The 67,325-nt window shown below is 50.4% G+C and overlaps 4 protein-coding genes across 7 annotated transcripts in view; 2 read left to right on the top strand and 2 right to left on the bottom strand.

The window, feature by feature from the left end:
- The window catches only part of ARID3B (AT-rich interaction domain 3B), a 22,417-nt gene extending 786 nt beyond the window's left edge, over positions 1-21,631 (top strand). The window contains exons 2-9 of the mRNA XM_079318386.1: positions 1,275-1,794; positions 7,403-7,474; positions 8,107-8,179; positions 14,099-14,282; positions 16,759-17,012; positions 18,806-19,066; positions 19,956-20,048; positions 21,379-21,631. Coding sequence (XP_079174512.1) covers positions 1,318-1,794; positions 7,403-7,474; positions 8,107-8,179; positions 14,099-14,282; positions 16,759-17,012; positions 18,806-19,066; positions 19,956-20,048; positions 21,379-21,548 — 1,584 coding nt within the window. The 5' untranslated portion in view covers positions 1,275-1,317 and the 3' untranslated portion in view covers positions 21,549-21,631. The remainder of the gene's footprint in view (positions 1-1,274; positions 1,795-7,402; positions 7,475-8,106; positions 8,180-14,098; positions 14,283-16,758; positions 17,013-18,805; positions 19,067-19,955; positions 20,049-21,378) is intronic.
- Positions 21,632-28,008: 6,377 nt separating this feature from the next.
- CLK3 (CDC like kinase 3) lies at positions 28,009-37,629 on the top strand. 2 transcript variants are annotated; one of them, XM_079318387.1, is made up of 13 exons: positions 28,009-28,053; positions 28,266-28,414; positions 30,500-30,707; positions 32,284-32,377; positions 32,593-32,659; positions 33,432-33,548; positions 34,422-34,588; positions 34,681-34,775; positions 35,280-35,409; positions 35,871-35,953; positions 36,275-36,354; positions 36,439-36,529; positions 37,259-37,629. In XM_079318387.1, the coding sequence occupies exons 2-13, from the start codon at positions 28,266-28,268 to the stop codon at positions 37,442-37,444; spliced, it is 1,467 nt and encodes a 488-aa protein (XP_079174513.1). In that variant the 5' UTR covers positions 28,009-28,053; the 3' UTR covers positions 37,445-37,629. The 2 variants fall into 2 exon arrangements, with proteins under 2 accessions (XP_079174513.1, XP_079174514.1); XM_079318388.1 differs by lacking the exons at positions 28,009-28,053; positions 28,266-28,414 and having other exon boundaries at positions 30,515-30,707; positions 32,284-32,392.
- A 2,322-nt stretch (positions 37,630-39,951) lies between these two features.
- EDC3 (enhancer of mRNA decapping 3) lies at positions 39,952-59,956 on the bottom strand. Of its 2 annotated transcripts, none has more exons than XM_079318246.1 (7): positions 59,877-59,956; positions 55,478-55,675; positions 53,191-53,504; positions 48,721-49,056; positions 43,978-44,131; positions 41,409-41,626; positions 39,952-40,508 (listed from the first exon to the last, which is right to left on the bottom strand). In XM_079318246.1, the coding sequence occupies exons 2-7, from the start codon at positions 55,639-55,641 to the stop codon at positions 40,174-40,176; spliced, it is 1,521 nt and encodes a 506-aa protein (XP_079174372.1). In that variant the 5' UTR covers positions 55,642-55,675; positions 59,877-59,956; the 3' UTR covers positions 39,952-40,173. The 2 variants fall into 2 exon arrangements, with proteins under 2 accessions (XP_079174372.1, XP_079174371.1); XM_079318245.1 differs by having other exon boundaries at positions 59,853-59,937.
- An 807-nt stretch (positions 59,957-60,763) lies between these two features.
- LOC306808151 (cytochrome P450 1A4-like) lies at positions 60,764-66,773 on the bottom strand. Of its 2 annotated transcripts, none has more exons than XM_079318385.1 (7): positions 66,739-66,773; positions 64,459-65,325; positions 64,184-64,310; positions 63,869-63,958; positions 63,651-63,774; positions 63,145-63,231; positions 60,764-61,696 (listed from the first exon to the last, which is right to left on the bottom strand). In XM_079318385.1, the coding sequence occupies exons 2-7, from the start codon at positions 65,311-65,313 to the stop codon at positions 61,390-61,392; spliced, it is 1,590 nt and encodes a 529-aa protein (XP_079174511.1). In that variant the 5' UTR covers positions 65,314-65,325; positions 66,739-66,773; the 3' UTR covers positions 60,764-61,389. The 2 variants fall into 2 exon arrangements, with proteins under 2 accessions (XP_079174511.1, XP_079174510.1); XM_079318384.1 differs by lacking the exon at positions 66,739-66,773 and adding an exon at positions 66,218-66,280 and having other exon boundaries at positions 61,385-61,696.
- Between the last annotated feature and the right edge of the window lie 552 nt (positions 66,774-67,325).

Below are 67,325 nucleotides of genomic sequence, written 5' to 3'. Positions count from 1 at the left end.
ATATCGGGGTTTCTCCCGGGTTTCTGCCCCCTGCGCTGCGTTCCTGGGTGTTGCTGCCGCACCTGAGCCGCGTTTGCTCTGCTGCTCCTTCTGCGGGAGAGTTTGGGCGAGGGGAAACGGGCTGGGCAAAGGGATAGAGGGAGGGGAAAATGAGAGTTTGGCACGGAGCTAGGGATGCTCAAGCCATCCTGGAAGTTGTCTTTCACTCTTCTCACTGCCTGGTAGGTCCTCGGTTATTTTAGAGCCTGTTTCTAAACAAATTTTACCGAAATAATCACCTTCCCCCCCCCCACCCCCCCCAAACAAGCGGCTGGCAGGAGCTCGGGGCTTGTTTAGGGTTGTTTTTTCCTTTGTTTCCCCGAGCTGGTCGTGTTTTGATCCCCTCCCAGCCCTGGGATGGGATGTGTTTGATCACTTCTGGATGTGTTTGATCACTTCTGGATGTGTTTGATCACCTTTTTCCCCCACCCCGAGCAGGACAATCCGTGCCGGCAGGGCTGGTGGGGGACACAAAGTCCAAACTGAGCGGCGCCGTGGCTTTTCCAGGATTTATCCCGGGGGCTGTTCTGTTGGGCTTTGCTCAAGTGCTGGCTCAGCAGGTTAGAAATGGAGAGCTGGGAAAGCTCCTCAGGCTGGGAAAAATCCAAAGAAGGGCAGGGACAGGGCTTGGGATACATTGGGAATTCCGGGATCCCGAATGCTCGGTGCTTTGCTGAAAAACAACACCGAAAATTATTTATTTATTTATTTATTAAATTATTTTATTCAAGTTTTTGGTTTTGTTTGTTTGGTTTTTTTTTTTTTTTTTAAGAAATGGCAGGGAGCGACAGCACAGAAGAATTTAAGGCTAGACAAATCCCTGCCTGGCATGGATTTTTTTGTTTTTGTTTTGTTTTTTAAATATAAATAAGGTCAGGCTCATCCTGGCTGTCTCCTTTTAAGGCAGTATTCCAGGAGCACCAAATCCCAAACCTGCCCTTGCAGCAGCAGTAATTTGGGAAGCGTGGAAGGCTGGTTGCCCGCACAAAGGCGTTCGGGACGGTGTCTTTGGGGGCAGAGCAGAGCTGGAAAACACAATTAAGCAGTCTGCAAACTGAATGCTTTGGAGCCCGAGGCTGTTAAACGCTGATTGTTTCACGGTCTCCTGCACAGGAAAGAGCGCTGGCTTTGCGCTCTGTCCATCCCCTTCCTGGGAAGGGAATAAAAAAAAAAAAAAAAAAAAAAAAAAAAAAAGAGAGAGAAAGATGAAAGCGCGCTGTGTGTATCCCCCGCAGATCGTGCGCGGTTCCCGGCGCTGCCAGCCATGCTGACGGCGGGATGAAGCTGCAGGCGGTGGTGGAGCAGCTGCAGAAGCAGCAGCAGCAGCAGCAGCAGCAGCCAGCGGTGCCCATGGATTGCCGGGAGCGCCAGCCGCCCTTCCCAAAGCCGCCCTTCCCCGCCCAGCCCCGCGCCGGCCCCGCCGCGATGTCACCCGCTGTCCCCTCGTGTCACCCCCCTCCCTCCGGCCGGCCCCTGGAGCAGAGCGCCAGGAACTCCGAGGAGGAGGAGGAGGAGGATGACGACGAGGAGGAGGATGAAGAGGAGGATGAAGACGAGCTGGAGGTGCCCGGCCGGGAAAGCTGCTCTGCCCTCAAGTATTTCCGTGCTCCTAAAAACGCCCATTCCAACCAAAGAGTGGCTTCCAGCCCCGGGGCAGCCCCGCAGGGCAAGGAGGAGCAGGGCAGGGACTCTGCCAAGCACCCCCCAGCCCCGGGGGCACGGCCCCCCTGGCGCCTGGAGGAGCAGCTCAAACAGGTCAGTGCCAGCACCCCCGCTCCCAAAAAATGCTCCATCCCCATCTCTGCACCCTCTGGAGGTGATGTGCTGTGCCCTGGGAAGAGGTTCCAGGAGAAACTGGGATTTTTCCTCTGAAAATGACTCTTTTCCTATGAAAGATTCTCTGTGAGAGCCTTTGTGGGGTGGGATTTTGGGATGAAAATCCCCCAAACCTGGTGGTTCTGTGCTCATTTTGGCTGCAGGCACTTCCCTACTAACATCTCACAAGGAGTTATTTCTTGTCAGAGGTCTGGGATCCTGGAATTGGGAATTTGGGAGGTGTGCCCTGATGCTGGGAGTCAGAGCCACTTTATATTCCATGTGTGCTGTCCTCTGGGAAGAGGTTCCATGAGAAACTGGTATTTTTCCTCTGAAAATGATTCTTTTGCTATGAAAGATTCTCTGAGAGAGCCTTTGTGGGGTGGGATTTTGGGGGAGAAAATCCCCCAACCTGTGGATTTTTGCTCATTTTGGATGGTGGAATTCCTCTCTTTGTTGTAAGTGGGAATTTCTGGGGCCTGTCCCTGCAGAGCAGGTGGGTGTTCCCGATCCCAGCTCCTCAGCAGGGCTATAAAATCTCCTTTTTCAGTTTTTTTTTTTTTCTGAGGGAGTTGCTCAAGCTGCCACAGGGAAATGAGGTGGGTTTGTCAGTCAGGGGCCATTGCCTCAGAATTTACTGGTTGGGAGTGGTGGAAACTTCCTCTTTCAGGGCTCTGGGTGGAGAAAAGGAGGCAGGGCTCAGGTCTTAAGGGATCTCTTTTTAAAAAAGCCAAATAAGCTCAGCTTACTCTGGTTTTTAGTCTGGTTTTGTTCCTTGCCCAGCTTCCCACTCCTGTTGGGTGAGCCCTGCAGATCTCACTGGTCATTCTGGCTGGGCCATGAAACCAGCCAGGGTTGTGTGGAAGAGGGGAAAAAAAAGTGGAATAAAAATAAAATAAAAATTGGCACAATGTGTTTTGGATCATTCCTGAATTTTGAGCCCAAAGCCTCAACAGGAAAAACTGAAATAACTGGAATCTTGAATATCAAGGTATATTTTGGAGGGATGAATTCTTTCCTTTGCTCTCTGGAAAATCCAGGATAAAACAAACATTTTGTTTCCAGAATTATTCCTGGATCAGTCTTTTCTTTTTTAAGTTATTTGTACCAGTTCAGGGAGCATTCCTGGGGTGCAGAATTCTCTTGGAAATGGGGAAAAAAAAATCAATTTATTCCTTCCCTCAGGGCTGGCTTGTTCTTGTGGGATTTTAAGGCTAGGATTGCTTGGAGATGGCAAAAATCTGGGAGCCACCAGGAAAACTTCTGTCCCATCCCAGGAAATAATTGTAGGACAAAGCTGGGGTCAAAATGAGCTGGATTTTGGAATGATAGGGAATTCTGTGGGCACATTCCAACCCTGTGGAATGCCCTGAAATCCATCCCAGCTCCTGGAAAAAGGGGGAAAGTGAGGGTTTCATTCCAGGTTTTGTGCCTTGGGATTTTTGGGGATAACTCAGGGCAGCTTGCCAGAAATCACCAGCTGAAAAAGCCTGACCTAAAGCTTGCCAGAGGTCACTCTGTTTATTAAGATAAGTCAGCTTAAAATAATTACTGAGCCTTTGCTGCAGGCCCTGGGAGTGAGTGGCTGGGATTCCAAAAGCTCAGGTATGTGCCTGGATTGCTCAGGAGAGACCCCTTGGTCCAGCAGAGGGGGGGGAAGAAAAGGAAAAAAAAATTTAAAAATGAGCATTTCACACTGGGGGTTTTGTCGTTTTTCAGGTTTGTTTTTTTTTTTGCCTGGAATATTTTGATTTTTATGCCACAGTGGGAGGAGATTCCTCACTCTCAGCTGACAGCAAGCACCTGCTTTTTCATCTGCTGTAGTGACAGCTTGGAGTTCTCCCTTTCTGCTTCTCCTGAAATCCCTGGCTCAGGCTCAGAGGATTCCCCAGCTCCTCACCTGCAGGATTCCATAGGTGGGTTTTAGGCAGGAGAAGGAGCTCCTTGTAGGATTTATTCAGTAATAAATTAATAAATCAGTAATTTATTCACTGAATTAATAAATTACAGTGATAGGAAGAGTGGCAGCTCCCAGGAAATCAGGCTGCAAACAGGAGGAGCTGGAATGTGCTGTTCCCTTCCATTTGTGTTTTTCTCACTCTGGGGTGACTGTAATCACTCTCTCCCCAAATCAGTGGGATTTTGGCTGATTCCTCTGGGAACAGCAAGCATTCAGAGAGCTGAATTTTTCCTCAAGGATGAGGGAGCAGATTCCTGTTTCCTCATGGGAACACGTTAAAGAAATTTAATTAAAAAAAAAAAATAAAAAATAAAAGAATCAGTTAAAGCTCAGCCCTTTCCTTGCCTGCCATTCCTGAAATCACTCAGATGTTTTCAGGGGCTGCCTTTGAAGCTGAATTGAGCACTGTTATTAGGGCAGGCTTGGTTCCCATTGCAGGGAGCTGCTGTGGGCAGTAATTACTGCTTGGCTCTCTCCCTGTGCCTGAGAACTTGCAGCTTGGGGCAGGGCAGCAAGCCCTGATCTTATCAGGGTTTGTACTACAACACTTTTCTTTCTGGCAGCATCTGTTTCACTTCCTAAGGCTTAACTCTGCCCACAAAAGGAATTTTCTGTGGATTCCCTGATAATCCTGAAATTGCTGCCCCAGTCCCTTTTCATTGACTCAAGCCACAGGGCAGGGGAGGGCCTTCAGCCTCATGCCCAGGTGGGGATTTCAGCAAAAAAACCTCTTTAAAAAAAGCTCTGTGCAAAGTGAGGAGGTGCAGAAGTTGTTTTTCCTCTGGTTTGGAAGGTTTTTTTTTCAGTCCTGGAAGTGTTTGTGATCCCCCTCCTCCATCTGCTCAGGGTTAACTCCAGCCTGGCATGGGGAACCAGGATTGCTCTGGACATGTGAGCTTCCCTCTAATCAGATATTCCAGGTGCTTGGGGAGAAAATCCCAAAATAGGGCTGCAGGGGATTGCTGCTGGAGCTTTGCACTGGGGAGGGGGCGGTGCTGGCCCCTGAAGTGGTCCATACACTTTTCCATGGATAAATCCAGGGTTTTTTCCATGGGCAAATCCAGTTTTTTGTATCTAATTCAAATTTTCCATGGATAAATCCAGTTTTCCCTGGATTTCAGCTCCTTTTCCCAGGAGATGCTCCCAAGATCCCAGGGTGGAGCTGTGGGAAGTGGGATTGATTTATGGTTCTAATCACACCCCCCTTTTTTTTCCCCTAGCTAATAAGCCAAATGTGTTCTGTTTAACTTTTCAAGCCCTTTAAAAGTTTGTTGTTTTTTTTTTTTTTTTCCCTGGGAATTATCCCAAGTTCAAACCCACTGGCAAGAGGGAATTGCCTCCTTTAACCCCTCTCCTTTCTCATCCCTGTTCTCAAATGTAGCAGAATAAGCTCTCAGCATGACCAGAACTCCCTCTGGAAGCAGGAATTAATGCACTTTTAATCCAGAATAAACTCTGGATTTATATCCCAGTGCAAGAGAAAGGGTCAGAAAGCTGAACCTTCACAAATCCCTGATTTGCAAGGTCCAGGATGGGCAATTCCTGCTGCCTCCTTTTCCTTCTGCTCTCTCTGATTCTGGCTGCTCCTTGTTTGATCCCAGTGAAATCAGTGGGGTTTTAGGAGCAGCTGGGTGGATAATTAGCCAAAAATCTGTGAGTTTAATCTCTGCTGGAGAGAAAGGACATTGGGATGGATCCTCCTGTGAGCAAAACCCAGGCTGGCAATTGATCCCCTGCAACAAACAGCTGACAGCACACAAGTGGCAATAATCCCCCATTAAATATCCCTCACTGGATGGGGCTCACTGGGTAATTGACTTTCCAGCAGGAATTACTGGCTCAAACCAAATCAGCAGGAATTAGGAGCTCATTCCAGCCTGGGGATGGGGCATGGGCTCTTCATCTTCCTGATTCCATGTGGGCCTCACAGCCAGATGGCTGCAGGCTGGTGGGGGGCTGGAGCACCTCCACAATTCCCAGGGGGTGGTTTTGGGGTGCTGGGATCTTTTCTGTCCAGTTGGATTTGGCTCTTCCTTTTTCCAGCTAGATTGGTATTTATGGAGTTGTCTTTTTTTAGGATGCCTGGATTTATTTCAGGATCATCCTGGCCTTCCATAATTCTGGAGGTGCTGGTTTATTCTGAGTGCTGAAGCACCTTCAGAATTCCCAGGGGGTGTTTTTGGGGTGCTGGGACCCTTTATCTTCATGTGCAGGGTGGATTTGTCACATTGATTTGGCTCTTCCTTTTTCCAGTTGGATTAGGATTTACAGAGTTGGTGTTTTCAGGATTTATTTCAGAATCATCCTGGCATTCCATATATCTGGGGATGCTGGTTTATTCTGAGTGCTGGAGCACCTCCAGAATTCCCAGGAGTGTTTTTGGGGTGCTGGGATCATTTCTGTCCAGTTGGATTTGGCTCTTCCTTCCTTTTTCCAGCAGACACTGGATTGGGATTTACAGAGTTGGTATTTTTAGGATTTATATCAGGGTCATCCTGGCCTTCCATGTATCTGGAGGTGCTGGTTTATTCTGAGTGCTGGAGCACCTCCAGAATTCCCAGGAGGTGTTTGTGGGGTGCTGAGACATTTTATTTTCATGTGCAGTGTGGATTTGCCCCATTGATTTGGCTCTTCCTTTTTCCAGATTGGAATTTATGGAGTTGGTGTTTTCAGGATGTATTTCAGGATCATCCTGGTCTTCCATAAATCTGGAGGTGCTGGTTTATTCTGAGTGCTTGAGATCCTCCAGAATTCCCAGGGGGTGTTTTTGGGGTGCTGGGACCCTTTATCTTCATGACCAGGGTGGATTTGCCACCTTGATTTGTCTCTTCCTTTTTCCAGCTGGATTGAGGTTTATGGAGCTAGTGTTTTCTGAATGCTTGGATTTATTGTAGGATCATCCTGGCCTTCCATATATCTGGAGGTGCTGGTTTATTCTGAGTGCTGAAGCACCTCCAGGATTCCCAGGGGGTGTTTTTGGGGTGCTGGGACCTTTTATTTTCATTTGTTTGTCCAGTTGGATTTGGCTCTTCCTTCCTTTTCCAGCAGGTACTGGACTGGGATGTAGAGAGTTGGTTTTTTAGGATGCCTGGATTTATTTCAGGATCATCCTGGCCTTCCATATATCTGGAAATGTTGTTTTCCATCCCTTGGAGACCATTCCAGGATGGTGATTTCCCAAATGGAATAGGGCATAACCAGATTAATCCTTTTAACGAGCTTAATCCAGCAAAGCTGAGCTTTCCATTTTCTCCAGGGAAAAAAAACCCCACATCCTCCAGGGAGAAAACCCCACATCCCCCAGGGAGCCAGGAGAGAGGAGCTGGCATCCTCCTCTTCAGGAAGAGATGGAATGTGGCTGGGAGGTGAAATTCCCCTTCCCATTTTGTGGCAGAGATGTCACAAAATCCCAAACACACCCCACACCTTTCCAAGCCACCAGCTGCTTTTCTATGCGTTTCTGCCTAAAAATCCCCACGTTCGAAAAAAAAAAAATCACCTAAAAATTCAGCTATTCCAACCTTCTGGGGCCTCTTCATGTGCTTTTCAAGCTTTTTCTACCTCTTTTGGTGTTTTTTTTCTGCCCAGAATGGCAACGTGAGCTGGAGCGACGAGGGCGACGGATGCCGAGGACGAGAAATCTCCAGAGATTTTGCCAAGGTCTGTTTGTGCTTTGGGAAGGGAAAATTTGGGGAATTCTTCTCCCTGAGCCTTTCCCAAAGGGAATCAGTGAGAAAACTGCTTTGTCCTGCAGTTTGGGGCTGGTTTGTTGCCTTGCACTGGGATGTAAACTAAGAACTTTGGATATTTCAAACCATGTTTAAAAACAGCTTTTTTTCCAACTGGGGGAAAAACATTTTGGATTTAAATGTCACAGCAGCTGGAGGAGTTCAGTTTAAACCAAGGCTGCTCCCAGAGATTCCCAGGAATTCAGCCCCAAATGCTCTTTTGGGATACACTGCCCAGGGAACTTCATTTTAATGATTTGGGTATTTCAAACCTCCTGGTAAAAATTATTCCCTCAGCAAATCCATTCTGGGCATTTCTGAAGGTTTTTGGTTCCTTTGGAGGCACACAGGGAGGCTCTGTCCTTTCATCTCCTCCTTCTGGGGGTTTGCACTTAGGTGAGAATCCCTGGAAGAAAAGGAAATTGGGAGTTTGCAAGAGAAACTGCAGGAAAATGTGACCCTGTTTTCCTATTTACCCTGGAAGAAGCCTTAATTAATTCCTTAATTAATTTTTTGTCTCCCTGTGGGTTTTGCTCTCATTTTGGTTTGTCCTCCCTCCCCCAGCTCTATGAACTGGACAGTGATCCTGAAAGGAAGGAATTCCTGGATGATCTCTTCATCTTCATGCAGAAGAGAGGTGAGTGACATTTGCTTGGATCCCAAGGGCAGGAAAGGGAAGTCTGAATTTCCTAAAGAGAAAAGAACAAATCCAGAATTTAGCAGAGCTAAAACTTGGGGTGTTTCCCTTGGGAGATGAGGAGACAGTGAACTGTAAATTAAATTTCTGATTCAGTTTTGGTGTTGTCCATGCCCTGAAGATCCCAGGAAGATTTTTCCTGAGCATTCCCAGTGTTCCAGTTATCTAAATCTCAGTTCTCAGTAGGTAAAATGTGGTGAGATGTGGATAAAATAAACACCTCTGAACGTTTGGGGTGCCCTCTTGTCCTTCCAGGGGTGCCAGTTTGGAACTCTGCCCTCAAAAGCCAAAAATTCCAGCACAAAATCCCTCTCAGTCTGAGTTAAACAGCTCAGAACTGCTGGAGAGGGAAAATCCACATGGGAAAATGCTTTTTTGGGATGGATATTGCTTGGGATCAACCTCCTGGAGGAGCTCAGAGAGGCTGGGAATGCTTGGATTTATGGAATTCAGTCAGCCCAGTTTCTTCAGGTTGATGGGTAAACTGGGCTGTGCCATCCTGCAAAGGGGATATTTTCACCTGGAGTGGGTTTTTTTTAGCAGCTGTGTGCCTAGTTTTCCTGTTCTTGCCCTTCCCAGGGTTTGGGGTGGCAGGGAGGGGATGGAAATCCCACTGTGAGGTTTTTTTTTGGGAGCTGCTCAGCTTATCCTGGGATAACCATAAGGATTCAGGCTTCATTTCATTTTTTGTGCTGACTCCCTTCTGAAAAAACCCCAAATCCAGCTCCTCTCCCTAGAGTAAAGTGTTTCTAACATCCCAATCCCTGGTTCAGGAGCTGCTTTGTTCCCAAAAACCCCAAATCCAGCTCTCCTGAGCAAAGTGTTCCTAACATCCCAGTCCCAGCTCCTTTCCAACCCAAACCATTCCATAGTGTGTTTGAAATTCCTGCTGCACAAGGAGCTGCTTTTTTGGGCAGTTTTAGGGTTCAGGGCATGGACTGAGCATTCACTGGATTTGTTCTAGCAGGAGTTTTCCAGTTTTTTCCTTGGATCCCTTGGAGGTATTTCTGCCTACCTGTAAAACACAAATTTTCTTTTTTATAAAATAAAGCATTGCTTGCAAGTAGACAGGAGAATTTTTTTTCTCTAATTAGGGAAAAGCCTGGAACCTTCTCTTTGGAAAGATACAAAAAAAAAAAAAGAAACAAAAAAACTTTCCTGGGACAGCAAAATTTAGAGTTCAAATAATTAATTATTCCTTTAAGCAGCTGGAAAAGGTGGTTTAGAGGGAATACTGTTTTAGGATTCCCATGGGATGGGGGATTGCAGCTCTATGGGATGGGGGATTGCAGCTCTATGGGATGGGGGATTGCAGCTCCCCATGGGATGAGGGATTGCAGCTCTATGGGATGGGGGATTGCAGCTCCCCATGGGATGGGGGATTGCAGCTCCCCATGGGATGGGGAATTGCAGCTCTATGGGATGGGGGATTGCAGCTCCCCATGGGATGGGGGATTGCAGCTCCTATGGGATGGGGGATTGCAGCTCTATGGGATGAGGGATTGCAGCTCCCCATGGGATGGGGGATTGCAGCTCCCCATGGGATGGGGGATTGCAGCTCTATGGGATGGGGGATTGCAGCTCTGTGGGGTGAGGGATTGCAGCTCTATGGGATGGGGGATTGCAGCTCTATGGGATGGGGGATTGCAGCTCCCCATGGGATGAGGGATTGCAGCTTCCCATGGGATGGGGGATTGCAGCTTCCCATGGGATGGGGGATTGCAGCTCCCATGGGATGGGGGATTGCAGCTTCCCATGGGATGGGGGATTGCAGCTTCCCATGGGATGGGGGATTGCAGCTCTATGGGATGGGGGATTGCAGCTCTATGGGATGAGGGATTGCAGCTCCCCATGGGATGGGGGATTGCAGCTCTATGGGATGGGGGATTGCAGCTCCCCATGGGATGGGGGATTGCAGCTCTATGGGATGGGGGATTGCAGCTCCCCATGGGATGGGGGATTGCAGCTCCCCATGGGATGAGGGATTGCAGCTCTATGGGATGGGGGATTGCAGCTCTATGGGATGGGGGATTGCAGCTCCCCATGGGATCAAGAATTACAGCTCCCCATGGGATCAGGCATTGCAGCTCCATGGGACCCCTGTTCCTTTTTATCCCAACTCTGGAGAACCCAGCCCTATAAAGTTCAGGCTGAACCCCTGAAGCATCCAGGGTTTGTCCCTGGGCAGGGATTTGGGCAATCCAGGAGCTGAGGCAGCGTGGGGGGTGGGTTGATTTGCTGCTGTGAAATGAATTTTTTCTCTGTTTAGCTGGGAATTCACACACCCCACGGAATCACTTTGCCTCACTTCAAACAAACACAAATTTCTGTTCTTCCTGAGATTTGGCTCAGCATTATTTTAAGCCCCTGTGGACTTTCCCAGTTTGCTGGGGAAAACCTGTTCCTTTTGGCATCTCCTCTGAACATATTTGAAGTGGGAAGAGCAGTTTTTTATTTACCTGCTGCAGGTTGTGGCTTAAAAATGTCTTTTTCAGTGCCTGTTTTTCACTCCTGAGCACATTTCAGTGAGATTCCAACGTGGCTGTGCTGAGCAAACACTGGGGATTCTCACCTCCTTTGTTCCTTGCTGTAAAATGGACACTTGTGTGAGGAAATTGGATAGGGAAGGTGGGAGGTGGTTGGGGAAGCAGGGCTGGGTGTGATTAAGTGCTCTTTGTGCAGGACAAGTCCTGGCTTAGGCTGAAGCTCCTGATCAGAACAGAAAAAAAAGCACCTTTATTATTGTTATTTAGCAAAACCTAAAACTCCAGGGAAACCCTTTGTTCCAGAAATCCAAATCATGGCTGCATTTCTCCTCAGAAAACCAGGAGCCTGTGGGATGATTCTGCTTTCCCATTTCCACATTTATCAGCTCTCCATCTTCCCTTATCCAGTGGTAACACCTCATGCCCCTGGTTTGGCATGGGATAAGCCAAATTACAGAGCTGGGGTTCTGCTAAAAATTGAAAAATATTTTTTCCAATCTTCCTCTGCCTCTTGGAGCCAGGCTGGGAGGTTTGGAAGTACAGTAAAATGAGTTTTCCATCAAAAGGCAACAAGTCTTGTGCCCTGCCCTCAGCTGCTGACCTTTCCCTCTGGAATTCTGCCCCCTGACCCCAGGATCATTAATCCTGGCTCTGCCAGATGACAGTAATCCATCATGGCCCCTGACAGCTTTGGGGGTTTCCAATAAAAACCTTCCTTTATCACCTTCCCCCTGGGCAGGGCTGGGGGAGGAAGGGCAGCACATCCCTCTGGAAAACACTGGGAATTCTGCTCTCTGCTGGGTCTGAGGGGTGGGAGCTGAAGGAACCCATGGAAAATGGAATTATTCCAGCTCCTGGGAGCACTTCTGTGCAATTTCTCAGCTGTACAGAGAAGTTTTTACATTTACACTGAGGTTTTATCTCAGTGGATAAATTTACATTCTCTCTGTAAACACATTTGTAAATGTGTTGTTGTGTAGAGTTCCTCATTTAGCTGAGTTTATAAATGTGTGTTTCTATCTAAATCTCAGTTCAGCCTAGTTTATAAATGTGTGTTTCTATCTAAATCTTGATTCAGCCTGGTTTATAAATGCTTGTTTCTGTAGAATTCCCCATTTAGCTGAGTTTATAAATGTGTGTTTCCATCTAAATGTTGATTCAGCCAAGTTTATAAATGAAATTTGGTCCAGTTTAAAAGCAAGGGAAGGTGTCCATGGGTTTCTGAGGGGATTTAGGGAGCTCAGACCCCATTGCTGCTCCTGCTTCAGCCTTTATTTCCCATGGATGCAGGTGATGTTTGTGCCTCTCACAGGAGTACCTGGATTTATAATTTTTCTATTTTCCCAGCTGCTGAGCTGGGGATGTCTGGAGGAGGGTAGGAGTGTGTTAAAGTAGGGTGTTAAAAAGCTGATATTTGTTAATATTTTCTGTGTGAGCAGCTGGGTTGCTGAGAGCTTTGTCCATGGCTCTTCCCTTTCACTCTCCATCTGGATGAAAATCCCTGCTAGACAAGTTAATGCCATTCCTTAAATTGGATTGAGGAAATTTGAGGGGTTATGGCTGGGGGGAGAGAAGCTTCATCTCCCCCAGACAAGCAAAGGCTTTGCTGCTCTCATTAATTAACCAAAGAAGGGGTATTTTGGGGTGTCCTGTTTGTTCCTGAGGGTTTGGGAAGGAAATATTTCCCTGTTTTTCCTGACTCAGGTGATAAGTGATAGCTGGAGGTAACTTGATCATTCCCTGATTTCCCAGTGCTCCACAGATCCTGTGCTGCTGTCACACTGCTCCCAAAATGGAGGCTGGGGAAAAAAACAGAGCAAATCCAGGGGTTTTGAGGAGGGAGGGATGGAACCACAGGGAATCTGAAGGGTTTGGAATTCCCTCTGATAAAAAAATCCCCCTTGGATGTCTGGCAAGGACACATCTGCAGGGCCAGGCTCCTTTCATGGCACGGAATAAACCCATTTATAAGGGCCATAAACGGGGGGTCTGGGGCTGCCAGCAGTGCCACCAGCCTCCCCTGGGGACTGGGGATTCCACAATTATCCCCTGCCCCCTCCCAAGCCTTCCTGCCAGGCTGGGGCTGCCCATTGTGGGGACAGGATGCTGCCCTGGGCTGGGCGGCCCTTTGATCCAGGACAGAGTTTCCCAGGCCAAATAAAAGCTTTTTTTTTAATTCCTTCTTCCTCTCTGTGCCTAAATCTCCTTAGTTTGGGTGTTAGCACTTCCAGGAGCTGCCAAAGGGGCACTGCCAGGTTAAAAATGAGATTTTTCTTCCCTGTTAACCCAAAATGTGACAAAACCAAGCAGGAGCTGGGTTGGGGATGCTCAGAGCTGCCATGGCCTCATCAGGGAATTGTTTGGGAAAAGCAGCTGGAAGCTCTGTGGAAGGAGCAGCATTTATTTACCTCTCCAGGTTGTCCCAAGGGTTGGAGGATGGAATTATGTCTTGGTTCTGCTATTCCCAGGCAAGCAGCACAGCACATCCTGGGGCTTGGCAGGATTTTTATCCAAGGATTTGAACCCTGAGCTCATAAAACCCATTCCTTTGTGCCTCTCCTTCAATAGTCCCGACTTCCCCTCTTTCTATTCCAGGAGCTGCAGGTTTTTATTGCTGTGCTAATTCCCTTTGCCCACAGGAAAGGGTTTTCCACGGAAAGGCTCTGCCCTGTGGCTGCTCTTCCTTGGGATTTTTGAGCTTTCTGGCACTGACCCCTGGAAAACGCTGCTTTGGACCTGAAGGCTTCCAGATTTGAGTGATGGAGTTAAAATCATGGGTGTGCAGTTAAATGAAAGTGTGTGATTCACATGAAGGGTTTTAAGTTTGAGGTTTTATAATATAGTAATAGGTATGTGACAGGATGGAGGATTTTGGGTGTTTTCTCCCTTTTGGTGCTCATCTTCCTCCTTCTTCATGGTTTCAGGCAGTTTCTGCTTGGACAGTTAGTGCTGCACTGAGGATCGTGGAAATTTGGTTAAAGTATAAATAATATATAATTAATATAATTAATTCTCTATATGCTTAGCTTTAAGAGACCTTGTAGCAGCTGGATCTCTCTCCATTTGTGCTCACTTCTAGCTGGTGGCTGTTGACTGAACTTTCTGTACTTTTGATAAAGTTTAATAAACAACCAAGCCCAAACATGAGAAAATCCATTTCCTTCGTGGCTCTGAGTGAAAACAGAAGAGACTCCAGACAAATCACTAATTAAGTGGTGAAAACACCACCACTGTTACACTTCCCTTGCCTCATTTACTCACCCACAGGGATGAGCCAGGCTGCAAATTCCCAAAATTTGCCATTAGGAGGGAGATGAATCCCTCCCAAGCTGACTCCATCCTTTCCATATTTTTTGGTTTTTTTTCCCTGCAGGAACTCCCATCAACCGAATCCCCATCATGGCCAAGCAGATCCTGGATCTCTACATGCTCTACAAACTGGTGACTGAGAAGGGAGGACTGGTGGAAATCATCAACAAAAAAATCTGGAGGGAGATCACCAAAGGCCTTAACCTGCCCACCTCCATCACCAGCGCCGCCTTCACCCTGCGCACGCAGTGAGTTGGGAATCTCCATCCCCACCTCTCCATTTTTACCTCTTCCTGCTGATTTAATCCTTATTTTAACACTGAGAATTGAAAATTCAACACCTCCTTCTTGGGTTAGGGAAAGAAAAGTGAAATTTCGCAGTAAAATTGTTGTAAAGTTGAATAATGTGAAATTGTGCCTTAGCGATGGAGGAAAGCCAGCTTCTATAAAAACTCAATTTTTAGGAATTTTTTTAGAGCTTCTTTACCATTCCCACAGGTTCTGTCTTTTCCAAACCTGTGGGTCAAAATTCCTCCAAAGGGGTGAGGTTTGGTACTGCTCAGTCCAAATGTCTCAGGCAGAGATAAATCCTAAAAAATTTATGGAATTAAATGTTGTGGGGCAAGATTTGGGTTCTTGGTATTTAAGATTTGCTGTTGTGAGGGAGTCCCGGGGGATTTATAGAGAATATTTCAGTTCTGAGGCAATTCTGGGTAGATTATGGAGGAAAATTGAGTTTTGAGGGAATTCTGTTTAAATTATGGGGGATAATTCAGTTGTGAGAGAATTCTGTTTAAATTATGGAGGATATTTCAGTCGTGAGGAAATTCTATTTAAATTATGGAGGATATTTCAATTGTGAGGGAATTCTGGGAAAATTATGGAAGATATTTTAGTTGTGAGGGAATTCTGGATAAATTATACAAGGTATTTCAATTGTGAAGGAGTTGTGGGTAAATTATAGAGAATATTTCAGTTGTGAGGGAAATTTGGGTAGGTTATGGAGGAAAATTGAGTTGTGGGAGAATTCTGGGTAAATTATAAATTGTGAGGAAATTCTGGGAAAATTATAGATAATATTTTGGTCCTGAGGGAATTCTGGGTAAATTACAGAGGATATTTCAGTTGTGAAGGAATTCTGAGTGATTCTTTGAGGATATTTCAGTTGTGAGGAAATTCTGGGTGAGTTGTATTACCATATTTCACTTATAAGGGAATCCTAGGTGATTTCTAGTGGATATTTCAGTTATGAAGGATTTCTCTCTGATTTATAGATGATATTTCAATTGTGAGGGAATTCTAGATGATTCTTACAGGACATTTCATTTGTGAGGAGAATCTGGGTGGTTTTTTGACAATATTTCAGTTGTGAAGGGATTGTTTATACATAATATCTATAAGGGATGGTTTATAGATAATATCTCAGTTGTAGGGGAATTCTGGATGATTTCTAGACAATATTTTATTTGTTTGGGGATTCTGGGTGATTTATTGACAATATTTCAGTTTTGAGAGACCTCTGGGTGATGCTTTGAGGATATTTCAGTTTGGAGGAAGTTCTGGATGTTTGTTGAGGGTATTTCAATTGTGAAGGAATTCTGTGTGATTTATAGAAGATATTTCATTTTTGAGGGAATTCTGGGTAGTTTATTGACAATATTTCATTTATGAGGGAATTCTGGGTGATCTATAGATAATATTCCAGTTTTGAGAGGACTCTGGATGGTTCTTTGAGGATATTTGATTTGTGAGAAAATTCTGGATGAGTTATGGAGGCTATTTCAGTTGTAAGGGAATTCTGGGCAATTTATTGAGAAATATTTCATTTATGAGGGAATTCTGGGTGATTTATAGACCATATTCCAGTTTTGAGGAACCTCTGGATGACCCTTTGAGGATATTTCAGTTTGGAGGGAATTCTGGATGGTTATTTGAATTGTGAAGGAATTCTGGTTAAGTTATAGAGGATATTTCAGTTGTGAGGGAATTCTAGGTGATTCTTAGGGGATATTTCATTTTTGAGGGGTTTCTGGGCTATTTATAGGCACTATTTTAGTTTTAATAGAATTCTGTATGGTTTATAGATGGTATTCCCATTTTGAGGGTATTGTGGATGATCCTTTGAGGATATTTCAGTTGTGTGGGAATTCTGGATAAATTATAGGTTAGATTTCAGTTGTGAGGGAATTCTAGATGATTCTTTGAGGATATTTCAGTCGTGTAGGAATTCTGAATGAATTATAGAGTATATTTCAGTTGTGAGGGAATTCTAGATGATTCTTAGATGATATTTCAGTCATGTGGGAATTCTGAATGAATTATAGGTTAGATTTCAGTTGTGAGGGAATTCTAGATGATTCTTTGAGGATATTTCAGTCGTGTGGGAATTCTGAATGAATTATAGAGTATATTTCAGTTGTGATGGAATTCTAGATGATTCTTAGATGATATTTCAGTCATGTGGGAATTCTGAATGAATTATAGGATAGATTTCAGTTGTGAGGGAATTCTAGATGATTCTTTGAGGATATTTCAGTCGTGTGGGAATTCTGAATGAATTATAGAGTATATTTCAGTTGTGATTGAATTACTGAGGATCCCCTGAGGATATTTCAGTCGCGATGGAATTCTGGGTGCATTACAGGCAATATTAAGTTAGGAGGCAGCTGTTGCTGGTCCCTTGAGGACATTTCAGTTGCAGCACCTCTCTGTGCCCATCCCCAGGTACATGAAGTACCTCTATGCCTACGAGTGCGAGAAGAAGTCTCTGAGCTCCCCGGCCGAGCTGCAGGCGGCCATCGACGGCAACCGGCGCGAGGGCCGCCGGCCCAGCTACAGCTCCTCCATGTTCAGCTTCTCCCCCTCTACGCCAGGGCCCCCTTCCCTGCTGTCCCCTCCCAAAATCCGCTTCCCCATCATCGGCGTGGCGCCGGGCAGCGGGACCAGCAGCCCCCGGGGGTCGCCGGCCATCAGGAAAGGTCAGCTCATCCATTGCAGCCGCCATGGGTTCTGCGTTGGGAATCAGGGGGTTGGGTTAATGTGTTGGGTTTGGGAGCTGGGAATGAGGGGGTTGAGTTTCCATGTTGGGATGTGGGAGTTGGGAATGAGAGAGGGTTGGGTTAACGTGTTGGGAATGAGGGGGTTGAGTTTCCATGTTGGGATGTGGGAGTTGGGAATGAGAGAGGGTTGGGTTAACGTGTTGGGAATGAGGGGGTTGAGTTTCCATGTTGGGATGTGGGAGTTGGGAATGAGAGAGGGTTGGGTTTCCATGTTGGGATGTGGGAGCAGGGGTTGGGTTTCCATGTTGGATTTTCAATGAGGGGGTTGGGTTTCCATGTTAGATTTGGGAATGAGGCTGTTGGGTTTCCATGTTGGATTTTCACTGAAGGGGTTGGGTTTCCATGTTGGGTTTGGCAATGCGAGGCTTGAGTTTCCATGTAGGGATGTGGGAGTAGGGAATGAGGGCATTGGTTTTCCATGTTGGATTTTCCCTGAGGGCGTTGGGTGTCCATGTTGGATTTTCAGTGAGCAGGGTGGGTTTCCATGTTGGGGTGTGGCAGCAGTGGTTGTGTTTCCGTGTTGAATTTTCCCTAAGGGGTTTGTGTTTCCCTGTTGGATTTTCAATGAGCAGGTTGTGTTCCCATGTTGGATTTTCAATGAGAAGGTTCTGTTTCCATGTTGGGGTGTGGCAGCAGTTGTTGGGTTTCTATGTTGGATTTTCACTGAGGGTGTTGGGTTTCCATGTTGGATTTGTCATGAGCAGATTCTGTTTCCATGTTGGATTTTCACTGAGCAGGTTGTGTTTCAATGTTGGGATGTGGCAGAAGTGGTTGTGTTCCCATGTTGAATTTTCACTGAGGGCGCTGTGTTTGCATGTTGGATTTTCACTGAAGGGTTTATGTTTCCCTGTTGGATTTCCCCAGGGTCTCTATGTTTGTTTCCCTGTTGGATTTTCAATGAACAGGCTATGTTTCCATGTTGGATTTTCAATGATCAGGTCATGTTTCCATGTTGGATTTTCAATGAGCAGGCTGTGTTCCCATGTTGTATTTTCAATGAGCAGGCTGTGTTTCCAATGAGGAGGTTGTGTTTCCATGTTTGGATGTGGCAGCAGTGGTTGGGTTTCCATGCTGGATTTGGCAATGAGCAGGTTGTGTTTTCCTGTTGGATATTCAATGAGCAGGTTGTTTTCCTGTTGGATATTCAATGAGCAGGTTGTTTCCCTGTTGGATTTCCCCAGGGTCTCTGTGTTTCCCTGTGTGATTTTCAGTGAGCAGGTTGTTTCCCTGTTGGATTTCCCCAGGCTCTCTATGTTTCCCTGTGTGATTTTCAGTGAGCAGGTTGTTTCCCTGTGTGATTTTCAGTGAGCAGGTTGTTTCCCTGTGTGATTTTCAGTGAGCAGGTTGTTTCCCTGTTGGATTTCCCCAGGCTCTCTGTGTTTCCCTGTGTGATTTTCAGTGAGCAGGTTGTTTCCCTGTGTGATTTTCAGTGAGCAGGTTGTTTCCCTGTTGGATTTCCCCAGGCTCTCTGTGTTTCCCTGTTGGATTTCCCCAGGCTCTCTGTGTTTCCCTGTGTGATTTTCAGTGAGCAGGTTGTTTCCCTGTGTGATTTTCAGTGAGCAGGTTGTTTCCCTGTTGGATTTCCCCAGGCTCTCTGTGTTTCCCTGTGTGATTTTCAGTGAGCAGGTTGTTTCCCTGTGGGATTTTCCCCGAGGGGTTTCTGTTTCCCTGTTGGATCCCCCGGTGCCCCTGACCGTCCCTCCTCCCGGCAGGTGAGGCGGTGCCCCTGCGCGTGTCGCTGCCCGGCCGCTTGCCCGCGGTGCCGGTGGCCCTGGGGGGCCAGCAGGGCTCCCTGGCAGCCAGGACAGCCACGCTGGAGCAGCTGCGGGAGCGGCTGGAGGCGGGAGAGCCCCCGGAGAAGAAGGTGACGCGCATGACACAGGAGGAGCAGCGGCTGGTGCAGCAGGCGCTGCAGCGCAACCTGCTCAGCGTGGCCCGCCAGATCCCCATGAAGATCAAAATCAATGGGAAAGGTGAGGCACACATCCTCGGGGAGCCAGCCTGGAATGTCACACACACCCCCCTGGGGCACCTCGGCCTGCAGCTGTTGGACTTTGGGTTTGTTATCCAGATCAGCTTTGCTGCTGGAGTTTGGGAAGAAAGAAAAGAGCTGTTCTTGCTCCAGCAGTGCTGGTTTTGAGCTGCAAATATGGATGGGAAAGGTCAAAGCAGCAGTTGGGATTGGGATTCCCAGTTCCTGGCAGCTCTGCATCCCCCTAAATTTGACATGCAAACCAAAAGAGCCAGGGAAAGGGAATACAGATCTTAAATTTTATCCAGGAATGCTTGTTCCCTCTCGCCTCACTTTGCTTTCACCCTGAACTTCCTAAACCCAAACTCTGGGAACAATTGCATTCCCTACAAAAAGGAGCAGCCCTGAGGATTCAGAGATGGGATTCCCACCTTTCTCTCTTGTCTTCCATGCCCTCGTTTTCCCCACTGCACCATAAGACTCAGATGGAGCTTTGGGAGCTGCTCTGAGAGAAGATTTTAATAAGCTCAGCATGGCCTGATAACAATATTTAGATTCAACTTCAATAATGTGGAGTTTTTAGGGGGGTGGAGGAGAAATCCCAAAATCCAGGCTCGCCCTTGGGAGCTCCTGGGAGAGTTTGATGCTCAGCTCCCCTCAAACACAGCTGCCCATCACTGCCCAGGCTGAGGAAATGGAGGAAAATCCTGATTTTCACAGAGGTTTTCCCTCCCTCCAGTGGCCACTGGAGCTGCTGCTGAGGGTAAAATCCAGGTGTGCTCTCACCTTGGGCACTGCCAGGGATCCAGGAATTCTGTGGGGACAAAAGGGGGCTGTAGGGAATGGGATTGTGTCCCTCTAACCCTGCCTCCCTCCTTTGCTGGGACAAGACAAGGGAGACTCAGCAGCAGCACTGAACCTGACCCCCAATGGCATCGGCAGCATCAACATGTCTGTGGAGATCAATGGCACCACCTATGCTGGTGAGACCCTCCTGGGGACTGGGAGAGCCCTCCTGGGAATGGGAAATCCCTCCTGGGGGTGGGAATGTGAGTGGTCCCTACCAATCAAAGCAGGAGGTGACTCTTATTCACAAGCCTGGGCAGGATGAGCATCTTTCCTGTGGTGTTAGTGCTTTAAAATCTGAGGGAAGGGTTTTGAAATCTCTGTGGAGGTGTTGATAGGAAGGAGCATTGTCCCTGTTGTCCTTTATTTGGCTTTCCCAGCAGGAATTGTCCCCTGGTACAGTTCCCTTTTGTTGGGTAAACCCCAAGTGGGAGCCCAGCTCTGCCTGACCCTTCTCCCCAAAGGCAGAAGCCTTTTGGGATCTGTTTGCTGTAGGGACAGCACCCCTGTGACAGGCTCTAGCCCCAGGCACCCCTTCCCTGTGCTCAGCACAGACTCAGGAGCCAGAGCAGCTCCTGGGGGCTGAGGGTGGGATCCTGGGGGCTGGGGGATGGGATCCTGGGGGTAGGGGTGGGATCCTGGGGGTGGGAATGGGATCCTGGGGGTGGGAATGGGATCCTGGGGGCTGGGGGATGGGATCCTGGGGGCTGGGGGATGGGATCCTGGGGGTGGGAATGGGATCCTGGGGGTGGGAATGGGATCCTGGGGGTGGGAATGGGATCCTGGGGGCTGGGGGATGGGATCCTGGGGGTGGGAATGGGATCCTGGGGGCTGGGGGATGGGATCCTGGGGGTGGGAATGGGATCCTGGGGGCTGGGGGATGGGATCCTGGGGGTGGGAATGGGATCCTGGGGGTGGGAATGGGATCCTGGGGGCTGGGGGATGGGATCCTGGGGGCTGGGGGATGGGATCCTGGGGGCTGGGGGATGGGATCCTGGGGGGCTGGGGATGGGATCCTGGGGGTAGGGGTGGGATCCTGGGGGGCTGGGGATGGGATCCTGGGTGGCTGGGGATGGGATCCTGGGGGTAGGGGTGGCATCCTGGGGGCTGGGGATGGGATCCTGGGTGCTGGGGATGGGCTCCTGGGGGCCGGGGATGGGCTCCTGGGGCCTGGGGATGGGCTCCTGGGGGCTGGGGATGGGCTCCTGGGTGCTGGGGATGGGCTCCTGGGTGCTGGGGATGGGCTCCTGGGGCCGGGGATGGGCTCCTGGGGGCCGGGGATGGGCTCCTGGGGCCTGGGGATGGGCTCCTGGGGGCTGGGGATGGGCTCCTGTGGGCTGGGGATGGGCTCCTGTGGATGGGGATGGGCTCCTGGGGGCTGGGGATGGGCTCCTGGGTGCTGGGGATGGGCTCCTGGGGGCTGGGGATGGGCTCCCCTGGCCAGGCTGACCCTCAGTGTGCCCTCAGGGGTGCTGTTTGCCCAGAAGCCCGTGGTGCAGCTCCTGGCCGGCTCAGGCACGCAGAGCTCGTGCAGCAGCTCCAGCAGCAGCTCCAGCAGCAGCTCCAGCAGCTCCCACTGCTCCCCCAGCCCTACCTCATCGAGGGGCACAGAGCCCTCCACCAGCTGGTCCCTGTGACGGGAGTGCACACATACCTCATCTCAAGGAACCTGCTCTCGTGGCTGGCCAGCAGCAGCAGGGGGAGGAGGATGATGGTGGTGGTGGTGAAACCTTTCCATGCCAGCGAGTTTTCCTTCATCGTCTTTGTCCAGCCTGGTTTTGCTTTGTTGCCCCTTTTCTTCCTCCCCTGTGCTCTTTGTTTCCTCCTCCTCCTCTCGGGTTTGTGGAGTTCCCGCGGAGGGGGGCACACCCCGCGTTTCTCAATCAGGGATGGGCTCCAGGGCGTGGCCAGGGCAGGACAGGGCCGGGGCTGGGGCTGGGAGTGCTGGTCCTGCTGGAACCGGGGGCCCCCAGGGCCCTTCCCAGCCACAGCTCCGTGTTTTGACAATCCTGAGAGCCGGGGGGTGCCTGGCCCCGTGGCAATATTCTCCTGTTCCTTCCTGCTGTGTCCCCACGTGACGGTTTTGGCACCATCAGCTGCTGGGTCCTGGCTGGTGCCACCTCACCCCTGAGTGTCCTTGTGTCCCCTGTCCCCGTGGCCTTTCAGGTCCCCCTGCCCTGCTGATGTCCCTCCCATCCCTCCTGCCCTGCTGACGTCCTTCCCCTGCTCCGGGCCCGAGTCAGGTTTTTTTGAGCAGACGAAATACCTCAGATATGTAACTTGTTGGGTTGGTTTTTGTTTGTGTTGGGTTGGTTTTTGTTTTTTAACCTCTTCAGGAAGTATTGGCATATCCTATCGCTTGGGGGGTTTTCATAGGTGGGTTTGCTGACTTTGTGTTTGCTTCTGTTTGTGTTCGCTTTTAAACGCATCACCAAAGACAGGGAGTCCCAACAAGGCTGAGCAGCTCCGTGGCTTCCCCACCCTCCAGGAGCAGAATTCCAGCATCATCCCAGCACGGGAAAACGGGCCAGGGGCCATCCTGCGTGTTGTGCTGGTTTTCCCCAGCTCCGGGCTCTCCTGGCAGCGCACTGTGCCCAGGGCGATGCTCCGCGTCCCCGCCCGCTGCTGTCGGAGGGAGCGCCGCCCTGGCTCGCTGTGGGCGGGGAAGCCGGGCTCACCCCGTGCCGATTCATCCTCGCACACTCCCAGAGGGTTTTCTGGGACTCAATCAAATGATTTTTTGTTTTCGTTGTTGTTGGTTTTTTATTTTATTTTATTCGGGGGTGGGGTTGGGGCTGTTTCCTCTGAGTGGGACTGGGGCACTTTCTGCTTTTCCCGGCTGCTCCGGGGTGGGGTTGCTTTGTCTCACTTGCTAACGTCGTGTTTTCTTGCACAGAAAGGCACTCGAATCACTGAACTGCTTGGACACTACTAGAGTATTAATGTTTATAAGCTTTACTCAACCTAGACTGGAACTAGCCAGGGACTAACAGATTGTTTTGTATCCAATTCAGGGAAAGAATCAGGTGGGGAAGCGTAACAGATACCTCAGTTAAATAAGCTGCAACAATAAACCGGTCCTTTTCCCAGCCCAGGGTGACAAGGACCATCCAGACTGTGAAGGGTTGACCCTTTCCCTCAGCCTGGCTTTGACCCTGGCAGCCTAGAGCTGCGGGTCTCCTGCTGAGCTGCCAGGCTTTGGGTCGGGGGTGCTGGAAACCAGCAGCAGAGCGGGGGAGGCTGAGCCCAGGGCAGTACTCAGGGTTTGATGCTGCGAGCAGGACGTTCCCGAGGGCAGTGCTCCATCCTCTCCCAAGCTTCACACACCAGCCACAAACCCCCAGCTCGCTCCTCCAGGGGGCAAAAGCAGCCCCGGGGGCAGGGTGGGGTCGGGGGAGGCTGCTGTGTCTGCTGCGATCAGATGTTCTCTCCAAACAGCTGCAGCAGCCTTGCTAACTAGTTTTCTTACCTATTTAAAAGAGAAAAAAAATAATAAACTAAGTAAATAAAAACAAATGTGATAGCCTAGGCGGTGGATAAATACCTCAACGTCTCCTTCCAACAAGTGTCTGTATATGTTGTTGTTGGGTTTTTTCTATCTTACAGGTTATCTGAATGTTTATATTCCAATAAACTTCTACCTCTTCACACCGTGCCCCCCACGCCTGCTTTGTGCTCCCGGTTAGAGAGTTCCCAGAGGCTGGGCCATGTCCTGGCAGGGCCCTGAGCTCCCAGTTTGGAGCTGGTGTGGGAAAAGATTCCCCTTTCCATTCCCACCCGCAGCCTGCAGATCCCCAGTGTCCGTGTGTCCGGGCTGGACACGCTCCGGCCCTCCCGGGGCTGGCGCAGTTTGGGTTGGAATAGAATCCCTCGAGGGGAATTCCCGGCCCTTTCCACTCGCCTCCATCCCTCCCTGAATGTCGCCATTCGGCTCATCCCAGGCACGAAGAAACAACAAAAGGCTGTTTTTAAAAGGAGTTGAGTAGTTATTAGTTGTTATAAAGTTGTTTGTTGTAAAGGCATGTTAGTCTCGGAAGGTAAAGGGTCATAAAGTCCGTGTTAAAAGTTTTTGGTATCAAGTTTTAAATAGAAGTTTTAATTTGAAGTGGAAGCAGCTCCTGGTGTAAAGCTCTGAGAGGGCTGAAGTTGCAGGTTTCTGTTTTCTTTTGTGTGATGATGATAGTGGTGAGGGGAGATAAGAGAGACAGCATCTCTCCCCAAAGCACAGATTTTTATATACAAATTACCTAACAAGTTAAAAACATGAATCCGAATTATTTCTTTTTAACCTGTAAGAATTTTAGCTTTTTAGCATGCCAGTTTATGTATAAACTACTCATATAGTATATTTGTCCTATTTTTAAAAGCAATATTTTAACAATACTTTTATTGTGTTTAAAACTGTATTTTTGGAGACTTTCACGGAGAGTTGTTTTTCACACTGGTATATTTTTAGGCACCCAGCTCGTCCCGGGTGCCCCAGGGAGAGCCGGGCTGGCGCAACCCTGCAGATCCTAACGGTGCCCATCTCTGCCTCGGCTCGGGGCCGTCCCTCCTGTGCCTCGGCGTCCTCCTGGGCTGTGCCATGTGCTGGTGGCACCGCCGGCGCCCTCTGGGCCGGCAGCGGGGGGAGCTGGGGGCGGCTCTGCCCGCGGCCACGGCGCCGGTGCCGGTGCCGGTCCAGCAGCGCCGCGGGGAGCAGGCGGGGAAGCGCTGGGTGCCCGGGCAGAGGAGAATGGCCACGGCAGCGCCGCCGCAGCATCGCCGGCACCGAACCGCCGTGCCAGGAGCGGGGCGCGCCGGGCTCGCACTGCGAGCTGCGCTACTCCGTGCCCGAGGCCACCCCACTGCCACCATCCTCGGCGTGTCGCGCCTGCCCCAGGGACACCGGGGCTCGCGGGTGAAGGTGGCGCTGGTGCCGCTGTCCCGCCGCAGCAGCCTCCGCCCCGCCCGCCGGTGCCGGTTCGGCCCGCACGGCCCGGAGGAGCTGCGCGGCTGCACGCTGCGCTTCGCTGTCTACAGCAGCTCACCGAGCCGCCGGGAGTCCTTCGTGGGCGCGGTGCTGTTCCCCTGCGCCGAGGCCCCCTGGGACCCCCGCGCCCCCTGCAGATACTGCTGGGAGCTGGCGAGCACTAAAACCAAGCTCAGCAAGGTGAGCACTCAGCGTTTGGGCTCAGTTCTGTGTGATCTCAGAACCCTGGAACCTCACGGGCAGAGGCAGAGCCTCCTCCAAGCAGCACCAGGAGCAGTGCCTCTCGTGGGGATCTGCAGCTCACCCCAAGGGGTGCTGGGGTGGAAGGGGTAAAACAGGGCTGGCACCACCCCTGCAGTGATGCAGGTGAGCATCAAACCCACCTTGCTGTATCATCCTTGCCCATCCTGACCTGCTGGGGGATGAGCATCGCTGGGCTGAAAGGGCTGGATGAAGCCAGAGGTGGAAGGGCTGAATGAGATTGGAGGGTGATGAGGTCAGAGGAGGATGAAGTCAGAAGAGGATGAGGTCAGAGGAGGATGAAGTCAGAGGAGGTCTCACAGCTCTCCTGCTCTTTGTCCTGCTCCAGCCCCCTGGTGCCCGTGCCCTGAGCTGCAGCCTCGCCTCCTCTCCTCTCCTCTCCTCTCCTCTCCTCTCCTCTCCTCTCCTCTCCTCTCCTCTCCTCTCCTCTCCTCTCCTCTCCTCTCCTCTCCTCTCCTCTCCTCTCCTCTCCTCTCCTCTCCTCTCCTCTCCTCTCCTCTCCTCTCCTCTCCTCTCCTCTCCTCTCCTCTCCCCAGCCCTGGCTCATCAAGGTGCTGCTGCACAAGGCAGAGTCTCTGGCCCAGCTCTCCCGCCTGCCGGGCACCCCAGGTAGGACACAGGGAATGGTTTCCCCTCCTGTTCCTTGGCAGATTCCCTTATTACCTCTCAAACTTCTCTCTTCAAGCATGGGGGAGGGTTGGAATGAGATGTCTGCCAGTAAAGGCAGAAGCTTCGCTTTGGAATGGAGAAGTTATTATAATTTTGAAATTAAGGGACTCTTAGGCAAAGATAGGGGAATTAGGAATAATTTCCTAGTTCTGTACTAGGAAAATTAAAATAGAAATGCAGTATTACAAAGAACAATCCCAAACCCTGCCAGAGTCAGAATCCAAGCTGACACCCGTCAGTCAGTCAGGGTGGTGGCAGCAGCCCCATTCAATGGTGGCTGCATCCTCCTGCAGTGGCAGATGTGGTTCAGCTGGAGCAGTGCTCCTGGAGAAGGTGCAGTTTCCTCTGAAGGTGCAGGGATGATGTGGAAAGGTCTGGCTTTCCTCTGGAATGCAGTGGACAGAAGGTGCCTTGGTGTCCCAAATCTCAGTTTTTCTCTGGGTAGGAAAGGCTTGGCTCCTGCCCTGGCTGGAGCATCTGCCAGTGGAATGATGGAATTTGATCAGTCACACATGGGACTGAATGGGGCAGCAGCAGATGATATCTCCTGGAGGGAGGATGGGCTGTGGAAAGATAAAGATGATTGCCCCAGCTGGTTTAAAGTTGGCCCATTAGCAGAGAATATGTGCCAGGAGATCAGGGGCACTGCCCCACCCATAGATGGGGACAGAACACACATTGCTGGACACATCAACCCAACACAGGCTCCTTCAAACCCAAACCATTCTGTGACTGGATGACAATTAGCACAAAGAGCATAATACAGATCTAGATATCTCCAATGTGGCCCCAAAGTGATCAAAATTCATTTATTGATGGTCCAAAATCAGCATGTGGCTTTGTGTCCTGCTGGCTGTTGTCACCTGTGGCTGTGCCTGCTCTCTGGGATGTGAGCTGAGGGTTTTGGGGGATCCCTGCTCTCAATAAGGGTGAAGCTCAGGAGCTCTGTGCTCCCCCCACAGCTCCACAGAGCCCCACGGGGGTCCTGCAGCCCCCCAGGCACCACTCAGGAGCTGCCTCTCTCTAACAGTGGGGGTGGTTTTCACCATTAATTAGTGGCTTGTCTGGAGTCTCTTCTGTCTCCACACATAGCCAGGATTAAAATATCCACAAAGGAAATGGGTTTTCTCCTGTTTGGGCTTGGTTGTTTATTAAATTTTATCTAAAGTACAGGAAGTTCAGTGACACTTCCAGCCACCAGCTAGAAGGGAGCACAAATGGAGAGAGATCCAGCTGCTGCAAGGTCTCTTAAAGCTAAGCAGTCCAATAGAGAATTAACACCTATATTGTTTATATTTTTAACCAAATAACCAATTAAAAACACAAAACAGACGAATTTTTGGTGTCTGGGCTTGCTTGTTTATCAAATCTTATTTGAAGTAGACAGTTCTGCAACAGTTCTAGCTAAAAATGAGCAAAATGGAGGTGAACCTAGCCAGGTCTCTTAAAGCTAAACAATAAAGAACTAACACCTCTATTATTTATACTTTTGACCCAATAATCAAACTCCTGTGAGTCCAGCCAGAAACTACTGCCTGAACCATGAGGAAGATCTCTTATCGGTTCATCGCTCTGAGGCGGGTCTGACCCCGGCCCGTCGCTCTGAGCCCGGTTTGAGTCCAACCCATCACCCTGAGGCGGGTTTAACCCCAGCTGATCGCTTTGAGCCTATTTCAACCCCGGCCCGTCACTCTGAGGTGGGTTTAACCCCGGACCATGACTCTGACTCGGGTTTAACCCCAGCCCATCGCTCTGAGGCGGGTTTAACCCGGTGCCATCGCTCTGAGTCAGGTTTAACCCCGTACCCGCGTTCTGAGGCGGGTTTAACCCCGGGCGGTGACTCTGAGGCGGGTTTAACCCCAGCCCATTGCTCCGAGCCCGGTTTAACCCCGGCCCGTCGCTCCGAGCCTGGTTTAAGCCCGGCCCATCGCTCTGAGCCCGATTTAACCCCGGCCCGTCGCCAGGAGCCCCGTTTAAGCCCGGCCCCTCATTCTGAGGCGGGTCTGACCCCGGCCCATCGCTCTGAGCCCGGTTTAACCCCGGCCCATCGCTCTGAGCCCGGTTTAAGCCCGGCCCATCGCCCCGAGCCCGGTTTAACCCCGGGCCATCGCTCCGAGCCCGGTTTAAGCCCGGCCCGCCGCCGGGGCGGGTCTGACCCCGGCCGGGAAGCGGAAGCGGCGCTGCGGGGCCGCAGGGGCCGGGCCGGGCCGCACCCGCCGAGCGCGGCCGCAGCGGCGGCGGTGAGGCCGGGACACACGGCGGGGACACGGCTGGGACACGGGGGAACACACGGGGGGACACACGGGGGTCACACGGGGGGACGCGAGGGCGGCGGGCGCGGAACGGGCCGGTAACGGCCCCGCAAGCCGGCGGCCCGCGGGCACAGCGCCCCGGCAGCGCCCAGCCCCGGCGGGCCCGGCGGCGCTGCGAGCCCCCGCGCTCTGCCCCGCAGATGCATCACTGCCGGCGGCTCCGCTCCCCGGAGCAGGACGGAGAGCCGGGACACCGCTGGAAGCGGCGGCGGTCGCGGAGCAGGGAGTGCGAGGGCAGGCTGCGCTACCCGACCCGGAGGGATCTCTCGCGGAGATCCAGATCCAGGAGGTGAGCGCCCGAAACTCCCCCTGAGCTGCAGGTCAGCTTTAAACCCCAAAATCCCGGCGGTGCGGTGAACGGCTTGTTTATTTGTGTGTGTGCGTGTGTGTGGTTTCAGTGCCGCGCTAAAGTTCTTCCCAGAGCCGCGGCTGTCACGTTAAGCCCGCCCTGGAATCGCGTTTCCATGCTGCGGGGGCATTAGAGCCTCTCCTGCCAGCCGCCTCTCTGGCGGGATTACAGCAGGTTTAAACCACCGCGCTGCTCCCTCCCCTCGCACAGGATCCCGGCTGACGGATCTCACTGATCTCTCCTGCTCGGGGTCGGGATTTTACCTTTGATCCTCTCTTTGTTCGGCGTTTCCCCGGGGACAATGCGGGATGAGGCCTCAGATAAGGGCAGGGTTCTGGAACAGGGGCCAGAGCCCCACGCTGGTGCTGCTGGGGCTGCTGGGGTTCCACTGGTTGGACTGGGCAGGAGCAGCCAGGCAGGAGCTGAGCTCATCTCAGATAGATTCCTGAAATGCTCTCCAGATTAATTTCTCTCCCCAGCCTGGCTTTTGTTTACTTGAAGGAGGTGGGTTGTGAAATAGAGCTGGCACACATAACGGGCTTTTCTATTTGTTTTTGCTTTTTATCTGATGGGTAATTTGGAATGGATTTGGATGAAAGCAGCTTTCTGTGGGGTGAAAACAGCCTTGTCCTTTTAGTCTTAGCCTCTTTGAGGAGACCTGAGTGTTGGGAGTCCTTCAGGCCATCATTTCTGATTTCTATGTCCAAAGCACACCGAGCTGTGTTGGGGTCAATGCTGGCAGAAGCAGGCAGAGCTGCTCTCATGGCTGATGTGCCCAAAACCTCGTGTGTGACACCTCTGTGTCAATTCCCACATTCCCACACAGCTGAGCCTGCTCTGAGTCTCTGGCCCTTCCTGATGCAGAGTTTGGCCATTATGTCCTGGGAGGTTGTTGCTCCAGGGGCAGGAGCTCGGTGACAGGTTTTCCTTCTGGCTCTTACTGATCCATGGAGCTGCTCTGTGTGTGCACACCGAGGTGCCCTGGGACCTCCTGTGCCACCTGGGTGACAACCAGAGCCCTGCTGCGGCTCCCTGTTTGGTTAAGAACTAACGAGGCACCTTCCTGAGGGAGGAATGGTGACAAACACCTATGAGTGCTGGCACAGGGGGCTCAGCGTGGAATCAAGGAGTGTTGAAGGGACCTTAAAGCTCATCCAGTGCCACCTTCCACTAGTCCAGGGTGCTCCCTGCCCAGCCTGGCCTTGGGCACTTCCAGGGATGGGAGTCCACAGCAAGGCAGGCAGCCCAGCTGCAGCTCTCAGAGGGTAGTTTTACCCCAGCTTCTTAAAATGTGGGAATGCCACACTGTTTTCTCTGCAGGACTTCTCAGTGGTTAGAGTTTGAGGTGCAGAAAGATTTTAGATTCCTGCCACAGGGGAGTGGGAGCATACCCCCTGCCCTGGGGGATGCTGTATTTGGGATGGGGGATGCTGGATTTGGGATTGGGGGATGCTGGATTTGGGATGGGAAGCAGCTCTGGGGGATGCTGTATTTGGGATTGGAGATGCTGTATTTAGGAGGGGAAGCAGCTCTGGGGGATGCTGTATTTGGGATTAGAGATGCTATGTTTGGGATGGGGGATGCTGTATTTGGGATGGAAGCTGCCCTTTGTGGGATGCTGTATTTGGGATTAGAGATGCTGTGTTTAGGATGGGAAGCAGCTCTGGGGGATGCTGTGTTTGGGATGGGGGATGCTGTATTTAGGATGGGAAGCAGCTCTGGGGCACGCTGTATTTGGGATGGGGGATGCTAAGCAATTCTTCTGTAAAGAATTTCTCTCCAAGGAAAGCTTGCTGGGGTTTCTGCTTCTCCCCCAGTCTTTGGGATGGGAAGCAGGGTTCCCGAGTCTGTGGCTATCGGGGCAGGAGGATTCTGTGTGGTGACGGGACCGAGGGAGCAGCAGGGAGCTGTGTCCGGGGTTGGGCGCAGGTGCTTTCCTCGGGAGGAGCAGCAGGCTGTGTTTGCTGCGGTGCCGGGCAGCAGCCGGGCTGTGCCGGGCTCTGAGCGCGCTCTCCTGTGCCGCAGCCGCGAGAGGACGCCGTACCAGCGGCGCTGCCGGCGGGCCAGCCGCGCCTGCCGGCTGGAGGAGCGCAGCCCGTCGCTCGGCGAGCCGTGCTGCCCGGCGCGGCCGCGGGCCTGGCGGCGCTCCCGGGGCAGGGAGCCGCGCCCGCCCCGCAGGAACCCGCAGCGCTGCCGCCGGCGCCGGAGCAGGTCCTGGAGCAGCGCCTCCTCGGTGAGTAGCAGCCGCAGCCAGCTCAGCTTTAACTGTTGTTGCCTCCCTGCGGCCCCGGCAGCTCTGGGTGAGTACCGAACCCCGGTGGTGTGGCTGTTGTTTGAAGTCCCGGGTCTGTGTGGCGCCCTCGTAGCCTTAATCCGTGAGGGAGCTAAGCCGTGTTCTTTAGGATCAGGGAGAGCTTCCAGTGGCACTCGTGATGCTGATGAGGGAGAGCCTTGGCCTGGGGCCAGGGATCCCTACAGCTCCTCTTTATCCAGAGATTCGCTTCTGCCTGCAGCTGCTGCTGCTTCTGGGGGGGTTTGGAGCGCAGCATTCCTGGTGCCTGGATCTCCTTCCAGGTGGGATCTGTCTGAGATGTTTTCCAGCCCTGTTAGTTCTCCCATCCTCCCAGCATACTTGTGTGTCCTCTTTGCCCATTCCTGCTTGGATTTCAGCTTCTCAGAAGCAAACTTGCCCCTGAACTGTAGCATTCCTTCAGGGATTACTGGGAATGTGTGGAGCTGGCAGGGGGGCTGGTGCCAGGAATGCCCTGGTGTGAGGTGTCAGACCGAGCACTTCAGCTCTTCCTTCCTGGACGAACACTCCCCTCCCACCTGCAATGTTACCACAGCTCTGATCCCATCCCAGCTGGATAACTTCTGAGCTCCTCCTTTTGACTCCTTTCCTGCCAACTTTGGGATTTGGCTGTTGAGGGAGCCAGGGCCATGCTGGCAGCACAGTGACACTGTGGAGGTCTGGGCTCCTCTGACACCTCACAGCTGTCCTGGCTCTCCTCCCTCCTTCTCCTCTGCTCCAGCTGATTTTTTGGGGAGTTCTGATTATTTTGGGCCTGCTGTTTGAGGGGTGAGGGGCACAGAGAGAAGCCTGCTAGAAGAAGCTCAGGCATGGAAATGTCGAGGTTTCCATGTATCCCTTTGGCTGCAGGGATTGTAACTATTTTGAGAGCGGACTAGAACAAGGTGAGGAATTAGGGCAGCTCGCTTTGTGGACCCCAGGTCCTTGCAGGAACATTGGGCTGGTTTTCCAGTAGAAGCTTGCCAGTAGCAGGGGGTGAACATCATTTCAGAGCTTGCCTGAAGTGTCCCCTGGGGACTGATTTACCTGTGCTGTCCCTGAAGCTCTCCCAGTTCCCAAAAGGCTGATGTGCCCCAGCTGTGGATTTAGGATAGGAGTGGCAGCAAGTTCCATTGCAGGGGCTGGACACAGCTCTGCGCAGCTGGAGCTGCATTTCCCAAGGCACAGGATGCAGAGAGAAAAAACTGCTACTGCAGCTTCTACTGGGCAGCCTGTCCAAAGGCAGTGCTTGGCAGCAGAGAGGAGCAGAGAATTCCTGCTGCAGCTTCCCCTCCTGGAAGAGGGGAGCATCTCCCTGCCCCAGAGAGAAGTTTTCTTGCCGTACCTATAGCTGTTGATGACTTTTCTGTTTTGAAGTTAGTTCTGTGTCTTGACGTGTCCCTTGCAATATCCCTATCGTTATATATGCTGTGTGCCTTATGAAATGCTGGGATCTGGAAAATCCGGCGGCCCCGTCGTCTCTGCAACTGTTGCCTGTCGCGGGGGGCGGTGAGTGCAGAGAAGCCAGCAGAGCAGTAAGCGCAGCAGGAGCGTGGAGGATGACAAGGAAGGTCACCTGGTGTGCAGGATCGGCGATTGGCTTCAAGAGCGATGTACAGCCACCTTGCGTAAAACTTTACCTCTACTTTTACCCCCCGGGTTAGCCCGGATCTGTCTGTACTGGAGGGGTCTCTGCTGCTTTGTTAAATGGAGTTTTAAACAGTGTAGCGGTTTTGTTTGCCCGGAGGTTTTGTTGGTGTGAAGTGGCAGGAGCCCAGCCCCGCCCGAGCCCTCCCGGGGTCACACCCGCTGCTGTTCTCTCTCCTAGATGAAATCGTGGGCAGCCTCGGCGAAGGCACTTTTGGGAAAGTGGTGGAGTGCGTGGACCACGCCAGGTGGGCACCTCTCCCTGCATCTGTCCCTGCTGGGCTCCACAGGTCCCAGTCTGTCACCTTGCAGGTGTCACTGCCTTCCTCAGAGCGAGGGGAGAGGGCCTGGCTCAACCCTCAGCCCCCTGCAGAATTGTGTCAAGGGAAGCAGGGGGGTCACAGAATAGAACAATGGAATATCCTGAGCTGGGAGGGACCCACAGGAATCATCCAAATCCAGCACAAGAGCACCCCAGCAATCCCAACCTGTGCCTCAGGGAGCTGGAGCTGTGGCAGCCTGGGAGCCGTGCCCATTCCCTGGGGAGCCTGCTCAGTGCCCCTCCACCCTCTGGAGCTTTTCCCTGGTCTCCATCCAGCTTTTCCCTGACCCTCCCTGCACAGCCCCAGCCATGGAAGTTGAGCAGTGAGTTCCTGCTGAGAGGTGGCCCCTGTGACCTCCTAATCTGCCAGGGCACTGGTCCATTCTCTCCTTTAACTCCCCCGTGGTTACATTTGACCCCAGAGCCCTCCTGACCTCTTGTCTGGCCCCGAGCCCTGGGGTCAGTTTGCTGCAGGGCTCTCCTGCCTCCTGAGGGAGGGGAGTGTCCCTGGAGTCACAGAGAGCTGTGTCAGGAGTGTCCCTTGGCAGTGATACCTGTCACTGCTCAAGCAGCACCCACGGCTGGCAGAGCTTTGCTGGGACACAGAGGGTGCCTGGAGTGATGGGATGTGCCTCTCCCCATGGCCTGAGCACACAGGTTTTTCTCTGACTCCATCCTTCTGTCTCCTCCCTTTCCAGAGGCAAGTCACAGGTGGCACTGAAAATCATAAAGAACGTTGGGAAATACCGAGAGGCTGCCAGGCTGGAAATCAATGTCCTGAAGAAAATCAAAGAGAAGGACAAGGACAACAAGTTGTGAGTTCCCACTGCACACAAACCAACGGGGCTGAGGATGTGGTGAGGCCCTTGGCCCATGGGAACTGGGGAGCTCTGTCCAGAGGTGCCTGAGCAAAGCAGGAAGCATCTCCCTGGGCTCAGCAGGCACTCCTGAAGTGGCCAGGTGTTGGAGTCAGTGAGTCAGGGGTCTCTGAATTCTTCAGAGAGAAATCAGAGTGCTGGGATTGAATTAAAGCCTTTGGATGGGTTGAAGTATATTAAGCCTCTCACACATAAAGTAGACATTGAAGTAGAAGTAAGTCAGTAATTTTAGAGTGAGTTCTGGTGCTTTTAGTAAGTGAAAAGTTTCAAGTGACAGAGCAGCAGTGAGTGTTCTAGTGAAGGTTGAAACACACTGATATCTTCAATAGAGGCTCCAGGCCCACAGTTGTGGACAGGACTTAGACATAACAGCTACAATAAGAATATTGCTGACATTTTTCAGGTAGAACAAGATAGATTGTATGTGTAGTTCTATACATAACCTGGTGTGCTAAGAAACTGGAATTCTAACAGGTTAAGGAGTGTGGTCTGAGCTTGTGTCTCAGCTTGTTGGAAAAATCCCATATAAGAGTTTGTATTGGGAGAGTTGGTGCTTTTAGCCATTGTGGCTTCCAGCCATTGCTTGCTTACTGCTCTTGCTGGCTGCTTTGCCATTGCTTTTTCTATGACCTGTTGAGCCTGCTGTGCTTTGTAATAAATAACCTTTTTAACTATTAGCTGCTTTGCTTATTTTAAGATAAGAACCTCAGAGCTCCGGAGTTGGTGCCTTAGAGCTCTGAGAACCTGCCAGCCAGGAGCAGCAGAGATGCTGTCAGGGAGGTTAACCCCTGCCTGTCCATCCCTGCCCAGCCTGTGTGTCCTGATGTCAGACTGGTTCAACTTCCATGGCCACATGTGCATTGCCTTCGAGCTGCTGGGCAAGAACACCTTTGAGTTCCTGAAGGAGAACAACTTCCAGCCCTACCCGCTGCCGCAGATCCGGCACATGGCGTACCAGCTCTGCCACGCCCTCAGATGTGAGTCAGCTGCCTGGCCTGGCCTGGGACAAGCTCTGCAGCTGCTTCTCCCTGCTGCTGAGCTTGGGCCTTTTTCTCCTCTCTCTGTGCAGTTCTACACGACAACCAGCTGACTCACACTGACCTCAAGCCAGAGAACATCCTGTTTGTCAACTCGGATTTTGACACGCTGTACAACGAGAACAAGGTGGGTTGGGTGACAAGGAGGGGCTTTGCCCTCCCTGCAGGAATGGGATCTTCCCTGCTCTGCCCAGGCCTTCAGGGTTTGGGAAGTGGGAACAAACTGGAAGTCAAGCTGCTTCTGCCTGCTGTGCCTTCCAAAAGAATTAAGGTTGCCCTTAATTCAGGGATTTTCTATAATGCTGATCTGGGATGTTCAGAGCTGCACAGTCCATCCCTATGAGGTGCATTCCAGCATTCTGGAGCTGCACAGTCCATCCCTGTCAGGAGATGCATTCCAGCATTGCTGGAGCTGCACAGTCCATCCCTGTCAGGAGATGCATTCCAGCATTGCTGGAGCTCCACAGTCCATCCCTGTCAGGAGATGCATTCCAGCATTGCTGGAGCTGCACAGTCCATCCCTGTCAGGAGATGCATTCCAGCATTGCTGGAGCTCCACAGTCCATCCCTGTGAGGTGCCCTCCAGCCCTCTGGAGCTCATTTCCCATCTGTGCCTGTGCTTTCCCTGCAGAGCTGTCAGCAGAAGTCCATCAGGAACACGAGCATCCGCGTGGCCGATTTTGGCAGCGCCACCTTTGACCACGAACACCACACCACCATCGTGGCCACCCGGCACTACCGACCCCCTGAGGTCATTCTGGGTGAGGACTGAGGCTTTTTGGGGTGTTTTTTTAGAGTCAGGATTAAAAAATACATGAAGGAAATGGATTAATTTTTTTATCTTGTCCTGTACCTGTTATTATATTAGAAAAACTTTAAAACTTTTCACCATGGGAGATCACACACTTCTGTTTAACTACACACCTGTGATTTTAACTTTATCATTCAAATTTGGGAGCCTTTTCCAAGGTCCAAAGCAGTGTTCTCCAGGAGGGTCAGTTCCAGAAAGGTCAAAAAACCCCAGGTTTCTGGGATCCAGCAGGAGTGGGGCACAGGGGAGCAGCTGCCCCAGGGTGATGCTGACTAGAGGAAAACCAGCCTGGGTGCACTCCAGCTCTTGGGCAGATAATTTCTAGGTCTGAGTGGAATCCCTGTGGTTTCACCAAGGAGAAAGGTGGTGGGGTTTGTTGGGGGCCCAGAGTTAATTTGATTTTCTTTGCAGAGCTGGGCTGGGCACAGCCATGTGATGTGTGGAGCACTGGCTGCATTCTCTTTGAGTATTACCGTGGCTTCACGCTCTTCCAGGTAGGATTGCTGCTCCCTGAGAACCTTTTGTGCCCAGCAGGGCTCAGAATTAGGTGAAGGGGAGGGAAACACACAGCAGGCACTAAAAATGAGAAGCTGAGTGTGAAAATGAACCTTGGAAAAGGGCTGGTTTGAGGAGTGCCTTGCTGGACAGATGGAGTTTGGATAATTTCTGGGTTTAGGTTATTTCTATTCTCTGAAGAAAGGGAAAAGCAAAACACAAGAAGTTGGATTTCTCCCCTGTCCCTGCAGAGGTGACAAACCTTTTGTCATGAGCTCTCCAAGCTCTGACTAACCCAGCACTGCTCTGCTCCTTCGCAGACCCACGAGAACCGTGAGCATCTTGTCATGATGGAAAAAATCCTGGGGCCACTCCCCTCTCACATGGTCCACAAAACTCGGTAAGAGCCTGGTCCTGAGCTCAGCCAGACCCCATCACCTGCCTGGAGGGAGAGATCCTGCCTGATCCCCCCTTCCCCCTGCAGGAAACAAAAATACTTCCACAATGGCAGCCTGGTGTGGGATGAGAACACGTCTGATGGCAGATACGTGCAGGAGAACTGCAAACCCCTGAGGGTAGGAGCTGCTCCCTCCCCTGGGCAGGGGGTGGGGCTCAGGGGTGGGAATTGCCACTGGAACTGCTCTCAGCTGCAGTGATCCCGGGCTGGCAGGGGCAGGATGGGGAGTAGGAAAAGGGGGGGATGCTGTATTTGGGATGAGAAGCAGCTCTGGGGGATGCTGTAATTGGGATTACATTGGGAGATGCTGTATCTGGGATGGAAGGAAGCTCTTTGGGATGCTGTATTTGGGATGGGAGGCAGCTCTTTGGCATGTTGTATTTGGGATGAGAAGCAGCTCTGGAAGATGCTGTATTTGGAATGCTGAATTTGGGATGGGGAGATGCTCTGTGTGGGATTGGGAGGTGCTTTACTTGGGATGGGATGATGTATTTGGTTTGCTGAAATTTAGGATGGAGAATGCTGTATTTGGGATGGGGGATGCTGTATTGGGATGCAGGCTGCTCTGGCTGGCCCAGCCCCGGGCTCTCTCCCTGCCCTCCAGCTGTGTCCCTGTCCCCTCAGACGTACATGCTGAATTTGGGATGGGGGATGCTGTATGGGGATGCTGTATTTAGGATGCTGTGTTGGTGTGCTGGCTGCCTGGCTGTGTCCCCAGCAGTGTCCCTGTCCCTGTCCCCTCAGACGTACATGCTGTATTTGGGATGGGGGGGATGCTGTATTTAGGATGCTGTGTTGGTGTGCTGGCTGCCTGGCTGTGTCCCCAGCAGTGTCCCTGTCCCCTCAGACGTACATGCTGCACGACTCCCTGGAGCACGCGCAGCTGTTTGACCTGATGAGGAGGATGCTGGAGTTCGACCCCTGTCGGCGCATCACGTTCTCGCAGGCGCTGCTGCACCCGTTCTTTGCCGGGCTCTCGGCCGAGGAGCGCCTGCTGTGCGGCCGCGGCGGCAGCCGGGACCTCAGCAGATGACAGAGGGAGCCCGCACGGATCCCTCGGGATTGGATCCCACCGGCTCCTCCCCCAGTCCACAGCGGCTGGGGCGCTGCCACAAGGACCCTGGGGAGGGGAGTTGGAAGGGAAGCTCCGTTGGAAAGCACAGATTTGTCTATTTATATGTTGTAAAGTTAAAATAAAGTGTTTCTTATTGTTTGATACTTCCCTTGTAGGCGGGTGTGGGGTTGTGTTGGCCCGGCTGTGCCTCCTGTGAAAAGAAAAATCACCTGGGATCAGTGAGGCCAGCGCTGCCCTGGCGCAGGATGGTTCTAGAAGGAGAGCAGACAAATAAAGAGCTGCACACAATAGCACACATGAAGAGTTGCACTTTATTTCAGGGCATGGTCCCCTGCAGTGGCAGGAATGGGTGGTTACAAACATCAGGTCACACATGGGGTCACCAAGCAGTGCCAGAGAGCAGTGATGGGCACCTGGCACCAGAGCAGGAACTGTCCCAAGCACAGCCACAGCACAGCTCCTCTCTCAGGATTAACTCTGCCACAGGAGAGGGCCAAGAGCACATTCCAGCTGTGTGAAGCCAAGAAACATCTGCCTGTGAGGGGATACCCAAATACCCAAATGGAACAGCCCCACAGTGTCTGAACCCTGCAGAGATTTGGGCTGGGGAATCCCACCAGGAGGGGCTGAACCCTCCCATTGTGCAACACTGTTCACTTTATTTTGGAATCATTTCAAGGCTGGTAGCAACCAGGGCACAAAACAGCAGCACCTGCTCCAGTGCCTTCCAGCAGGGCTGTCCCTGCTCCTGCTCCGTGTACACAAGCTACAGCTCAACAGCCAAACCCAGAAAGGGCAGGAAACACCTGCAGAAAGCAGAAATTGAAACAGCAAGTCTCCTACTGAGTGTCTTGAGCAAAGAGAGTGGAAATAAGGCGACTAAAGCTAACACTGACTACAGCAACAACCTTTTTAACCCGGGTAAAGATCCGAGGAAACAGCTGAAAAAAAAAAACAAAAACAAAGGCAGAGGGAAACCTTGTGTTTGTGTTGTGAATAACCACCAGACTGCTGTGCTGTCCCAGCCAGAAGCACAGGCTGGTGGGTGCTGCCTCAGCTGGGGCTGAGCCGTGGGGCACAGCGGGAGCCAGCAGTGCCCAGAGCAGCTGAGGGAAGCAGGGCTGCACAGCCAGGCACAGCCCTGCTCCTGCTGAGGTAGATATGGCAACGTGCAGGGGGACAGAGCCTGGGGCTCAGCAGCCTCCTGGGCCTGGAACTGCTTCTCTGCGAGCAGGGAAGGCTCTCCCCTCCTCCTGTGACAGCCCTGGCCTCTGCTCTAGCTGAGTGCCTGACTAAAGGCCCAGCTTGGGGCAATCACCGTGGGGCTGGAGCCACACTGGGCTGGTCCCAAGGGATGCAGCTCCCCTGGGCAGAGGCAGCAGGAGGCTGCAGGAGCCCTGGGGATGGCTGAAGTGTGAGAGGAGCAGCAGAGCTCCCAGCACTGCCCACGTTCCCAGCCCCTCCCCAGGAACAGCCCGGCCTGGCAGCACCTCCTGCAGCTGCAGTTCTCCAGCGTGGTGGGTGCCCAAGCTGATGCCAAACCCAGCTGGTGGCTCCTCAGCTGTCCCTGCTGCAGGCACTGCCCCCAGGCCAAAAGGAACTCAGGAGAGGACAATCCAACGTTTGTGGGCAGGCATGGAACAGCAGTCCAACACCAGAGCAAATTTCTGACAGAAATCCCAGCCAGGATTTCTGCCACAGCCCTCCAGAACAGCAGCTCCCACCATGTGAACAGGAGCCAAGCCCCTCCTGGGGCCAACAACCAGCCCACCCCACCCCACACACAGGCTTTGATTCCCAAGGGAATGAACAGATCCATCAGCTACTTCCCAAACCACACTGAATGCAGCAGGGATGCTGGAAGGACAGGGGAGCTTACCCCAAACAAACATCACCTGTGCCACCCAGAGCAGCCCTGCCCTGCTCCACTCCCCCACCCCTGGGAGAAAGAACAAAAGAAACCAACCCCAAACCCCAGGAGAATCCTGGAAAGTTCTTTTCCATCCCAGGCCTCAGAGAGTGAGCAAAGAAAAGCCAAGAGTACAGAAGCAGTAAGGCCTAGCTGAGGAAGGACATCAGTGCTCCCAAGGTGAGCCACAAGCTTTCCAAGCAGGGAACCCCCCCCTCGAGGGGCTGGCAAGGACAGGGAGCTCCAGCTGCCTTCCAGAACACAAAACAGGGATGGGGCAGTCAAAAACAAACAGGAACAAAAGGAGATTTTCCCTGGACACAAGGGATTTCTACACAATCAAGGGGTGCTGTTCCCACCAGGATGTCCTTGCTGGGAATACCCAAGCACAAGGACCAGAAGCACATCTCAAGCTCCACACCACCCTCACCTGTGCCAGGTGCCAGGCAGGGCTGGGCAGCAGCAGGGGACAGACACACGCTGCTGCACGCTCCCTCACCCCATGGCACGAGAGAACGAAAACAGCAACAATTTGCTTCCTCCTCCTCCTCCTTTCTTCTTGAGGTTTTTTTTCATTTCATTTTACGATTATTCCATTTTTTTCTTTTGAAACACACAACACTCCTTCTTGGGGGAAGGCAAACCCTCCAGAACTTCACATCCTTTTTTTTTTTCTTTTTTTAAGGCGTCACCAGAGTCAGGATCCAACCAGAGAAGGATCCAGCTTGTATTTTCCCCACAGACCTCCTCCCTCCTCTCAGAAGCAGGGGGGTGGGCTCTAAGTGGAGTGCAGGGGGATGACAAACTTGCAGCCAAAGGGTGAGTGGTAGTTGATGCCCACCTCCTGGAAGACCTTCTGGGGAATGCCAATGTCACAGAGGTAGACGCGGCCGGCGCGCTCGCCCAGCGGCAGCGGCAGCCCCAGCGCCAGCGACCACTTGGCGTCGATGGCCAGCTCCGCCTCGCTCATGGGCGGGTCTATGCTCAGCACGGGCGCTCGGTTCTGGTTGGCCCAGTCCACCACGGCTCTGTACCACGGCTGGTCTCTCAGAAAGGCGTTCTCGTGGCAATCCAGGCAGTTGATCACTAAGTCAACCGGGGTGGCTGGGAGGTCTGCAAGAAACACGGGCGGGGCTGCGCCGTCAGCACCTCTGGGGTTTGGGCTGCGCCCCCTGGCTCAGTGTTAGTGCCACCCTTCTCCCACACAGACCCATCCTGAACAGCTCCCCAGCACATCCCCGGCCTCGCAGCTACCAAACCTCACCCATCAGTCAGCAGTGGGCCCATCACAAAGGACCATTTGCTATTCCACTTTGCTATTCCAACTGTACTGCACTTTGAGCTCTGTCACTCTCAGCTGAGGGATTACAAACTCCTTGGTGCAATATCATGGAATGGTTTGGGTTGGAAGGGACATTAAAGTTCATCTGATCCCACCCCCTGTCACAGGCAGAGATACCTTCCCCTCTCCCAGGCTGCTCCAAGCTGGCCTTGGGTATTTCCAGGGATGAGGCAGCCACAGCTGCTCTGGAAAATCTGTTCCAACCTTTTCCAATGTTTTCTAACAGGCAGGAAGCTCTGTCAGCACAGCACAGCCCTGACTCCCAGCTTTGTTTCTCCCCACAAGTTCAAATGAAGCAGCTTGGAAAAGAACTGCCAAGCAGAATCCAGCAGTCTCCCAGGAGCTGTTTATTCTGAGCTGGGAATCCTGACAGCTGCTGCAAGTGGCTCAGCAGCAGCTGGACACTCATTCCCTCCCAGCTCCAACAAGGCAGCCCCTTATCCTACCAGAGCAGCTCCACATGGCAGCTCTTCCCACCGGAAACATCTGTGGCAGCACAACTGCTCCACTGTCGAGGCTCTGAGTGCCTGCTGTCCCTGCAGCCTCAGGGCAGCCACACAGGCCTGCCAGGGCCACTAGATGGTGCCAGGGCAGCAGGCAGCAGCCAGCCCTGCTCTGTGGAGAAGCCAGCTGTGCTCCCCAGGAGAATCCAGCCCTGCAGAGCCACCCACCTTTGACACTGGAGACCTGCTGGCCCTGTGTCTTGCAGAAGAGGCTGAGCTCATTGGTGATGGGCTCCAGCATCTTGACGAAGTTGGGGAGGAAGAGGATGACGTGCACGTCGTGGTTGGAGAGGTGGCGGCCGCAGCTGATGCCCTGAGCCCCCTTGACGTGGGGGCCGCACAGCAGCGCCACCGTGGGACGCTGGTGCACGTTCTTGGGGTTCAGCCTGCAACAAAAAACAGGAGGCTCTCACTAAACATCAAAGCTTCTCACCTTCCTGCATGGGGAAAAAAAAATTTAAAAATTGGTAAGATGCAAATTGGCAGGTGCTCTGCAAATCTGCTGTCGTTCGCAGGAAGGAACCCACATCCTTTCTGTGGTGTTTGCAGTTCAGAGAATCTCAGACTTGTTTGGGTGCAGGGGCCCCTAAAGGTCATCCACTAAGGCTGCTCCATCCCACCTGGCCTTGGACAGTCCCAGAGACCCAGGGGCAGCCACAGCTGCTCTGGGCAATGCTCAGCATGCCCTCAGAGAAGAATTTCTTCCACATATTTGACCCAAATTTCCTCTCTTTAAGTTCCTGATGAAGAGTCCCTCTCTTGTTTCCTTGTAGGCCCCTTCAGATAAATGAAGGTTGTTCCAGCCTTCTCTTCAGGACTTCCCTGAACCCACAAGGATGGCAGAAGAAAACTAAAAAATTGAAGTGAGTTTCCCCATCAGAGGAGTCACAATCAAAAAAGAAGAAAAATTATGTCTGCTCCTTAAGCTTCATCAACTGCACAATAAAGTTCATTTGGCCTGGAAGCCATCAGGGGCTTGCAGCAGGAATTTCAGCAGCCTCCATCATTTTTCAGTGCTCTCCACCAAGTGATCAGGTCCTGAGTAAGCAGATGGAGACTGGAGATTACCTTTCATTTTGAGAGCAAACAATCTGGAGCTGCCATCAACAGCACAAAAACACAGGTGCAGCTCCTGCCCACACCAACAGCCACAGAAGCAGGGAGCAGAGCTCTTCAGCAGCCAGCAAAAGGCACTGAGTGCACTCCAAAGCTGAGCAGGATGTGCTCAGGTGAGCCTGAAAAGCTGAGTTAGCCTCACAAAAATCCACACAGCACCGTTCTCATGGGCTGCCTTCTGCTTTTGTTGACACTGTGAAACTGCAATGTGACAAAACAGGCAAGGGAAGTGTGCAGAAAGGAGCTCATCACACATTCTGCAAGGCTCCATCCACCTCAGGCAGCACCTGTGCACAGCTCAGCTCCCTGAGCATCTCCCAGGAAGGGGGAAGGAAAAAAATCTCAGCTCTGCTTTGCTTGTGAGTCAAGAACAATTTCCAATAGGGGAAAGAAAAAATCTGTTTTGCTTTGCCTCTCACCTACGCAAAGCTCAGCTCTCTGAACAATTCCAAGTAAGGGGGAAAGAAAATCTCAGCTCTGCTTTGTCTGTGAGTCAAGAGTAATTTACAGTAAAGGGGAAGGAAAAATCTTTAGCTCTGCTTTGTCTGTCACTTGTGCAAAGCTCAGCTGTCTGAGCAACTCCTAGTAAGGAGGAAGGAAAATCTCAGCTCTACTTAGTGAGTTAAGAACAACTCCCAGTAAGAGAGAAGGAAAAATCTCAGTTTTGCTTTGCCTGTCACCTGTGCAAGGCTCAGCTCCCTGAACAACTCCCAGGAAGGGGGAAGGAAACTCTCAGCTCTGCTTTGTCTGTGAGTCAAGAACAATTTCCAGTAAGGGGAAAGGAAAAATCCTTCAGCTCTGCTTTTTCTGTGAGTCAAGAACAATTTCCAGTAAGGGGAAAGGAAAAATCCTTCAGCTCTCCTTTGTGAGTCAAGAACAATTTCCAGTAAGGGGGAAGGAAAAATCCTTCAGTTCTGTTTTGCCTGTGAGTCAAGAACAATTTCCAGTAAGGGGAAAGGAAAAATCCTTCAGCTCTGCTTTGTCTGTGAATGAAGAACAATTCCCTGTAAGGAGGAAGGTAAATCTCAGTTTTGCTTTGCCTCTCACCTGTGCAAAGCTCAGCTCCCTGAACAGTTTCCAGTAAGGGGGAAGGAGAACCTCAGTTCTGTTTTGTCTGTGAGCCAAGAACAAACCCCAGTAAGGGGGAAGGAAAAATATTCATCTCTGCTTTTTCTGTGAGTCAAGAACAATTTCCAGTAAGGAGAAAGGAAAAATCCTTCAGCTCTGCTTTGCCTGTGAGTCAAGAACAATTTCCAGTAAGGAGGAAGGTAAATCTCAGTTTTGCTTTGTCTCTCACCTGTGCAAAGCTCAGCACCCTGTACAACTCCCAGGAAGGGGGAAGGAAACCCCAGCTCTGCTTTGTGAGTCAAGAACAATTCCCAATAAGAGGGAAGGAAACTCTCAGCTCTGCTTTGCCTGTGAGCCAAGAACAATTCCCTGCAAGGAGGAAGGCAAAATCTCAGTTTTGCTTTGCCTCCCACCTGTGCAAAGCTCAGCTCCCTGAACAACTCTCAGTAAGGATGAAGGCAAATCTCATCTGTGCTTTATCTGAGTCCAGAGCCCACAGAAGCCCCTGGCAGCAGGGAGTGAGGGCCCTGCAGCCCCTCCCCTGCCCCAGTACCTGTTGGGCCCCCCCAGGAGGCTGAGGGCCATCTGGCTGGCACACACCCCTGTCATCTCCAGCCTCCTCTCCAGGCTCAGCCCGTGCTTCTCGGCCACGGCCAGCAGCTTCTTGTGCAGCTCGTAGGACACGCTGGGCACCACCAGCCCCGAGTCTGGGGACACAAAAGGGACAGTCAGACACCCCCAGACAGTGGCAGTGAAAAGGCTGCTAGCTGCTCACCCACCTTCCTCCACAAGCCACCAAATGGATCCAAATGGTTCTCACTGAAGCAGACAACTGCTGGCTTAAAATAACAGCTCCGCACAAGTTTCTGTGCTGCTAAAATTGTTCCGTTTTGGGAACACAAGGGCTGAGACAGATGGAATATTAAGGTTTTTCTTCATAGTCTCCAGGCTAGCAGTGCTTTAACCCACCATAAACTGCTCCTGAGCAATGTGAAAGGCAGAAAAGCAGCTGGGAAATGCCAAAAAAAACCCCAAAAACAGGATGTTTCCTGACACTGGTCCCCAAAACCCCAGAGATCACAGGAAAATGACCCAGCTGTTGTGTCTGGAGCAGCAGGTATGGGATGGAGCACAGCACACAGCAGCAGCAGGGAAAGGGAGAAGAGGGAGAAGAGGGAGAAGAGGGAGAAGAGAACAGGAAAAGGAGAAGAGAACAGGAAAAGGAGAAGAGAACAGGAAAAGGAGAAGAGAACAGGAAAAGGAGAAGAGAACAGGAAAAGGAGAAGAGAACAGGAAAGGAGAAGAGAACAGGAAAAGGAGAAGAGAACAGGAAAAGGAGAAGAGAACAGGAAAAGGAGAAGAGAAAAGGAAAAGGAGAAGAGAACAGGAAAAGGAGAAGAGAACAGGAAAAGGAGAAGAGAACAGGAAAAGGAGAAGAGAACAGGAAAAGGAGAAGAGAACAGGAAAAGGAGAAGAGAACAGGAAAAGGAGAAGAGAACAGGAAAAGGAGAAGAGAACAGGAAAAGGAGAAGAGAACAGGAAAAGGAGAAGAGAACAGGAAAAGGAGAAGAGAAGAAAAGAAGGAGAAGAAAAGAAGAAAAGAAGGAGAAGAAAAGAAGAAAAAAACCCAAAAACCTGCCAGGTGTTCTGGAGAGCCTGGGAAATGCTCCAGCACTTGGATCAAGAGAAAAGAAACAAGAGAGGGTTGGTGAAGTGATGAGGACTGTCCAGCCTGGATACTTCCAGGGATATAAAAATAAAAAAATATTTAAAAATTACATAATAATTAAATCTCCATTCTCCCAAACAACTAATCACTATAACATCAAAGCCACAAAAAAAAAAAAAAAAAAGAAAAAAAAAAAAAAAGAAAAAGATAAAACCCAACTTTCTTATCAAGAATCAGGAGAATTTTTGGGAAAATTGGAGGAAATTTTGGGGGGGAAATTTGGGATTTTCAGGCATCCAGCCCAGTTTGTTCTCCTGGCTCCAGATCTTCTTCCCCATGGAGGTGAAGCAAAAATGGGGCAAAAAAAGCCAAATTTTGGGTAAATCCAGAGAAAATTGGGAATTTTGGGCTAAAAACAATGAGGAATGTTTGAGGGGGGAAATGTTGAGAGGGGGGGAAAAGGAAAATTTGGAGGGGACAAAAATGGAAAATTTTGACAGGGGGCAAATTCTGAGGGAAAAAAATAGAAAGTTTTGAGGGGGGAAAAAAAGGGAAAATTTTGAAGGGGGGGAAAATGGAAAATTGAGGGGGGAAAAATGGAAAATTTTGAGGGGGGATAAATGGAAAATTTTGAGGGGGGGGAAAATGGAAAATTTTGGGGGGGGGGAAATGGAAAATTTTGAGGGGGGGGAATGGAAAATTTTGAGGGGGGGGAAAATGGAAAATTCTGAGGGGGGGGGAAATGGAAAATTCTGAGGGGGGGGAAAATGGAAAATTTTGAGGGGGGGAATATTTGGATTTTTGGACGGAAAATTTGAATTTTGGGTTGAAAATGGAGTATTTTGAGTGGAAAATTTGGATTTTTGGGTTGAAAACGGGGAATTTGGGGAAAAAATCTTGATAATTTGGGGCAAAAAAATGCAGAATTCAGAGTGGAAAATGAAGAAATTTGGGAGAAATTCCTGAAAATGTCTGGGGAAAAAAAGGGAAAGTGAGGAAGTGACATTTAGCATGCCAGGCCTGTCCTAATTGCTCCCTGTCTGAAATGCCAGCAGAGCTTCCCAAGGTCCAGCAGCTCATCAAAAACAGGCCTGGGGAGTTAAATAAACTCAGCAATCAAGGAGGAGATGTGTAAAACCCACAAACAATAACAGCACTGCCACAAAACTGAAACCCTGCCAACTTTAATTATGTTTGGGTTGGACAGGGCATCTTTATTGTTTGGTAATGAAGGCAATAAAATAAATTAGCCCAGGTTTTTTAATATTAAATAAATGTGTTTTACAGCTGCCTGGGATTAAAAAAATAAAGAAAAAAGAAAAAAAAAACCAGCTCTCAGAAAAGCATCCCAGTGTTTATTCTACACACACCAAGTTATTTCAAGTCAGCAACAAAATCCCAGGCTGGAAGTCCTGCAGGTGAGTCTTTTGGGGAAGTCAAAGAGTGACTCAAAACTGACATCAGCAGTTTGATTTTCTGGTTATTCCTGAGCTCCATGGCATAACAAAAGCAGGCAGAGATGCAGAGACAGGGATGCCACAGTGCCAAGAGCTGGATATGAACTCCCTGCCAATCTCCAGCATCAGTTTTGTGCTGCTGCAGCAGACAGAGAATCACTGTCTCAGTCAGGGCTCTATTAACACAATCATCTCACAGATTGAGCCTGGGGAAAAAAAAAAAAAAAGAAAAAAAAAACAGGAGAAAGAAGTGCTTTGTCATAACTAGGAAATGCTTTTTGCAAGGAGAGCTTCCTTTAGGAAACCAGAACAAACTCTGCAGGGAGAATCCTGCCTCAGCCACATCCAAAGCCCAGATTTCTGGAGCTCTTGGCTCTCACTCCATCCCACCAGCTGCTCTGTGAGCCACTGAGAGGCAGGCTGCCTGCAGCTCAGCATCCTCCTTCCAGCTGCTGAACAAAGGGGGTGGCTTTGAGCTTCCATCCCTGAATTCACTCACTGCTGCTCAGTGCATGGTGGTTTTCCTCCCAGGAATTCTGCTGCTGGAATCCCCTATCAGCCATCCTGCCCAGACTGGCTGCCAACAGTGGCTTAGCTTTTGTTTCAGACTAGACATCCACAGAGGCCCTGTCTCCTCTCAAACAAGCCAGCTGGAAGATGGATTGACAAGTGGGAAATTTGAAAAAAAAAAAAACCAACAACAACAAAAAACCTCCACAAGACAGACAGGAAACCACAGGGAAAAATGAAGAGGTGCTTATTCACACAGCACATGGGTAATCAGTGTAGCTTCTTCCACAGGGGAGATTTAAAAAGCAGGAGGTTAAATTGAGCAGGAAAAAAAGCCATTAATCCTGAACTCTCACTGTTGCCTCAGGAAGTCTCAAAATCATAAAAGACAAAGCAGTGGGGAAAGTCTCACTGCACATTTGTTTCACTGTTCTTCCAGGATCCCTGCAAACACAACACTGAGCTGTCACAACCCACTGTGTTCTCCTCTCCCAGGCAGCAGAATGGGACAATAGGAAGAGGAATGACAGAAATGGAGAACTAGGACATTGTTATACACCAGAACCATTCCAAAAAAGGAACTTTTCAGAAGTGGAAAGCAGCAAATCATTACAAATCCATCAGCTTCCTCCCCTGAAGGGTTTCACAGCCCAGATGGAATCTCCAGGCAGAGGAGGAATGACAGCCCAAGGAGCTGCTCACACTTCTGCTCAGGCCACCACAGTATCAGTTGCTTTGAGTCCCTGCAGGAAGAGCTGACATCTGCTTTTACTCTGAAGTGGAAAAGAAACATTCCTGGAATGCCAAATTTCCTTCACTCCTAAGTGCTTAAAAATCAAAGGCAAGATATCCTGAGGAGAACAAAGATCCCTGGAATTTGGAGCTAAATTGTGCCCAAAGTTCATCTTCACATGAACTGTATTTAAACCCAGGCAGAAATGGAGAACTACAACCCAAGGAGTGCCAGAGCACAGAAAATCTCCTGAAACCACCAAAGCACAAATCCCTGAGCTCATCCCTCTGTCACCCTCCAGAGGGTTCACCAGGCAGCTGAAACCAGAGCAAGCATTCAAACACCTCCTGCTCAGCTGCCAACCACCAGCTTTGCTCCCTGCTGGAGCAACGTTCACCTTGCTGCCCTCCCAGTATTGATACATATATATAAAAAAAATTATATATATATAAAAATATACACATATATATATATATATATCAGTACTGATAAATAAATAAATATCATTATTGGTAGATAAATAAATATATATACAATATCTATACATATATTTATTTAGCAATACTGAGATATTATAAATAGTATTGATAAATAAATATATATACATATATCTATCTATATATATGTTATATATATCTCAGCATTGATAAATATCTATATATATTTCACTATTGATATCTATCTCTATATATATCACTATTGATAAATATACCAATACCTCACTATTGATAAACATATACATATCCCAGCACTGATAAATACCCCAGCAGAGATCTCAGAAAGCCTGCAAGGCACAGCTCAGTGCGGACACACAAATCCAAGCTGACATGAGCAACGCCCTGACTCAGCCCACACCCAGCCGAGCCCTGGCGCCCAAACCCCCCAAGAGCAGCACCTGGGGTGCCCATCAGCCGAGAGGAGCCCTACCCGTGCAGAACTCCTTGTGGGGGCTGTGCGGCACCAGGATGCGGCGGTAGACGATGGGCTCCGCCTCCAGGATGTTCTCGTCGTGCCGGTAGCGCGCGGGTTTCTCGCTGGGCGTGCCGCGGGAGCGGCTGCCGCTCCGCCTCTCGTATGTCTCGATCTCCTCGAACACGGCCGCCTTGTCAAACAGCGCCAGGTTGCCCTCGAAATCGAAATCCGTGTCCGGGATCTCGTCGATGTCGTCCCCGAAGCACTCGTCGTCCTTGCTCTTCATCTGCCCGTTCTTCAGGCCGCTCTTCTTCGGGGTCACCTGGTTGGGATGGCGGCTGCTCGACGACCCTACACCCAAAAAAATTTTTAAAAAAAAGCAAGTTGAGAGTGTGTCCTTTTTTACAGTCCCCCTACTCATGTGGTGGTGATTTGTACCACTTAATTTGTGGTTTGAAGTTTGAAGTTTCTTCTATTTTTACTCTCTTTTACAGAGATTAATTTTCTCGTGTTTGGGATTTGATTGTTATTAAATCTTATCAAAAGTACAGAAAGTTCAGTGACACTTCCAGCCACCAGCTAGAAGTGAGCACAAATGGAGAGAGATCCAGCTGCTGCAAGGTCTCTTAAAGCTAAGCAGCCTAATAGAGAATTAACATCTATATTATTTATACTTTTGACCCAATAACCAAATTCCCATGACCCTCAGTGCAGCACTAACTGTCCAAGCAGAAACTACTGCCTGAAACCATGAAGAAGAGGAAGATGAGCACTGAAAAAGTCATCACCCAAAATCCTCAATCCTGTCCCATACCTATCACTGTACTATAAAAACCTCAAATTCAAAACCTTTACCATGTGAATCACACACTTTTATTTAACTGTACACCTGTGATTTTATCTCCATCACTCAAATCTGGAAGCCTTCAGGTCCAAAGCAGTGTTCTCCAGGGGCTCAGAAAGCACAGAAAGCTCAAAAATCCCAGGTTTCTGGGACCCAACACTTGCTATGGAGCTGACCCCAGGCATTACTCAGTCACTAAACCAGCATTAAACAGAACAAGAGCATCAGCAAAGAGACTTCCAGGGACTTCCCAGCAGCCAGGTTAGAAAAACAGGATTGCCCACAGCAGCAAAAGAGGTTTTATTTAATCCCAGTGTCACACCAGTGGTGAGGTTATCAGCTGTGACCCCAGAGTTTTCCTCCCATCCTGAGCCAATGGTCAGGCAGGTGTGTGACACAAAGCCTTCTCTGGAATTCCTCAAAATTTCAGAGACTACTGTGGGTGTTTTCTTCCATATTAATGATCTTCAAGGGGTTACTTCAAACCCTCAATATAAAGTATCTCTTTTTCCTACACCTTGATGTAAGATATGACAAACAGTCCACTGCCTCATTCCTGTTTCACTCTCCTCCTTCTCCATTACCTTATATTTTGGAATACACTTGTTTCCAATCACATTCATTGGGAAAACCCAAATTCTCTGCAGTGAGACTGATGAAAGTCTCCTACTTAGGGCTGGACATTGAGAACTGATGCAAAAACACAATTATGAGGACAACTTTACTTGTTAATTCTTCCTTTGCTCTCCAGGTCCAGACAATATTATTGTTTCTCACTGCCACTGTTACACTTGTAATTACTAGAAAATACTTGAGGCCAATTCCTGCAGTTACAGGAATCACCCACAGTGTCCAACAGATGGAGTAAGTTGTCAAGCAAGGCTGCTTGCTCTACTAAACCATTTCCTGTTGTTTAAGATGAGTCCCTCTGTGAGGGATGCATGGCCTCAGCAAGGATTTATTTCAGGTTTTTCTGGTGAACTGAAAGCTTTCCCTGTCCCCACAGCAAGATCCTAAATCTGCTGGGCTTTGCAGAACAACCATTCCCCATTAAGGAAAAAACCAACAAAACCAAACATCCTTCTCCAATGAGAATGCCTTGGAAGGACAGACAACAGATTTCCAGCACTGTGGTGACAAACAGGATTTAGTAGAGAGGAAAGAGCAAGGCTTCTCAGCAGGGAAAATTTCAGCAGGCACACTTTAACCACTTCTCCATGTGCATGGTTTTGAAAGCTTTTTGGTAACAACTTCCACTCTGCCCTAGATACAGGGCTCCCAAACCAAAGCTGGACAGGATTTGGTTTGGAACTAAACTGCACTGCTGAGGGAATCACAGCCACAGCTGCTGCTGTGGAGGAAGATGAGAAATGCAAACACAACAGGCCCAAGTTCTCCCCCAGCACTCAGGAATTTCAGCTCAAGCAGGAGCCAAGGGACCCTCAGGGCTCAGATGGACAACTTCTTCATGTCAGTGTTGAGAATTTGCCAGCTCCTTGCCAGACCCCTCTGCAAACAGCTCCACACTCCCTCCAGCTACCCCAAAACCCAGTGTGTGTGTCTAGTGGGACAGGAGCAGCTGATGTCAGCATGGAATGCTGATAGAATAAAGGAAAACTGGAGAACAATGGCTGCAAAGCTCCCTGCAGCCACAGAGAATGGGAGCCAGGAGCCCAGCTCACCAAAATCCATCCTGAGGGCTGTCAGCTCTGCAGTGCTCTGCCCTGACTGCCCCAAGTCACACAGAGCATGGCACAGCCTGCAATGAGCTGGCAGCAAAGTTAGGAGCTCTTCCTCCTCAAGCATCACCTTCTAGACAGGAAGAAATGACAGCTGGTTCTGCTCAGGGAGGAAAGCAGATTTCCTACCCTGCAACTTTTGGATCCCAGCTCCCAGTGCCTCTGCCCTGCTTGGAGAGCAGCTCCACTCCAAGCTGTCACACAGAAAAGCACCTCCCTCAAAATATAAACAACCCTTCCCTGGCATTTTTTTCTGTTGTTCCTAAGGAATAACAACCCTTTTCATGTAGAACACACAAGCAAACAAAGTCTCCAGTGAGCTGGCTGCCTTCCTGAGAGATCCCTGTGGGAGGCTGTGCTGCCAGCCCTGGCACCAGGAGCCTGCTGCCAGCACAGCCATTGTTGGGAAACCTGCCTTGGTGTTTGTTGTTTATTGATTCCTGTCACACCAGTGACATTCCAAAGGGGAATGCTGGCCCTGACTTGGCACGCTAGAGGCCAACAGGAGGTCAGCTTTCACATGGAGGATCCAAGTTTTGGGTGACATCTCAGCTCATGCTTCCCTGGACTCCTGCACAAAGCCAGGCTCAACTCCATCCCCCTCCCAAAACTCACACATCACTCTCCCTACTCTCCAAACACACATTTTACAGGGTAAAACATTCCTTCTCTATCCCAAAATGAACCTAAGCTAACAATCTACACCTAGGACCTCACTCAACCTGCCTCAAGGTCTGTAAAAGTGACCTCACTTGTGCTCATGAATTGCTTGTGGGTTGAAAAACTCTCTGCTCACCCCAAATCTACCAGACATCCTGGAAGGGGTAAAAATATCCCAGATGTTGGTGGGGGAGAAAGATTTCCAGAGGTCTAGGAATTTCTCCCCAAAAACTACAGCCTTACACCTGTTAAACTGGCCTGGCCCACTTGGGTTTATTTTCTAATTGAAATGGGGGGAAAAATGAAGTCATGGTTTCAACAATTAAGTCATGGAAATATGCTGGATGTACACTGACATTTCAGGAATTGGATTATGAGGATCTGGAAAGGAAAATAGCCCAGGGGGCTTTTGAAGGAAAAGAGTGATCAAAACCAGTTTTGGCCCAGTTTTGAAGATTTTATCAAGAGAAATAAAAATAATGGATGTGTGACTTTGGGATGCTCTGATTCTATCTTACATCACCCTCATTAATTAGTATTTTTAACAACACAGCCAAAACCCCTTCATAATTATGTATGGGGTGATGTTGTAATAGGTTATGGGTACAGAAGCCTTAAATAGAAAAGCTTGGAGAGATTTAAAAAGCAAGATGTTAAATTGAGCAGGAAAAAAAGCCATTAATCCTGAACTCTCACTGCTGCCTCAGGAAGTCTCACAATCATAAAAGACAAAGCAGTGGAGAAAGTCTCACTGCACATTTCTTCCACTTTTCCTCCAGGACTCTTGCAAACACTGAGCTGTCACAACCCACTGTGTTCTCATCTCACCTAAGGATAACATTGCAGTTTGTTTAGAGGAAAAGCTGGGGAATCTTCAAACAGGAAAGAGAGCAAAATGAGGAAGTGTTTGGAACTGGCATTAGACATTTTCTACACAGAATGACTAAGATGGAAGAGACCTTTAAGGTCATCAATCTAACAACACCTCAACTAGACTAGGGCACTGAGTGCCACATACAATCTTTTTTTAAACATATCCAGGGTCAAAAACTTTTTTCCTTTCATCCAAATTTAAGGCTGCGATCTCTCATCCTGTCTGGAAAAAGAGATGAACCTCCACCTGACTGCTTCCAGGTGGGGTCAGAAATAGAATACATTTCAGAACAACCCACAGGTGGGTCAGTTTCCAGCAAAGCCTGGTGAAAAAGGGGAGGAGCTGGAGCAGGAGAGCCCCAGACTCACAGGAGTTGTGCCTCCGCCGGAAGCCTTTGGACTGGCTCAGCGTTTCCATGTGTCGATCCATGTAGCTCTTGGAGCACTGCTGCTGTGGGGAGATGAGCAGCTCCTGGCTCTTCATGTCTGGCCTCCTGGGGATGTTCTGAGGGGCACTGCTGGACATGGGCTTCTTCAGCACCTTGCCAGTGCCATTCTGGCTGGGCCCCACCTGGCAGCCCACGCCTGGCGTGGTTGTGTCCATCTGCTGCGAGTCCCCGCATTGCCTGCTGTCCCCTGGCCCTGGGATCTCCAGAATCTTCAGCTCAGTGATGTCACCTGCCCTAAAAACAGCAGGAGAAAATCAGGAATTTAACACACACCTTGGCAGGAAAAAAAAAAAAAAAAAACAGACAAAAGCTCCTGAGGAAAAACATCAATGTTCTGATGCCACCATCAATAGAAATCAATGCACCACTGCATTGATAGAAACAAGGGAATAAAAGGATTTGAATATTCAAACATACAGGGCACTTTCACAGACATCAAAATGCTCAACTGAAATGACAAAGCAGAAATTTAGCACATACCCTGGCAGGGGAAAAAAAAACAAACCCCAAAACTCCTGAGGAAAAACATCATTGTTCTGATGCCATCATGGATAGAAACCAATACACCACTGCCTGATCAATAGAAACAAGGGAATAAGAAGATTTGAATAGTCAAACATACAGGGCACTTTCACAGACATCCAAATGCTCAACTGAAATGGCAAATCTTCAAAATAACCACTTCAGTATTCCTGCACTGCACCTGTAATTTGTTTGGAAGGTTCTGTAGTTTGAAAGGTAGAAACAGGAACCAGTCAAGCAAAAAATAGAAGCAACTGGGGCAGACCTTTGCAGAAATCTGCATTAATTTAACAGTTTCTAGCTAATTAATTGCTCTCAGCCTTGAGGCTACTATTACATTTAATCCATTTCTGCAGAAAGCTACCCTCAGATTAGCACAGCTCATGCTCAGACAAGGACTACACTTCCCATTTCCAAAGAAAAAAAGGATCAAGAAAACTAAATCTAGCATTGGGCACAAGCCAAAAGAAAACAAAGGAGTGATTATAAAGACCTCCATTTGCACTGACTGCAAGAAATCCAGCAGGAATTAGGCTCTTCTAGTTTGAACCCAGCATTTGTCCAAGTGGGATATGAGAGCAGAGAGACTTCCACACATCCCCTGGCAGGATGTGGCTCTTGTCTTCTCCCAGTGTCCCTCTTCAAAATCCAAAGGAAAAAAAAGATAAATTAAGAGAATTGACTTTGTAGAGTCAATGTTAGTGAAAAATGAGTGACTCAGGGCTTTACTACAACATTGCAGGCAACAGGAAAATGTGCAGTGAGGAGTGACTCCTATTTACACTTTTTAAGCACAGTGCTGCCAGGAACTGGTGGGAAAGAACTGCTGAGGGCAAAGCTTTAAAAAAGCACATCAGAGCCCCCTCTGCTACAACTGAATAGAAATAAAAATAATGAAAAACAAAATACAGATATGTATTTGTATACATACACAGTCTGACCCTTAAATAACCTCTGAGACTGAGCTACCCCAGTCCAGCTCCAGGATTTGAGCCTGGAATTAAGAACTGCTGAGGGCAAAGCTGTAAAAAAGCACATCAGAGCCCCTTCTGTTACAATAGAACAGAATACAAATAAAAATAATCCAAATTAACTCAAAATAAAATATATATTTGTATATATATACAGTCTGGCCCTTAAATAACCTCAGAGCCTGAGCTACACTACTTCAGGATTCAAGACAGGAATTAAGAACTGCTGAGGGGAAAGCTTTAAAAAAACACATCAGCCCCCTCTGCTAAAACAGAATATGAATAAAAATAATTTAAAATGAAATATGTATTTGTATATGTACATAGTTTGACCCTAAACAATCTCAGAGCCTGAGCTACACTCCTTCAAGATTTAAGCCTGGAATTAAGAACTGCTGAGGGTAAAGCTGTAAAAAACCACGTCAGTTCCCCCTGCTACAACATAATATGAATAAAAATGACAAATAATTTAAAATTAAATATATATATGTATATGTACACAATCTGACCCTAAATAATCTCTGAGCCTGAGCTACACTCCTTTAGGATTTGAGCCTGGAATTAAGAACTGCTGAGGGCAAAGCTGTAAAAAAGCCCATCAGCCCCCTCTGCTAAAACATAATACGAATAAAAATAATGAAAAATAATGTAAAATGAAATATATATTTGTATACCTAGGCAGCCTGAGGCACAGGGGGCAGGAGAGGCACTAACCTGAAGGTGACCTCTGGCACCAGGCATTTGACACCGTTGTGGAAGGGCCGTGTGAGGGAGATGGTCTGGCTGACCTGATCCACAGCAGAAACTCTGCCCTGGTAAACCCCCAAACTCTCCCCACAGTTTATGGACACAATGCTGCCCAGCCAGTCCGTGGCCATCCTTGTGGAGCTGCTGAGAAGAGCACACAGCTGGCTGGAAAAGAAAAAATACACAACCTGCATCAGCACTGCCTCTCCTCTGTGAGGAGGAAATGACACCCCAAGTGCCATAAACATAAATTACAGAGTTGGCTTTTCACAAATTTAAGGTAGATACTGTATGTTAAAATGGTTTTTAAGATATCATTTGATTTAAGTGTAGCATAAAGAGTAACATTGCTTGTGGAGCTGCTGAGAAGAGCAAGAGCTGGCTGGAAAACAAAAAATTCACAACCTGCATCAGCATCAGCTCTCCTCCTTCCCAGGCAGCTCCTCTCTGCACTGTGGGGAGAAAATGACACTCCAAATGTTATAAACACTAATTTAGGATTGGCTTTTCCCAAATATTAGGGTGGATACTGTATGTTAAAATGGTTTTTAAGATATAATTTTCTTTAAGAGTAACATTGCTTGTGGAGCTGTTGTGAAGAGCACAGAGCTGGCTGGAAAACAAAAATATTCACAACCTGCATCAGCACAGCCTCTCCTCTGTGAGGAGGAAATGACACCCCAAGTGTTAGAAACACAAATTTAGGATTGGCTTTTCACAAATTTAAGATAGATACTATATGTTAAAATGGATTTTAAGATGTAATTTTCTGTAAGAGTAACATTGCTTGTGGAGCTGCTGTGAAGAGCACAGAGCTGGTTGGAAAACAAAAAAATTCACAACTTGGATCAGCACAGCCTCTCGTCTGTGAGGAGGAAATGACACCCCAAATGATATAAAAACAAATTTAGGATTGGCTTTTCCCAAATATTAGGGTGGGTATTGTATGTGTGGTGTTAAAGTGGTTTTTAAGTTAAGAGTAACAAAGTTACTCTCTGTAGTTCTCTTTGTAGTAGGTGATCTGCCTGCTCAGCTGAATAAAACAAAATTAAAACATAATCTAATAAAGTATCTTTGTATGAAGTTGAATAACAGCCAATAAAGACACCTAGCACAATATATCAGTTACCAGGTGGGTATTTTTCTGTAAAAATTGAAAAGCACAGTCCAAATTAAGGCTGGTAAAAGAAATTAAAACTACCAGCAAAAAAAAAAAAAAAAACATGCTGGAAAAAGACAAATTTAAGGAGTGACAGTTTTTGGAATACGAAAAAGAGTTTGGGAAGAAAGTTTAAAGTTTGTCAAAAAGGTAAGATCTACCAAAAAAAGTAAATTTCATTTTTCACACTACCATCCCATCCAGAGTAGAAATCCCTGCATGGGGTTTTTGCCTTCCCCACCTTTTGTTCCACTGCCTGAATTCAAGGCTTCCAAAAGGAATATTCAGTTTTTAAAACATTTTATAATATAAATATTTTTTAAAATAGCAATTTTTAATTAAATAATTAAATAAATAAGTATAATTATAAATATGTTAATAAGTAAATGCTACACCACAAATCACAAAAGTTTAAAATATAAAAGATTACATATATTGATATTTATAAATAAAATAATGATATAAAGTATTATTTCTTTATTAAATTGTTTAGCTTTAAAAAAACCTTGTAATTAACTAAATTTGCCTGTTTTACTCACTTTTAACTAATAACTAAAAGTATTACAAAACTCTCTGTACTTTGAATGAAATTTAATAAACAGCCAAGCCCAAACACAAAAAATTCATCTCCTTCATGTTTTTAATCCTGACTTTAAATAAAAAAGAAAATAAAAATGGAATAAAAATAAATAATAAAATATATATTAACATACAAATTAATGCACAAAAATAAAATAAACCCCACAAATTAAATAATACAATTATCCCATTTACAATTGTTTTAGTAAGAAAGATGTCCACAAAAGCCCCTGAAGGGTTTTAAAATAAATAAAATTAAATAAAAAAATTAGCTAAAAATAATTTAAAATAAAAATCTCTTTTATCACCTCCTCACTAAAATTATCTAGAGTTTCATTTCCAGGTTGGAAAAAAAAAAAAAAAAAAATCAACACTCCCTCTAATTCCAAACTGGGAATTTATTTTCACTTCCCTCCTTAATGCAAACAGCTCCTGTGAATATTCAGGATTGATCTCTGAATTTCAGAAAATTAAAATCTTTATGGGAACAGAGATACAGAGAAACAGAGAAAGGGGGGAAAAATCCCCAAAAATTGGAATCTAGTGCAGAGTTAACATCACTGCCACAATTAAATAAATTAATTAAAAACCAGCTGCTCTCCTTGCCAGCAGCTGAAAACTGGAATTTGTTCAGACAGATGTTTCCAACACTCCTGGAAGCAGCTAAAGAGCTCCTTTGATCCCAGATTTCCCAGTGACAGAGAGAATGAGACATGGCAGGCTCACAAATGGAGAGATTTGCCTTTCATGCTGTAATCAAAGAGGGAAAATGTTTGGTATTTACTGTGAGCAGCACAAAGGAACACAGGAGACAGCCCAGGGAGATCAACAGCCGTGTATAAATCACATTTCTGGGAGAGGCAGATGGATTCTCTGCAAGCTGAGCCTCTTGGAAAGATGGGAGGGAAAGAAAACTGGTGAGGAAAAAAATAATCTGATTTCCCTCAACTTTCATAGGGGTGCTTCAAAGCAAGAGCCTCTTTTAGCAAAAATAAAACAACAAAAAACAAAACCAAAACAATAAATCTGTGCTAGAGTGCAAATATAATTAAATATCCCTTAGTGGGACTGTGCCATTAAAGGAAAACACAGGGATCCCAAATATTGTAAAATGCAAACAGGTGGAACCATCACAGGTAAATTCAACCTGCCCCATAGGGAACCCACAAGGGGAAAAGGGGAACCCCCCAAAGTAAAACCAGGGAACCCAAAATAAACACAGGGAATAATTCCATGGATAAACACAGGAAACCCCAAAAACAAACACAGGGAAACCCCAAAAACAAACACAGGGAAACCCCAAAAACAAACACAGGGAAACCCAAAAACAAACACAGGGAAACCCCAAAAACAAACACAGGGAAACCCAAAAACAAACACAGGGAACCCCAAAAACAAACACAGGGAAACCCCAAAAACAAACACAGGGAAACCCCAAAAACAAACACAGGGAACAATTCCATGGATAAGGCACAGGGAACCCCCAAAAAATAAACACAGGGAATCCCATTGGATAAACCCAGGGAACAATTCCATGGATGAACACAGGGAATCCCAAAAATAAACATAGGGAACCCTAAAAATAAACACCGGGATCCCCCAAAAAACCCCACAAGGAATCCCAATGGGTAAACACAGGGAACAATTCAATGGATAAACACAGGGAACCCCAAAAATAAACACAGGGAACCCCTCCTCCAAAAATTAACACAGGGAACAATTCCATGGATAAGCACAGGGAACCCCAAAAATAAACACAGAGAATCCCAAAAATAAACACAGGGATCCCCCCATGGATAAACACAGGGAACCCCACAAATAAACACAGAGAATCCCAAAAATAAACACAGGGATCCCCCCATGGATAAACACAGGGAACCCCACAAATAAACCCAGGGCCCTCCACTGGTACACACAGGGCCACTCACAGATAAACACAGGGAGCCTCATAGGTAAACACAGCCCCCCGTAAATAAACACTGCCCCCCGTAAATAAACACAGCCCCCCGTAAATAAACACAGCCCCCCGTAAATAAACACAGCCCCCCGTAAATAAACACAGCCCCCCGTAAATAAACACAGCCCCCCGTAAATAAACACAGCCCCCCGTAAATAAACACAGCCCCCCCGTAAATAAACACTGCCCCCCGTAAATAAACACTGCCCCCCGTAAATAAACACAGCCCCCCGTAAATAAAAACAGCCCCCCGTAAATAAAAACAGCCCCCCGTAAATAAAAACAGCCCCCCGTAAATAAACACAGCCCCCCGTAAATAAACACAGCCCCCCGTAAATAAAAACAGCCCCCCGTAAATAAACACAGCCCCCGTAAATAAACACAGCTCCTCACAGGCAAACGCAGCCCCCAGTGAGCAAACCCAGGCCCCACAGGACCGCACGGGGACCCCACAGTCACACTCAGCCCCCCACGGGCCGCTCCCCTCCGTGCCCGCCCCGGCCCGTTGGGGCCCGGCGCCGCGGCCGCGCCTCACGGCAGCCCGGCAGAGCCCCAGCTGCCCGGGAGGGCCCCGCGCCAGCCCCGCCCGCCGCCGCCGAACGCCCGGGCCGTGCCCGCCGTGCCCGCCATCCCCCCGCGCCCCTCACCCGCCGCCGCCGCTCCCGCCTCACCGCGGCCCCTCCGCCTCGGCGACGCTCCGCGTGACGTCACTTCCGGTCCCGCCCCCGGCGGCGCGGCGCTCTGGCCGCCGGCGGGATCATAGAGACGGCGTGGGAGCCGCGCTGTGCGCATGCGCAGTGCCCGTGGCTCCGCCCCCCCCACGCGCGGCGCTCCGGCCGCCGGCGGGATCGTAGAGACAGCGGGGGAGTTGCGCTGTGATCACACCTGGCTCACACCTGTGTTACACTCATGTGTCACACACCTGGCTCACACCTGTGTTACACACCTGGCTCACACACCTGGGCCACACACCTGTCACCTCTGTCCCCCCATCACACCATCCCTTCCATCATATCTGTGTCATCTCAATTACACCTCCATCCCTCCATCATCATCTCCATCCCTCCATCCCTTCCATCATCACCATCCCTCCTTCATCATCATCATCTCCATCCCTCCAGCCCTTCCATCATCACCATCCCTCCTTCATCATCATCATCCCTTCCATCCCTCCATCATCTCCACCCTCTCCATCCCTTCCATCATCTCCATGCCTCCATCATCATCATCATCATCTCCACCCTCTTCACCCCTTCCATCTCTTTTTTCCAGGGATAGAAAGCTTCTCCCAAATTTCAGTGAGCTGATCCAGAGCTTGGCATCACCTTTCTGCCTCTCCCAGCTGAGGAGAAGGACCAGAACCAGCTCCCTTGGGGATTAAAAACTTCCCCCACTGCCACTGGAGTCACAGCTTGTTAATTTACAACAGGAAAAACCCAGATCCAACATACCAACTCAGATTTTTAACGATGATAGGGAGGTGTAGGGTGATTTCCCCCCAAAAATAATCATCTCCCAGTGGAATAAAATCAGAAATATACTTGAGCAATGTTAAATATAAGTATTTATTGGGTTAGAAATATGTGGTTTCCATCCCAGCACATTCCCAACAGGCACAAACAGGCAGGAATTGCTGCTCCATTTGCCATGAGGCTTCACCTTTCCCCTGGCTAAAGCTGAAATCAGCACAAGGCACCTTAACCTGGATATAGAAACCTACTGCTTCATTAAAAATAAAACCCTGATATTAAAAAAAGGCAGCAAATACAGTTAGTCTGAAAGCCAGGAGGGTCCCTGTTCCTTTTCTCAGTCCTTTGAAATTTTCCAGGAGTAGGGAGTGATTTAAAATTTCAGTTTCTGAGCAGCACTGCTGGTGGTTTGTTTTTATTTTTTTAACCAGTAGGAAGACTCAGAAATTCACTTAATGGTTTTACATTCAAGGAATTTGGGTGTGTGGGTGCACCCAGGATGGGCCCCCTCGAGGTGGGGGGAAGCACCCATTCCCAGTGGCACCAGGAGCTGGCAAAGAGGATTTCAGCCCATGGGATCAGGCTGGGCAGCATCCTCCCAGAGGAGCACTGATTTCAATTTGAACCACCACAGACTGGATCTCTCTGGGGAGAAAAAAAAAAAAAAATCCCTCCTAGGAGAGGAGCAAAAGCAGCAAAGCCAAGTCCAACTCCCTCAGGGCGAGCTCTTCACGGGGAAACGCTGCTGGACCTGGAAAGCCTCACACTTCTTGTACTTCATGGTCAGCCCGTACTGGGGGGTGATGTCCACGGGCTCCCCGGGCCGCAGGCTGAAGTGCAGCTGCTGCAGCAGCGTGCTGAGGAACAGGAAGATCTCCCAGCGGCCGATGGCCTCGCCCAGGCAGCGCCGCCGGCCCAGCCCGAAGCACAGAACCTTCTCCCCCTCTGTCCTGCTCAGCTCTGCCCCCGAGGCCGCCAGGAACCGCTCGGGCATGAAGGCTGAAGGGTCTTTCCAAAGGTTCCTGCCACACACAGGGGATATTCCTCAGAGGGTGGTTTGGTCACACAGTCGGCTCCCTGTGTTTTGGGGACATTACAGCTCATCCAGTGCCACCCCCTGCCATGGCAGGGGCACCTTCCACCGTCCCAAGCTCTGTCCAGCCTGGCCTTGGACACTTCCAGGGATCCACAGCATCCTGTGCCAGGGCCTCACCACCCTCACAGGGAGATTTATTCCACAATATCCCATCCATCCCTGCCCTCTGAAAACGGGAAACCATTCCCTGTGTCCTGTCCCCAATATCCCATCCATCCCTGCCCTCTGGCAGTGGGAAACCATTCCCTGAGTCCTGTTCCCAATATCCCATCCATCCCTGCCCTCTGGCAGTGGGAACCATTCCCTGTGTCCTGTCCTTCCATCCCTTGTGCCCAGTCCCTCTCCAGCTCTCCTGGAGATCCTGGAAGAGGCTCTGAGGTATTCCCAGATCCTGGCTCAAGAGCAGAGGGCTCCAGCCCAGTTTTGACCCCTGCAATGGGGACAGTGACCAAAACCTCTCCCTGCAGAGAGGAGCTTTGCAGTCCCCACCACCCAAAGCTCTGTCCCTGGTCTCAAACACCAACTCTGTGTCAGACTGCATCAGCTCAGCCTGTTGTAGCCTCTGTCCCAGGCTCAGGCTGTGTCTGCCCAGGCAGAAACTGGAGATGGATTTAATTCCACCCATTTCATTCCAGCAGCTTCAGCACTGGGATCAGCCAGCAGCCCTTCAAGCACGACAAGTGGGGACCAGGGGGCTTTCCCTTTTGGAATCCTCTCAGCAGAACTTCCCAGCCTGCTGGGAGGTGCCAGGTGGGATCTAACAGATGGGAATTTCTGCTTGGATATGTGGAATCCTGTCTGCCCTAAGGGCAGCATTCCCTGCAGGAGCAGGAGGGATATCAGAAGGTTTCCAGCCTCTGGGAGAATTTGGATACAAACATCTCAAGCTTTAATCCAAAATTCCCCATCTGGGAACCCCCTTAGCTTACTCCCTGCTGGAATGTCTCTGCTGGGAAGCAGTGGAGGGGCAGGATGGGGCTCTGGTTTCCAGCCCCCTCATCATTCCCAGAGCCGATTTTCAGCAATCACAACACGAGCCCATCGAGTCTGACAGTCACGTCACCACATTTTCCTCCCTTCGAAAGGGAGCCAGGCAATTCCCATTGAGCTGTCAGCTCGGATCACAGGATCTGCTTGGCAGCAGGAATCACCCATTGCTGATTATCCAGCAGTAATCCCTGGTGCTGGGGAGCTGCTGAACCGGGGGCCAAGTCAAGCTGGACCAGCTCCATGCCCAGCAGAGTCAGCATCAAACCCATACCATTTTTGATCCAATCTTTTTGTACATGATCCAGGGGTTTTTGGCACGAGGATTAGCATGATCTGAATGCCAAGAGAAGCCAGGGATGGGCAGGGAGGGTTTGGAATACTCACTCATCGTGATTCACTTGCCACTGGTTGATGAACACGCAGGTGTCCTTGGGGATGTAGTAACCATTCAGCACCGTTGCTTTGGTCGTGCTGAAGGTGAAAAGGGAAGTTAGAGGAGACCCACAGCTCCTGACAAGTCAAAGCCCAGCCAGTCCTGCAGGGGTTTCGTCTTCAAAGCCTCATTTGAGCCCTTAGGACTGGCTAGGAAACACCCCAGATTGTATTTGGGAGATTTAACAGTTTTGGTTACGCTTTCCTCCAACAGAAAAACTCCAGCTTCATTTCACAGCTCGTTCCAGATGAGTTGTGATGTGATTCCTCCCACGGCAGGAAGAAATATAAACCCAGCCAGCAAAGGTTTATGGGGTGAAAACAACCTCAAAACGAACGATTCAACCCCAGAAAGGCAGCAAACTGGAATATCTCCCCCTATCAGGGATCACTTCCCTGCCAAAACGGCACCTCCCAAAAAAAAACCCCTAATAAGGTGTCAGCAGAGCTGCCAGTACCTGTGTGGGATGGTGAAGGGCACGAAGGAGGAATGCCTGAACATCTCCAGGATAAAAGCTTCGGTGTAGGGCAGCTTGCCCCGGTCTGACAGCCGGGGGCGCCGCTCCCGCCCGATGGTCTGGTCTGGGGGAGGTGGAGATCAGGAACAGGGTCAGGATCAGGGCTGGCCAGAGGCATTTTGGCCCTCTAAGAATGTGAATGCTGTTCATGGACTCACCCAGCTCTTCCTGGATCTTTCTCTGGACATCAGGGTACAAGGCAACGTACATGAGGCTCCAGGACAGGGCAGTTGCCACGGTGTCAAAGCCTGGATGAGCGTGGAAAAGGCATTTAGCTACCACAAGAGGACAGGTGAGTGGGTGCTTCAGATTCCACCATTCTGGAAGAGTTTGTTCCCCCATCAGCTGCCAGCAAAAAGCTCTGGTTGCCACTCAGGAGGGCGCACAAACAGCAGCTTCACATCCCCACCCAGCCTCCAGCTTTGAGATTAGTCCCAAAAAAGCTCTAATGGTGCTCTCAGAAACATTCCCACCTGCCCCAAAGAGGTCGTTGACGATGTGGATGATCTTCTCGTTGGAGAGCTGGACGTGGCTGTCCTCCCCGGCGCTCTTCTCCTGGCAGTGCCCGATCAGCGAGTCCGTGATGTCCCGGATGTGCTCCTGGGGAAGAGCCGGTGGCTCAGGGACACAGGGATGGGGAAACCTGCCCCAAACAGGGCTTGGTGTGTGGGGGGGATAACTGCAGCTCACAGCTCTCACGGACTCTTGCAGGCATGTCCACATCCAGGAGATCCCAGCCTTTCCTTACCTTATCAAAGCTGCTGTAATGCTCCTGCACGATTTTCTGCACGAAGGCGTTGAAGCGGCGGTTGATGTCCTTGAAGAGCTCCATGCTGCGGCTGGGCAGGTACCGCAGCAGGGGGATGAAGTCAGCGGGGTGCCCGCCCGCGGCCACCTCCCCAAATTCGTTGCCCATGTTCACCAGGCTCAGCAGCTCCTGGTCGTCGTGCTCGTAGCGCTTGCCGAAGCACATAGCACAGATGACATTGGCCACCGACACCACCAGGTACTGGTTGAGGTCAAACCTTTTCTCCTCCTTCATCACCTGCAGGAATTTGCTGACCAGGTACTCGGCCTCCTGCGACACGTGCTCCTCCAGCAGGCAGCTGCAGGACGAGTTGGGGCTGGGGGCCACCGAGAAGCTCTTCAGAGCGCTCTGGGCCAGCCTCCTGCGAGCCTTCCACACCTCCCCGGAGTCCGGGCTGAACGCCAGGCTCTGCCCGTTGGAGATGTAGTGGAAGCTGTAGAGGTCGGGGCGGCCCATGAAGTCCTCTCCTTGCTTGACCAGCGCTTGCCGGATGGTGTCCAGCCCGCTGAGCACCAGCACGGGCCGGCTGCCGATGCGCACCTCCATCACGTCCCCGTAGCGCCGGCTCAGCCGCGCCAGCGCCAGGTGCGTGTCCTTGCGCAGCTCCAGCACGTTGCCCAGCACGGGAAAGCCCCGCGGGCCCGGCGGCCTCCGCAGCCCCGAGGGCGCGGACTGCTGCTGCTGCAGCCACTGCAGCAGCGCCAGCACCAGGCACAGCGCCGCGGCCACCAGCAGCACCTCGGTGACCGACAGCGCTCCGGGGCTCGCCACCAGCCGCATCGCAGCCTTCAGCATCGCGGAGAGGCGCTAGAGGAGCCGAGGGAAGGGAGGGCAAGAGCGGGGATCAGCGAGGGGCTGAGAGCTGAGGCTGCTCCTCAGCCTGGGACGGCCCCGAACCAGCTCGGGGCACGGAGCTGCCCCGCAGCGCTGCGGGTTTGCAGCCACACAAGCTGGAGACCTGTGAAGGCTCCCAGCACACCCGCCCATCCCTAAAGGGGGTCCTCAACCCATCAGAGACTTTGGGACATTCCTCTCCCCACGGAAAACCCAATCCCCCACTGGCACAGCCGTGGCTCATGCCCAGGGATGACAGTCTAGTAAAACAAGGCAAGGGAAACTGCAGCTCAGCAAATCCCAGGGCAGCAGGAGGAGAAAGTGGATCCAGGGCTGCCGGACCCATGAGGAGTTCGGCTGTTCTGAGCCTGGGACGGCCCCGAACCAGCTCGGGGCACGGAGCTGCCCCGCAGCGCTGCGGGTTTGCAGCCGCACAAGCTGGAGACCTGTGAAGGCTCCCAGCACACCCACCCAACCTCAACCCTTCAGGGACTTTGTGACAGCCCTGTCCCAGCAGCAGACCCTCAGACTGGCGAGCAGAACCCTCAGGAATAAACCAAAGATGCCATAGGAGCTGGGGCTGGTCTCTGGGCTCAGACACCTGGAGCAGCGACAGTGCAGGACAGGAGCAGAGTCGGGCTCCACTTGTGACCCGCAGTTGCTGCACCTTAGGGCACCCCTCGCACTAAAAAGCAGATTTTTGCTAGCCAGGTGTGGAAAGATTAAGTCCCCCAACTTTAATCTCTACGTGCCCGGGAAGCAAAAGTGCTCTCTTAACCACAGGACCTTTATTTTCTCCCCAAAGTTTTTTTCCAGAGCCCTTGGCTAGGGGAGAGCTGATTTGAGTCACCGAGTCACCACTCACTAGCAAGTGAAGCACAGCAGTGCCAGGAATTCTCCCAGAGATCGATGGTTGTGAAAAATAACCCTGGCTGCAGCGGGGTGGTTGCACCCCGCTCCCAGCTCTGTCAGAAACCACGGAATCAGGGAGTCCCTCAAGTTGGTCGGGACTCCTAAAGACCATCGAGTCCAACTCCCAGCTCCTCACAGGACGAAATCCATCCAAAAACCCCGAGCAGGGAGGTTGGCTGTCAAATCTCCCTTCCCTTGGGTTTGGCAGGGTGCCACAGCCCCCCACGGGACACCCGTGAAGGGAAGATTTCGGGTGGCTGTGGGGGCTGGTTGCAGCGTAGCCGGGACCCCGGTAAGACTCGTGAGGGGAGCGTTACCGCCAGGACCCCCAAAAACCACCTTCCAACAGGTGGGGGGAGGATGCTGCTGGGGTGGGGAAGGGAGGACAGGGCACTGCGGGGCCGAGCATCACCCGGGGGTGCTGGAAGCGCCCCCCAGCCCCGTCCATGGCCGTCGGGGCTCTGCGGTACTCACCTCAGCGCGGAGCGGCGGGAGGGGCCCGATCCCCGGCAGGTGCCCGCTCCCTGCCGCGCCTGCTTTATATGCATCGCCCCGCGCTCTGATTGGCCCGGCCGCCTCCCGTCACGTGTCCCCAACTCCCCAAGAACTCCCCGGACCCCCCCCCGGACCCCCCATCCCCGGAGCTCTCCCCACGCGTTGGGTCCGGGACCCCCGAGCATCCCCGGAGGGGAGGCAGAGCGGCGGGCGGGGGGAGGGCTGGGGAGGGAGTTGGGGTCCCGATAGATCGCGGCGTGGGGTGCGGGGGTGTCGGTGCCGCCCGTGGGTTCCAGCCCGGGGCGGGCATCGCGTGCGAAGAGGGCGGGATGTTTGGGCAAACCCGCACCGCCCCGGTCACTCCAGTCACGCTACCACCAGGATCTAAAGGCGCCGGGCCCGGGCCCCGCTGCTCCCCAGGACCCCCCCGGGGCCGCCCCGGTTGTCCTGCTCCCCCCCAGACCCAGAGGGTTCCATAAACCCACGGCCGCGCCCCCCCGGCCCGGTGCCCGCAGCCCCGGCACATCCGCGGTGTCCGGAGCCGCGGGGACAGCGGCAGCGTGGGG

This window comes from Erithacus rubecula (genome assembly GCF_903797595.1).
Source record: "Erithacus rubecula genome assembly, chromosome: 14".
NCBI lineage: Eukaryota > Metazoa > Chordata > Aves > Passeriformes > Muscicapidae > Erithacus > Erithacus rubecula.
Note: the sequence above shows the minus strand (reverse complement) of the source record. Positions and strands in the feature narration are given on the sequence as shown.

Excerpts from the sequence above, each read along its gene's own strand:
- CLK3 (XM_079318387.1), top strand. The coding sequence starts at position 28,266 with ATGCATCACTGCCGGCGGCTCCGCTCCCCGGAGCAGGACGGAGAGCCG. Across the intron at positions 35,410-35,870 it reads ACCCCCTGAGGTCATTCTGG|AGCTGGGCTGGGCACAGCCA; the intron begins GTGAGGACTGAG and ends TTTTCTTTGCAG. Across the intron at positions 36,355-36,438 it reads CACATGGTCCACAAAACTCG|GAAACAAAAATACTTCCACA; the intron begins GTAAGAGCCTGG and ends TTCCCCCTGCAG.
- EDC3 (XM_079318246.1), bottom strand. The coding sequence starts at position 55,641 with ATGGCCACGGACTGGCTGGGCAGCATTGTGTCCATAAACTGTGGGGAG. Across the intron at positions 53,505-55,477 it reads GTGCCAGAGGTCACCTTCAG|GGCAGGTGACATCACTGAGC; the intron begins GTTAGTGCCTCT and ends TGCTGTTTTTAG. Across the intron at positions 41,627-43,977 it reads CTCCTGGGGGGGCCCAACAG|GCTGAACCCCAAGAACGTGC; the intron begins GTACTGGGGCAG and ends TTTTTGTTGCAG.
- LOC306808151 (XM_079318385.1), bottom strand. The coding sequence starts at position 65,313 with ATGCTGAAGGCTGCGATGCGGCTGGTGGCGAGCCCCGGAGCGCTGTCG. Across the intron at positions 63,959-64,183 it reads CAACGACCTCTTTGGGGCAG|GCTTTGACACCGTGGCAACT; the intron begins GTGGGAATGTTT and ends ACGCTCATCCAG. Across the intron at positions 61,697-63,144 it reads TGGCAAGTGAATCACGATGA|GAACCTTTGGAAAGACCCTT; the intron begins GTGAGTATTCCA and ends TGTGTGTGGCAG.